General features: G+C 40.1%; 5 protein-coding genes across 8 annotated transcripts; 3 read left to right on the top strand and 2 right to left on the bottom strand.

The window, feature by feature from the left end:
• The first annotated feature begins 4,992 nt into the window (after positions 1–4,992).
• LOC131326995 (transcription factor MYB61-like) lies at positions 4,993–7,144 on the top strand. The gene is made up of 3 exons (XM_058359938.1): positions 4,993–5,209; positions 5,348–5,477; positions 6,065–7,144. Exons 1-3 carry the CDS (start codon positions 5,077–5,079, stop codon positions 6,942–6,944), a joined length of 1,143 nt encoding a protein of 380 aa, XP_058215921.1. The 5' UTR covers positions 4,993–5,076; the 3' UTR covers positions 6,945–7,144.
• A 5,387-nt stretch (positions 7,145–12,531) lies between these two features.
• Positions 12,532–14,939, top strand: LOC131325735 (uncharacterized). The gene is made up of 2 exons (XM_058358151.1): positions 12,532–12,909; positions 13,482–14,939. The coding sequence occupies exon 2, from the start codon at positions 14,105–14,107 to the stop codon at positions 14,453–14,455; it is 351 nt and encodes a 116-aa protein (XP_058214134.1). The 5' UTR covers positions 12,532–12,909; positions 13,482–14,104; the 3' UTR covers positions 14,456–14,939.
• A 13,696-nt stretch (positions 14,940–28,635) lies between these two features.
• Positions 28,636–44,053, bottom strand: LOC131325734 (pectin acetylesterase 12-like). 4 transcript variants are annotated; one of them, XM_058358147.1, is made up of 12 exons: positions 43,563–44,053; positions 41,285–41,367; positions 38,741–38,870; positions 38,530–38,603; positions 32,025–32,111; positions 31,820–31,944; positions 31,659–31,719; positions 30,900–30,953; positions 30,695–30,772; positions 30,457–30,562; positions 30,197–30,342; positions 28,636–28,903 (listed from the first exon to the last, which is right to left on the bottom strand). In XM_058358147.1, the coding sequence occupies exons 1-12, from the start codon at positions 43,759–43,761 to the stop codon at positions 28,796–28,798; spliced, it is 1,251 nt and encodes a 416-aa protein (XP_058214130.1). In that variant the 5' UTR covers positions 43,762–44,053; the 3' UTR covers positions 28,636–28,795. The 4 variants fall into 4 exon arrangements, with proteins under 4 accessions (XP_058214130.1, XP_058214133.1, XP_058214132.1 ...); XM_058358150.1 differs by lacking the exon at positions 43,563–44,053 and adding an exon at positions 39,093–39,155 and having other exon boundaries at positions 41,285–41,349; XM_058358149.1 differs by lacking the exon at positions 41,285–41,367 and having other exon boundaries at positions 43,563–43,969.
• Positions 44,054–48,318: 4,265 nt separating this feature from the next.
• Positions 48,319–50,595, top strand: LOC131327719 (protein MAIN-LIKE 1-like). Its single transcript, XM_058360858.1, has 3 exons — positions 48,319–49,121; positions 49,214–49,369; positions 50,122–50,595. The coding sequence occupies exons 1-3, from the start codon at positions 48,534–48,536 to the stop codon at positions 50,593–50,595; spliced, it is 1,218 nt and encodes a 405-aa protein (XP_058216841.1). The 5' UTR covers positions 48,319–48,533.
• Positions 50,596–52,764: 2,169 nt separating this feature from the next.
• On the bottom strand, positions 52,765–53,657 carry LOC131327718 (uncharacterized). The gene is made up of 2 exons (XM_058360857.1): positions 52,962–53,657; positions 52,765–52,872 (listed from the first exon to the last, which is right to left on the bottom strand). Exons 1-2 carry the CDS (start codon positions 53,655–53,657, stop codon positions 52,765–52,767), a joined length of 804 nt encoding a protein of 267 aa, XP_058216840.1.
• Between the last annotated feature and the right edge of the window lie 18,432 nt (positions 53,658–72,089).

Below are 72,089 nucleotides of genomic sequence, written 5' to 3'. Positions count from 1 at the left end.
CTCTATTCCCCTTAGAGTTACAAGATGGCCCAAAAACTTTCCAGAGCCCACTCCAAACGCACACTTCGAGGCGTTGAGTTTCAACTTGTATTTCCTCAAAATCTCGAAAGCTTCTCTCAAATCTGCAATATGGCCTTGCCCAGATTTACTCTTTACCACCATGTCATCTATGTAGACCTCCATAGTTTTGCCGAGCAATTTTCTAAACATGATGGTCGCCAGTCTCTGATACGTTGCCCCTGCATTCTTCAATCCAAAAGGCATGACATTATAACAGTACAACCCTCGTGGTGTAATAAAAGACGTCTTCTCCTGATCTGGCCCAAACATTGCAATTTGATGGTATCCTCGATATGCATCGAGAAAACTCATACGTCCATATCCCGCTGTTGCATCAACCAACTGGTCAATCCTTGGAAGAGGAAAACTGTCTTTAGGACATGCCTTGTTTAAATCTGTGAAGTCAACACATACGCGCCATTTTCCGTTCTTTTTCTTGACGACAACAGTATTTGATAGCCACTCTGGATAATAAACTTCCCTTATTGCCTTGGCTTCCAACAAGTGATCCACTTCTTCGATTACAGCGTCAACGTGCTGTACAGCTGCCCTTCGTTTCTTTTGAATGACCGGTTTATGCTGTGGATCTATATTCAAGTGATGGCAAATAACATCTGCATTTACCCCAGGCATCTCCTCTGGTGTCCAAGCAAATACATCGACATAAGTTTTCAAAAAACTAATCAGTTCATTTTCTTCCTCTTCTGGCAGTGATTTCCCAATTAGGAAATACCTATCTGGATCAGTCTTGTTGATCTGTGTTTTCTTCAAATCCTCAACCACCCTCTCGGTTGGGTCTTTTCTGATATCCTCAATGGTTGGCAGATCCGGAGTTTCCACAGCATTAATATGGTGGGCATTATGGACTCTTTTAATGATGGATACCAAACATTGTTGAGCTATCTTTTGGTTACCTTTGATGTGCTCAATCCCATTAGACCCTGGGAACTTTACCATCTGATGGAAAGTTGAAGAGACTGCCCTCATCTTGTGCAACCATGTCCTTCCTATAATCACGTTATAGGAAGACGGTACATCCACCACTAAGAAGTCGGTTCGTAGCACCACTGTCCCAGCCCGAACAGGCAGAGTTACCTTGCCTAACGGCCAAACTGCTCCTGCTCCAAATCCGACCAGTGGAGTTGCTGATTGTACCAAATCTTCTTGTGTGAGCCCCAGTTTCTTGAACGCATCGTAGTATAGCACTTCGGTGCAACTCTCTGAATCTACCAGGATTCTCTCCATATCATATTCCCCAACTCGTAGGGTTATGACCAAAGCATCATTGTGAGGTACCTGGACTCCTCCCAGATCTTCATCAGTAAAAACTATGCCCTCGTTGCTTGCCCCTTCGTTGCGACCTCTTTTCTTCCCCAACTGCATTACATGCTGGTCATGTTTCACTCGTCTCTGAAGCAATCTCACCTCATTTCTCGTATAAGGTTCGGCCAATCCATGTATCATATGGATTATCCCTTTTGGATTTTGTTCGTAATCCAATTCCATTGCCTTGTCTTTATCCTTGGAATCCTCTTGGATAAATTCTTTGAGGTAACCTCGTGAGACCAAATCATCAAGATGTCGTTTAAACATCTCACAGTCCTCTGTCATGTGACCCCAATCCTTATGGTAACTGCAGTGTTGGTTCGTAGCACGTTTCGCATCTTTATTCCCACCAAGAGTTGGGGGCCATTTGAAGTATGGTTGATTCTTTATTCGATAAAGAATCCTGTAAATGGGCTCTTTCCAAACCGTGTTTATTGAAAAGAATGACTTGGGATCCGGGGCTTGTTTATCCTTGTACTGCTCTTTCTTCGCCTGCCCATAATCTTTCCTTTCACGATAAGTTTTGGGCTCTGGCTTGTCAACTTTCTTTATAGGCCCCTTTACTTGCTCGGCGGCCAACTTTCCATCCTCTCGTAGGATGTCATCCTCGTTCCTGGCGTGCTGCTCAATCCTCTCCATTAATTTTGCCAATGTCTGCACGGGACTCATGTTTAGAGACTTACGCAGTTCCCCCCGAACAGGTAAACCCGTTTTGAACGTGGCTATTGCGTACTCTTCACTACATCCTTCAATTTCGTTGAAGGTTTCCCAGTACTTCTTTGCATAAGTCCTGATCGGCTCGTCCTCTCCTTGTTTCATAAAAGAAAGACTCTCAAAGGTTTTGGGAGCTTTCCTGCTCGTCAAGAACCGTGCAGTGAATTCCTCGGCCAATTGCACCCATGTTCGGATGGAGCGCGAGCCCAGTTTGTGGAACCAGGACAGAGCAACCTTCCCCAAACTCGACGGGAACATTTTGCACATGATTGCATCATCCCCTTCATGCATAAACATCGCTTGCTGGTAATGTTGTATATGGGTCACGGGATCAGCATCTGTCTCGTAGAGAATGAATGTCCCGTGCTTTACCCTGGTCGGCAATCTAGCCTACTGTAACTTTCTTGCAAAAGGGGAAGATGCTATATTCTGCAGTGCTTTTCGTGCTGCTTCCCGTGCAGTCATGGCTTCATCCTCTAGTCCTTTCTTGGACCTAATTCGTTCCCAATCGGAATCAGGTCTCTCGTACCTGTCCCTATGATGTTTTCTACTCCCTTCTTCTTCGGGGGTAGAACTCCGACCTCTGCTTCTCCTCTTTCTTGGAGATATCCTCCTTCGCTTGGGTGTTCGGATCCTGCTCCTCCCTTTTCGTGGAGAAGTCTTATGTCGCCTCGGGGTCAGACTTCTGCTTCTGCTCCTCCTTCCTCGCGAAGGAGCCTTTTGATACTGCACCAGAGCGTATTCACTACCTCTAGAATTTCTTCGAGATAGTCCAGAGTCCTCTGGATGTTCTTTGATTTTCTCTAATTCTCTGATCTCATGTTCTCGTTTTTTGATCAAACGAGCATACTCCTCGATTTCTTGTCTCTTCTTATCAAGAACGTCTTCGCTACGGTATATACTCCTGGAGTGTGCAATCGATTCATCCCCTCGATGGGATTTAGTCCTTCTCGTGGACTTCGATGCCGTCTCTCCATCTCTATTTCTGGAGTTGCCATGGATAGTAAGGGGGTGGCCCTTACTCGTGGTCCTTCTGTGTCCTCCTTCGGGCTTTCTCGGAGCCCCGGGTGGAGACTTATCCCCTCCTCCAATTAGCACATCCTTCGGGTCGTGTGGCGTTGCTGGCTCTACTTCCACCATGGTCGTATTTCAAAGGGAACTCGTTCGTTTCCCACAGACGGCGCCAATTGTAGGTGGATAAATTCAAGTAGTGCTTTGAACAGCACTGGAATGCAGCGGCTCCACGTGCCTCTTGAACGTAACCCTAATTCGTCAGAGAAACCCTTATCCTGCAAAACAGACAAGGAGTGAGCGCACCTTTGCCTCTCGTGGCAAAGGCCCTCCGATGCCTTTGTTAGTATCACGTACTAGCAATCAAACCCTAATTATCAGTAGGAAAGCAATAAGAATGCAGTGTATTGCGTACCTTTCTCCTCTAGGTTTACCTCTTATTTATAGATTTGCGTATGCTTGCTGGCCAAGCATCCGTGTTGCCCTAGAATTCCTAACTCGTATAGGAATCCCAGGATATCAAGGATTCTCGTTTCCTTTATCGGTTCATTACCTTAATCCTTGTAGGACTCTTTTCCATATCAAGCCGAACATCCCATATTCGTTGGGTATCTTTCTTAGATCCTATATTCTTGGGATCTCATCCTTTAACTGAATATCAGTGATTCTGGACCCTTCGAGAATGTTCCCTCAAATAGGACTTCTCTCTCTGTTCGGCCATCTCATGGCCGAACAGATGGCCTGGACCAATTACCTCACGTGTTACTGGTCCTAAGGAAACAATTTGAACCATATCCTTTGTAAGGAACTCTCCACTTGTTCGACTCTCTCTTGCCGAACAAGTTTCTATAAACAGTGGCATCTCATGTCATTTTCCTTGTATCTGGTCCAATAACGTCTCATGTTATTGTACCGAGAATTGTACAACCTCTCTGGACCATTGACTTCTCATATCAGTGGTCCACAGTGTGTTGACCCTTTGTTGACCGTGCTCGGGCTCATTTTGCACCTGTTCGGGAATACCTCCCTACAACACTTAATGCTCCCTCAACTCTCTGAAACACATCAAATGGGATGAATAGGTTTTTATACCAATGTTTATTTTTCATTCTTGAAATTTCAACTTATGCCCTCCTGAAAATATCTTTTCAAACACTCTTAAGACAAATACAAATTTGTACTATAATCTGTTCTGTGATTGAGGTTTATTATGAGAGATATGACTTCTTAAGATATTACTTACGGAGTATTTCTTATTACCAACCACTAAACTAGTTTATTCAGATATAATACACAACAAAGTTACATACTTTTTGAAGTTTCACCCGTGTGTTGTATCCTATATTTTGTTTAGAATCAACGCATCTGTTCTACTTTACATAATGATATTCTACATTATTCACGTGAAATATAGCCGTTATGTAACATCGTTTTCCTATTTAAAATCCACTATACTAACTTCAAAGTCCATATATGACTTTTTATCATGAACCTTACTTTTATTGATTTTAGCCTCTGAAAATAAAGAGTACTCTTGTGTTTTTTTTTTTTTCCCTTTGAACGGAAGAGCACTCTTTCAAAAATACTAATTCTCTGTCAATCTGCCCCACCAGTGCTGTCAAACTCATTATTTCCAAAACCTCTAATAGATACAAGGATAAAAAAAGGTCAGATTATTGAAGCTAATTTTCACATTTTCAAAGAAAACAAAACCTTGATAAAAAAAATTGTAAACAAATTAAATAAAAACCAAATTGATACTAAAAAGATTATTAAAAAAGCGACAATATTGAGTCACCCCTCTTGAATGTGACCCCGGCCCCTTCTCTTTTGAGGTTCCTCCCCCTATTAATAATTTGATTTCCTACTAGTCTTCCCATTTCATTTTCTCAACCTCATTATCACCTCTCTCTCTCTCTCTCTCTCTCTCTCTCTCTCTCTCTCTCATCACATCTGCCACTCCACATGGGGAGGCACTCATGCTGTTACAAGCAGAAACTAAGGAAAGGGCTATGGTCCCCAGAGGAAGATGAGAAACTTATGAAGCATATTTCCCAATATGGACATGGGTGTTGGAGCTCTGTGCCTAAACTAGCAGGTAGCTAGTAGTACTCCTCTCCTCCTCTCTTGTGTGTTTTGTTCATTGGCTTTTTGGTAATTTTATCAAATGCCAGTAAAAAGGGTATTCAATACTCCAATATTTAAGTTTGTTGTACGATTAAAATGCTGTCAACAGGTTTGCAGAGGTGTGGGAAGAGTTGTAGATTGAGGTGGATAAATTACCTAAGGCCAGATTTGAAAAGAGGAACATTTTCACAGCAAGAGGAGAATTTGATTATTGAACTCCATTCACTTCTGGGCAACAGGTAGCTACCCTATTCGGTAACGCTTTTGTTTTCTGTTTTCTCCTTTCAAAAGACGTAATTCTTGAAAAGTTTTCCGAAACCCTTTTGCGGAGTTTGCTTATGAAAACAACCCAATTCTTAGAAAAACTAGTAGAAACATTTTCTCAAGTTCTTGAAAACCATTTCATCCAAAAAGAATACCTTATCAAGATGATGGATTTTGGTTTATTTTCAAAAACAGTTTCTATAAACTGTCATATATGCAAAGAGTGACGTACTCATAGCAAAGAGACTATACCAACACAGCTTTAAAACACTATTCCGGACAGAACCACGTCCAGAGCCTTTCGAATTGTGTTTTATAGTTTTGTTTGGCGACAGGCAGGGTATTGACTCGTTTGGTATCGTTTTCGTTTTTATCTTCTGGAAAACACGGAAAACCTTACTTTTCAAAAACGTTTATACCGAATTTCTTTTCGAAAACAACCCATTTTCTGAGAAAACCAAAAGGATGTTTAATGAAAACGAATGCGAAGCGATAGGTGTTCTGTTTTTGTTTTCAAAAACAGTTTTCACTAAAAATTGTCCTGCCCTGCTTGCTTCACCAGATGGTCTCAGATTGCAGCTCAATTACCGGGGAGAACCGATAATGAGATAAAGAATCTGTGGAATTCCTCTATCAAGAAGAAGCTTAAGCTTAGAGGAATTGATCCAAACACTCACAAGCCGATTTCTGAGGCCGAAAATGAAGAGGGGGAATCTGAATCCAACACCACCAATGAGAAACTCAGTGAAAAAGTCACAATTATTGATGCAGGGAATTCAGACAAGGCAATGGAGAGAAAATATCCAAGTCCAAACACTAAGCACTCAAGCAACAACAGCAGTAATTTGACCAATTTAACCCCATCGACGACTGATGAATTCTTCCTAGACAGGTTTGTTTCCTCCCATGAAAGCTCCTCCACCGGTGGAAATCCGGGGTATTTCAATTTCCAGCATTTGAGTTATGATTCTGGAAATCCAAACACCTCTCTGTTCCTCAATCCAAACACCACTTTTTTCCCTTCCATTTCAAGTCCAATTCTCCCCACTAATCATCCTTTCATAAGCTCTAGTCTTGATATCAATGGGGTGCACCACAGTTGGAACAATTGTGCATTCAGCACCAATGGCAGTAGTAGCAATGGAAGCAATAACAGCATTGAATTGCAAAGCCAAAATTTTCCATGGGGATTAGAAAATTGTGTAAAATCCGAAAAAGAACCGGAGATTCACGCTTTCAAAGGGGAACCGGAAGAAATCAAATGGCCTGAATATGTTCAAACCCCATTCTTCACAATTCAGAACCAAACGGAGTTCGCAACGGAGGTGTTGAGTACTAATTGGGATCAGAATCAGCAGCAACAACAACAATCTTTAGAAGGTGGAAGCATATATGATAGGAATTTCCAGAGACTTTCTGCCAATTATAGGCAAATTTCTTAGCTTGTGTTTGGCTTGGGAGCCTCTGATTGAAAAGGTGGAGAAAAAATATTACAGTTTTTCTTGTTTCTGTAAATAGGCATGATACAGAATTCTCAGCCTTTTTTATACAATCTGTTTGTGATGGAAACAAAGTTTATGCTCTATCTCTTTTGTCAATGGAACATGGTAAGAGATACAGAATAAAAATTCATGTTTGAATATGTTGTGTTTTTTTACACTGTTTTGGTTTTGGTGCCTGATTGGTTGGATTAGCTTCCGGGGCTTAATGCGAAAAATTAAAGTTGAGTCTCTTTTTTGGACTATTACTAGGGGTAGCAAAGAGAAGGGCTCCTAAAATTCATAAATTTTTTAGGAACCTAAAAGGGTCACACCTTGGGCTTTTAGCTCAAGGCCGGTTCTGTGGATTAGACATGGGATTGTGTTACAAATCTCGTGAGGTTTGATTGGCAATAGGGCAAGTGGTATTGGTAATTTGCTTACTATTACTCCAGACACTATCTGCATGTATTTATACCACTCATCTAGTAGTCCAGCCAAGCAAACGCGACATTTGAACAACTTCACCGCACCGGTCTACACTCGAATAATGATTAGTGGACGTACCAGGTTTTAGCCGTTCCACATCCAACCGGGGTCTTCTTTTTTACTTGAGAAAACAATTTAATATATGAGGTCAGACGTACATGGGATTGGATTACAAATATCTTGAGACAAGATTTACAATTGTTTTATGAAATAATCGGGGAGGAAGGAAGCGTTGCATGCACGGAGTAAGGAATATGTAAGGCATGTGGTATTGATAATCTGCTAACTATTACTTTGGATTGCTATCAATCCGAGCGTGTATATATATATCCCTCCTCTACTAGTCCCACTGAGCAAACGTGACATGCACGTGAACACAATCAACTTTCGCCTTGAAAAAACAATATTATATATGGATGAGGCCGGGTAGATTTAGATTCAGTTGTGGTGTGTTGTGTTGTGTTGTGGACTGCTTTAAGGTTAACTATAGTCTAATTCTATTTTTTGGGTGGCTAGCATATCTAGAAATTAACAAAATTCAGAGAGGGTGATCTGTTTAGGTTCCTGGAATACTTTCATCACTTTCAACCCTACCATCTCTTTAACTTCAAAATGCAAAGTAGATGAAAAGGCCTAGAAGTGGTGTCCTCAACTCCAAGATTCAGGCCTTGCTATGAGAGGAGTTATAAGAGTTCGTCTGAGATGAATGCAAGTAAAACAGGCACGAAACACCTTATGTTCCCAATAAAATACTCCTATCAAGAAACCATATATTTTTCTTGAATGGGGGTGGCTATTGGCTATCAGCCTATCACTATCTCATAGACAAAGGATATGTTCATATTTGATAGTCCTAAATTAGTTTAAACCACTTCCCCTATCTGTTAAACTAACTGAGATTTTGAAGACAATAGACATTGTTGACTTCTTGTACCACTTTAGTTTTAATTTACACCATCTTAATTAATACCTGTAAAGCATGTACCTCTAAATCACTTTCCAAATGGAAAATTAGGAAGGAAACCCCACACCAAATAAAGAGAGACGTAGACTGTTAATCAACATGAGAAAGCAAATGAATAAATAACTTTCTCTCAAATAAAGAAAGATAACGTGTCCCTTGGTTTTCAAGACTTCAATATTGGGTCTAGTCTATATTTGGATCATAATTTTTAAGGCAAGATTATCAACGAACATTAGATACGAAGATCACTGAAAAATTGGGAAATTTTTTGACCTTTGTGCTTCATTACTTCCTTTCGTCATGAATCTTTATGATATATCACTAAATCCAGGGGGAAAAAAAAAAAATAAAGCAATTGCAAATGACACAAGAATATATGTGATTCGACTTTACAATTTGCGTACGTCCACGGGCAAAGATCAATAGGTTATATTTTGGAAGACGAGAGGATTATACAAAAGCTGCAATACTTGAAAATCACTCTCGTACTTAAACCAAGAAGTCGCCGAAAGGCCCTTTCTATAGGAAATCCTTGGAGTACTAACTGGGTCGAAATTACCCTAGAAAAGGTCCGATCGGGCTTTGCATATTAATAAAGCTGGGCGGCACATCAAGGTTATTAATATAAAACTGATTGAATTCGAGACACCATTCGCAACTGTTTTCTTAATTATGCATTTGTTTGTTTTTTTTTTTGTTGTTTTTTTGTTTTTTTCCATTTTTCCTTCCATACATAAATCGCATCAAATCAATATGTACAATTAAACATATAGGTTATGAAGCACCGACGAAGCAAGAGGTTCAATCCAGTTATGAGGAGATTGGGACATCTAAAGTGAATTGGAAGGCCACGAAATGCATGCCTTTTATCAAGTGTGAAAGATGCGTCACACAGTTTTCCTCTGCTACTCTACATTAACCACTTCTGGGAGGAACAGAGGCAAGGGGTCCCTCTGAGGGACACATCTTGATGCTGATACCCCATAGAGGAAAATTCATTCAGTGCCCTGGAGCACCGTTCCATATAGGGATAGCAATGGGGCAGGTGCAGAATCAAAATATAGTCCCTAGCTCATCCCCACCCTATCAGGGCAAAGTACGAGTTGGAGCGGGAAAATTGGGAAGGTGGCAGAGCAAGTCGGTCCCCATTCGATCACTGTTGTAACTTTTGTTAATTTTGTTCTCTTCGAAGAGATTTGACAAGAAAATAGAATATTGATTCATTATTTGGTATTTTACTCTTATCATATGTAACGAAATGAAATGAACATAGATAAAATGGGGCGGGAGAAGCAAATATCATCTGATGCTATTTCCATATCCGATGGAAAATACCCAATCAGATAAGGGCAATGAGGTCAGAGGCGAGGGTGGGAAAGAGGAAATCGACATCCCTAGTCATGTCGTGCCTATGTTCTTTCACCACCACACATTGTTGTGGGGCACAATAGTAATTGTATGAGCTCCACATCATCAATGTATGGTAAAGAAGAGACATGAGGCATCGAGGCATTGAATAATGTCTCCCTAAAGAGCGAGGGGACAAAAAAAGATTCTATGTTTGCTTGGAAGATAAGAAATGTGGATGGCGGAAAAATGAGGGATAAGGGGTGCCTTATTAAGAAGAATCTTGCCATTCATAAGATGTTACAAATTTGATTCCTGTTGTCTTCACTTTTCCGTAAAAACCGATGTCAAATATCATTCCTTGCAAGTAAATGACATTTTGTGTGGTAAGTTTTACTACTACAATCTATTGGAGCATTATTACACAAAAGTCTGCCACAAGAAAAGCACTCCTACTTTATATTGCTTTTTTTTTAATAATCATGTGTCTGGGTTGGGCTGGCTAACTTGCCGGGTAAATCTTAGGACCCTGAAATTGACGATCAAACAGATTTTTCAGTGGTTTTGAAGGAACGTGGTGCGGTGTTGCTAATAGTAATTACACCATCCGTTCCAAAAAATGGATGGCCATATTAACGGTTTTTTTTTTTGTTGTTGTTAATTTTGATAAGTGAAGGACAAAACCATATATCCACTTTTGCCATTTTCTAAGGGCTTGTTTGATAACCTAAATTCAACATTTAAAACTGAATCAATTAAGCAATAAGTGATTCAGTAGGTTTGATAACATATTTTACATTGCTTAACAAATTAAGTACCACTTAAAATATAGGCTAAAAAGTTGAAAAAAATTAAGTAGCTTTGAGCTACTTAATTCTGGCTGAATTTTTGTGTACTTACATTCAACCATCATACTACCACCACAACCACAACCACCTCCACCACCACCACCACCACTTCCTCCACTACCATCACCACCACCGCTAGCTCCATAACTCCACCACCTCCACCACCACTTCCACCACTCCCACCACCACTTCCACCACTCCCACCACTAGAGGTTTCAAATGGGTCATGCCGGCACGCGCATGGGGCGGCACGGCACGTCACAGGCACGGTCTCGGCCTGACACGGCACGACACAGCACGATCTTAATGGGCCCGGGGCACGACACGAACACGGAAGTGGGCGGCATAGCACGGGCACGGCACGGTTCTAGCCGGGCACGGGCATGGGCATGGGCACGACACGGCACGAGACGGGCACGAAAGGGCACGACATGAGGCATAGAAAAAAATAAAAATAAAAAGCCAAATGGCTTTTTTTAATTTAAAAAAAAATTAAACAATTTTTATTCGGTAAAAAATATTTGTTTACCTTTAAACATCTAAGATATTTAATTTAAAAAAAAACAATTTCTTAAAAAAATCATGTTTTTAAAAAATCAATTTTTTACCTTTAAAAATTATCAATTTTTATTTGGTATTTTTTTGTTGTTAGTGAATAGGCTTTGGACCTTTGGTATGTAAATTTAACATTACAAGTTAACGAGTAAAATAAAAAAAACTTATCAAAATATTTATGGTGTAAGGGTAATTTAATACGAAAGGAAATGTGCAAGAGTTGTATATTATTTACTCCAAATCTAACGAGAAATAAGAAAAAAAGTCTCAAAAAAAAAATACATTGTAGAAATAAGGGGAAAAAAACATAAAGGAGTTGGATGGACAGCCTGGACTAGGACTTGAATCCAGGTCCCTAGGTTCTTTCATACACAAACAAACCACTATGCCACCAATTAACTTCTGTTATAAATTTGAAAAATTAGTATATAATATGTAGCTCTATTATATAAAAACGAGGCCATCAAAGCAGTAGCCACACAATCGCAACGCAATCACAACGATCGATACCATTCAATGCGTTCATTTTGTTGTGCTTAGTGTTTTAATCATGGGATCAAATTTTTTTGTGCATCGGATTTTGAAAGTTCTTTCATCGGCACGCTGATTCATTGTTTGATTGAATTTTTTTTACGTCCGATCAAGTATGTAGCGATAATCATTTTACTTGATTATTGGCATGGATGATCTAATCCCTCCCACATAAAAGTTAGATGGTTCCAATTTTTAAAAAATAGCTTAGGCGGCCCTCAAGTAGTGCATTATAGGGCTTTAATGCCTCTGGAAGCACCGAATGTGTTCCGATCACGTGGTTTCCGACATCCATTTATTACCTATTCAGGTGAGAATGATAAATTTGATAAGACGTTAAATCGTAATGGTTTAGATCGAATATTCGAAAAAATGAGTTTACAGCTACCATTCAAATTTATACACTGAACTTACTTGGTTCTATACCAAGGTATTCTGCTATAGTCTAATGTACGCTAGCCACATAAACGCAACACGATTACGATGATCCATACCGTTCATTTTGTTATTCTTGGTGTTTTAATCATTCTTGCAAATTTTCGGGTCTGTTGGGTTTTGGAAGCCCCTTCATCGGGGCGTAGATTCATTTATAGGAGATTTTTTGTTATGTGCGATCAAGTATATAACGATAACCAATTTACTTCATTTTTTGCATGAATGATATAATCACTCTCACATAAAAAGGTAGACGGTTCCGATATTCAAAAAATGGCTCGGGCGGCCCTCGAGTGATGCATTATTGGACTTTGAGAGAACTTTCCATTATTGAGTGCACATTCCTTATGGTGCGACTAATGCACATGATCTGATACTAGTATAAATACAATGAGATGAAGCCCTAGCAAGATACAGCCCACTCTTTGTCTCTCTCTCTCTCTCAAGTCGTCTCTGTCTCTCACTCTCTCAAACTCAACATCTCTCTCTCAATCTCAACGGCTCTCTGCTCTGACCTCTCACCTATCTCTCACTCTCAACGACTCTCTCTCTCTCTCTCTCTCTCTCTCTCTCTCTCTCCCTAGTCGAGTTTGCCCGAGTTTGCCCGACTCAAACGAGTCAAACCCTCCATTACGTTCAGCGATTTGTCTCTGAAACTCGACGGCTGAGGTCGTTTCCGGTGACAGACACGTACGGCGAGTTTCCGTTTCTGGTCACAGACATCAACAGATCTGATATTTCCCTCTCCACACGTCAACAGGTACCTCTCTAACTTCCCTCTCCAGACGTGAACAGATGTTACAGATCTGATATTTTTGTTTAGGGTTTGGATCGTCAAATGCATGTGATCGGGGTTGATTCCATCTTACAGATCTGATATTTTTTAAAGATAATAAAAAATAGTAGTAGCACAGAATGGAAGCAAATTAGGATTAGAGATGTGGTGGTGGACTTGTGGTTTCTGGTTGTCCCAAAATTAAATAAAAGACAGCTATCATCAACAGGATAATTTTTTGTATTTCGTTCCATATCCATTGGTGCTTCGGTTGTTATCACAGAGAAAGAAAAAGTTCTTTTCATGCCATTTCCCCCTCATAGTATATTTTTGAAGAAAGGGATAGACATATAGTCGATAAAAAAAAATGTTGGTTGAAATTCAAAACTAATTTATTTGTGTGTTAGTAAAAGCTTATATTTAAGTTTTATTCTCTCTAGTTTTATTTTGTTACTTTCTTATATTTAGTAATTAGTACTAATTTTCACTCTCCCAGAAATGGCCAGATCCGATATTTTGTTCTAATTTTCTTTGTTTTGTTTTCAATTTTTTTATAGGAGATGGATCCTGAAAACATTCATTTTGACAATGAGGATTTAAACTCTGACTTGGATGATGAAATCAAGCCGTGCATTTTGCAGTTTAGAAGTAACGGGTGTCATGGGTCAGTTGTTGATGATTCGAGCAAGATAAACTAAAAAGCAGTGCACTTTCAGTTGAATCTAGCTTGTGTAAAATTCGGTGTTGTAATGTACTAATGCATAGTATTATGTTTGTAGTACCAACACAAGCTTCCCAAATAAATTCCAAGACAAAGGACTAAACAAAATCCAAATCCTGGGATTATTTCTCATTATTCAACTTGTACAGGACATTATCATCATCCATCATTGAAGGAATTTATTTAAAATGGCACGACTTAAAACGGCTCGGACCCGACACGACTAAGTAAACAAGCCGGCAAGTCTTGACACGATCGAAAATAGCACGGCACGACACGATTTAAGAAAATGGGCCAGCACGACACGACGCGATTGAAAACGGCACGGCACGACACGATTTAAGAAAATGGGTCGGCACGACACGACATGATTTAAGAAAATGGGTCGGCACGACACGACACGATTGGCAAACAGCACGGCACGACACGATCCGATTTAAGTAAACGGACCGGCACGGCATGACACGATTGCCAAATGGCATGGCACGACACGATTTGAGTAAATACTGTAAACGGGCCGGCACGAAGCACGGAGTTAAACGGGCTGTGATGTGCCGTTTGACACATCTACCCACCACCACCACCACCGCTCCTACCACCACCTACACAACTCCACCACCACCACTCCACCACTACCGCCACAACCACCACCACCGCCACTACCATCACTACACCCCACCACCGCTCCTACCACCACTTCACCACCTCCACCACCATCACCACCACTCCACCGCCACTGCCACTCCACCAACCACCACCACCACTTTACCACAACCACCACCACCACCACCATCATATCACCACCACTAGCTCCACCACTCCACCACCACCACCACCACCACCACCACCACCACCATCATTACACCACCACCACCGCTCCTACCACCACTTCACCACCATCACCACCATCACCGCCACTCCACCACCACTACCATCACTACACCACCACTCCCACGCAATGTTCCAAAAAGCGCTCGGCGCTAGGCGGGCGGCCGACCACCTTCAAGCTTCGAGACCTATTAATCGGCCATTAATCGCCTTTTAGCAATTAGTCGGTTTTTTTTTTTTTTAAATATTCTACAACCTCCCTATCATCAATAATCACAGTTTTTCTAGTTGATGTGATATATCTTCTCTACCATCAATACTTACTAGTTACTACACGTCTACCGGTCTACACGGCTACGGCCTACACCAAACGGTCCAAACCATAAATTTACAATACTACACTACTCTGCTACTCAGACTCAAGTGTTAAATTTTGTAAAAAAAAATACTACTCACTACAGAGAGGGGGGGGGGGGGGCGGGCGGGGCGGGTCAAGAAATTACACAGAGAGAGAGAGAGAGGGGCGGAGAAATTACACACAAAGAGAGAGAGAGAGAGATTACAAAGAGAGAGGGGGATCAAGAGAGAGGGATCGAGAGTTACAGCAATCAACAATGAGGCACAGTGGCGGTGAATGGTGATGAAAGGCGTCGGCGATGACTAGCGTCGGCGATGACCGGTGTCGGTGATGAGAGGCGATCGTCGATGAACTGGCGTCGGCAGTAGGCGATGACTGGGTTTCTTCCCAGACCCAGATCGACGAGAGGCTGATCGAATGAGAGCCCTAACACAGTAATTCGAAGCCCTAAATAACCTGGTATGAGTATAACAGTTACCCCCTTCGTTTTCTAAAAATTCAGATTTACCTTGCCTAATCGCCCATTAGCCGATTAATCGCCCATGAATCGATTAATCGCCTATCGCCGCCTACACGCCGACCAATTAAGCGGCGATTAATCGCCGCCAAAGTCCGATTAATCTTCTAGCCGCCTAATTCAACCTTTTAGCCATTAATCTCATCGGTCAGCCCAAATTTCCGATTAATCGCCCATTAATCGGCAATTAATCCCGCCTTTTAGAACACTGCTCCCACGTACCACTCCACCACACCACCTCCACCACCATTACCATAAGGATATAGTGACTGTTATTAAATTAAAAAAGAATTGGAACAAAGTTCTCTAAGTACACAACTCCTCCAATATCTCTAATGTCCTTTCCACGTTCTCAGTTCAATCAACAAAGCAATCATTTCAAATGACAAGTAAACATATCATAATACCACCACATATACAGGCTAACTGAACTATCGTGTACATATCTCCAATGAGCTCAATTCCAAACTAACATTCCACAATCTCGATTTGGTTTCACAGAAGAGCAATTGCACACGAATCGATGAAGCATTATCAAGAGTTCTAACGGCACAAGAAATACACATAAACTACTCCTAATTGGATTTGTGTTGAGTTCCATGACGAATCAGAACCTAGACCCATTTGAGGATTTAAGTTATCTCAGAAGCCCTAGGATTACTCTAGTAGTTTAACAAAGTTGGTTTCTTAAAAATAGAACATGATTTGGAAATTTAAGGTTTTAATAAACAAAAGTGCTACACACACAACGGTTGTGTAAAACACAACACACAATTAATCTCTAGCCGTCCATTGCTGTAATAAATGGTCAGGATTCGTTCAAACTCTTTCCCATAAAAGTTCAACTTTTTCTTGGAAGGGTTTTTTTAAAATCTAGACCGTCCAAATACATCTGGACGGTCAGAATTACGCACACAATCAACACAACGGTTGTGCAAGTAGCATTTTTGTTTAACAATATATTTTAGCACATCTCGACGTAGCACATCTCGACGTATTTTATGTTTTATATTTTTGAAATCATTGTCTTATAGAAAAAATTGAGATCTATCAAACAAGATCCATATTGCATATTTTAGCAATATACGTCGAGAGATATAAGCCGTTGAAAGTGAACGCAAAATCGTAGTGGACAATTAAATAGGGACGAAGGGAGTAACTTATTTTAAACTACTTTCTCTTTCATTTACAAAATCTTTTTATTCACGGATTGGCACAAAACTTACAATCCCAGTGTATTAATATTTTCTTTATAAACTTACTAGTTATCACCGAAGCTAACTAAACTACAGATTATCATTTCTATTAAATTCTTTGTTTTACTCTATATCCTCCCAATGGCTATTGCTTTTAATAATATAATGATAATCTATTTTATTTAACTTATGGTTATTCTATTAAGTCTATTTCCCATGTAGTTTTAAAACAAGATACTATAAGCTCGAATTCTATATATTGTACAAATCAATTTTTTTATACAAGTGTCAACCTAACATAATAACATGTTTTTATGCGGTCCACATTTTAGTACAATTTAATCTAGTACCAAACAATCATGGATCAGTAAATAATAATTTAATAGTAACAACTAACAACCCATCTCATGAATGATCACTAATCAACTTTAAGAACTTAAAAACAGAACTGTTCAAGACAAACATTTCGAATGCGGTATCGAAGATAGCAGCCATGAGGTCCATGGGTTGCGGCCGCGACATCGAGTATGGGTTTTGACTGTTTTTCTTAAAATATATGTTGTGTCAATTGGGTTCCTGCCCAGATAATATAACACATAAAAATTTCATAATATACTTAGAGTTAAGGGGTAAAAAAAAATCTACCTTGATCCTTGGAGTTTCAAGCTAAGAGTGAATTTAAAAAAAAAAAAAATAGTATGACAGTGCGTGATGGTGGCAATGGTGGATCTCCCCTCCTCCTTTCTTTCTTCTTCTTTTTCCTCCTTTCTTCTTGGCAAAATAGTAGTGAGGTTGGAAAGATTTGTTTCTTTCTTGGTTAGGGATTACAAACAGGAAAAAAATAAAAATAAAAATAAAACAAGGAAAGGAAGAACAAAAGTTACAAAACAAAAGGTTAAAGGCTTCGAATCTCTCCTCCCCCGGAATAAAACAAAAGTGCTACACACACAACGGTTGTGTAAAACACAACACACAACCAATCTCTAGCCGTCCATTGCTGTAATAAATGATCACAATTCACTCAAACTCTTTCCCATAAAAGTTAGACTTTTTCTTGGAAGAGTTTGTTTAAAATCTAGACCATCCAAATACATCTGGACGGTCAGAATTACGCACACAACGGTTGTGCAAGTAGCATTTTTGGGAATAAAAAGGATGGAGGAGTAATTGTGTCTCTCTCTCCTCTCTCTCTCAGCTGAATAAATGGGGATTGGAAAGAGGGTTTGGTTTTGCACAAAAAGAGGGGATGAGATAGAGGGGTGATGGAGTGTGAGAGGGAAGTGGAGGTTTAGTTCCAATAGGATTCTAGTTAGGGCTTAAATAGGAAGGATAAGGGATGAATGTATATCTCTAAAGTATAATATATTTCGAATATGATTTTCTAAGCAATATCAATTATACACATTAATCTAACTAATTATTGAATTAATATTTAATATTTCAAAATTGTATTTAAAAAAAATAAGGCAAAAATTCGGGTCGTTACAGTGTCTCCTAAAATTTTTGAAATCCCTAAAACGATCATTTATTTTGAATTGGAAGGAGTAGAGCATTTATTTTGTTAAGGGCAGCTACCCACCATCCCAGTCTCGATTAGTATTTGTGGTTCCACCACTGACCTACAATTGTGACCTAAATCATTCATTCATTCATCCGTATGTATCATAAACCAGAACATCGATCTCTGCGAAAAGTCAAGATTTATCAGACAAAAATAGGCACATAAACGAATTGTATTTTGATCTATAAGGAAATAAAATGTATATGCTGTAAGTTTATTCTTTATGGTGTTAGATAATTAACAACCTACGTTATGCCAGGGTCTAGAACTATCATGATAATCACAATACAATTATTAAGCGAAAAATTATAGAATCAAGAACGGCGTATCCGGATCCATTTATGTGGAACTTGAACGATCCGGTAAGTGATTGTAGCGACCATAATTTAATAGAGCATTAAGCCCTAGGTGGAAAACTGGTTTCTCTCGCTTGCCTTTCATTCTAGCTGTTTAGTATATCACGTTAATTTGATGGAACCCTAAACAATCTTTTATAGGCAGAGAGAAGACCAGTTTCCTTATTAAACATTGATATTAACTTTCCATCAAAGTATAGCGTATTTAGGGAAACAATTTCTCTATTTGACCAATAGAATAAAATAAAGATATGGAAAATCCTATTAAACTCATAATCAATATGTGTCATATAAAATATGTGAGCCACCACAATGACTAAATCAAAAATTAGTCTTACATATGCCACCCATAGTAGCATGAAAAATATTTTTGATTTGTTCACTTGCTTGTGCATTTCCATTCAAGCTGATTTTTAACAAACACTTTTCCTTCCCTAGTTCCCAATTAAACAGTTCGAATCATTGTTATAGGTTCGCTTAAATCACACAAATGGTAATTTAAAGAGGTATGGAGAGATGGGAGTATGGAGGTGAACTCATCATCCTATTGTTAAGAACCGTTTATGATTGGTGTTTGCTTTTTCTTATTCTTCATTTTCTGATCAACACTTAATGCTTGTTAGTTTTGGATCTTAAAATTTCTGTCCACAGTCCCTAATAATTTTTTTTTATCAATCTCTCTTCACTCATTATTCTCAAAAAAAACTTTTCTCAAAACTCAAACCGAAGTCTGCATCGAATGCCAAATTTTTTACTCCAATTAGGTAGGTGACTGAAAATGTTTAGTATAATTTTTGGTATTTTTATGAAAGAATTATTTAATATCAATTATGAGGTACATTAGACCTGGGTAACAGGTCGTGTCGGGTCTTGTTCGTGTCGTGTCATTCGGATTCGTGGGGTAATAGGTCGTGTCGGATCGTGTTCGTGTCGCGTCATTTGGATTCGTGTCACTAACCACCCAACACGAACTCGACACATTTAGAATTCGTGTTTCTCGAGTCGTGTCATTTTTGTGTTTCGTGTCAGAAATGCTCAACCCTAACCCGTTAACTTCGTGTCCGGTTCATGTCATGTTATCGTATCCGTTACCCAACTCTATATAGAATTACAGATATACCATACATATTATATATATGTTCGTGTTAATGGGTGACACAGATTATTAACCGTGTTGGTCATGTTAATTTCGTGTCTCGCGTGTTTAACCCGAACCCGACCCATTTAGAATTCATGTTTTCGAGTTGTGTCATTTTCGTATTTTGTGTCAGAAATGTTCAACCTTAACCCGTTAACTTTGTGTCCGGTTCGTGCCGTGTTATTGTGTTTCATGTCCGTTGCTCGGCTCTAGGTACATAGCCATAGGAAGCTTCTAGCGCACGCCCACGTGCACAATCATATTTCGCCAGCTTTCATTTTTTTTTTCCTTTTATTTCATATAAATTGAATTTAGTGAGAGTTTGATAGTAGTACTTACTAGTGATTACCCGTGCCTAAAGGCACGACACAATACGCCGATAAAAAAAAAAAAGACACGACACAACACTTTTTTATTACAACTTAAAAAAAATTATCCTTCCCTTCTAGTAATCTTAAAAAACCCAAATGAAAAATTTTATAATTTATTTTTTAAAATTCTCTTCAAATAGACAAATGGTATAAATTGAACTAATTTCTTCTAAGAATAATTTCACAACAAATAATACCACACTCGTTGAAAAAGTAGGAGCACATACCCAAATGAAATTTGTAATTAACTTATGCACAACCATTTGTTAACAACTATCATGATCAACCAATACTTATATCACACCCGTATCTAATATAGTTCAACCAACAACTAATCCAAAAAAAAATGAATAGTTTTAAAACTCCACTTCCCATAAGTTAATGAATGTTGTTTTTTTTTTTTTACATTGAAAATAATTCTTGCAACGGAATGCCACAACTTAAGTTTTTTCCCCCTTCAAATCAAAGGAATGCTACAGGCCTATAACTGAGACAAATTATCAAGCACTACTACTTTCAATCTTGCGTCCAAGAAATAGGTGAAACAACTTGTTACCAAAAAAAAAAAAAATTTAAGTTTATTCTTTTGTATGAGTAAAGTTTTTATAATATTTTTCTATTGTTACTCAGTTGATGGAAGAAAGAAATGAAATAGAGTTTTCTAACAGATGAGTAGACAATGCACAACATCCCAATAATAGAGTTAAAGATTGACGATAGGGAAAAGAAAACGTTTTGATAATAAAAGGCTCATTGTTAAATAAAGAAAAAAAATATGTTTGTCCCTAGAAATGACAACATTACCAAAGAAGTAAGGAAAGAGGGAGGGAGGGATCAAGATAAATTTATTAAAGAAGTTGATTGGATGGCTATAACCTAATGAAAATTTGATCTGACGGCTGGAGAGGTACTCTTGTTTGTATGTGTACATAAAAACCGCTCTGTTTTATAAGATAGATATTGTTGTCGGCTTGAAAGCATGTGAACCAAATTATTGTGCACTCGTGTTTTGGGCCCTCCTACATTAATCTTCTTCTGTACGGAAGAACAAAAAAAGAATAAATGGAATTTAATTTGCAAGGGCAGACTGAAGAGGGGATGTACTGATGGCTCCAAGTTCTAATTTCAACTCTCTTATGATTTTGGATTAGATAATTCAATTGCTCATCATATTCTTTACCTGCATGTCTCTCTGGGAATCAAACATAATATAAATTGATTAAGTGGTTGTTCTACTTAATCATTTTGTTCTTATTCAAAAATAAAAAATTGCATTTGTTAATTCTGCGCGAAATTTTTGTGGATTATTGATTCGTCTCAACGAGATGAATCGGAAAAGTAAAAAAAAAATTTACTTTTACCCAAATATTTTGAAAAATAACCACTTTTAAACAAAAAAAAAGTCATATATTTTTCAAAATATTTGGATAAAAGTAAATTTTTTTTACTTTTCCGATTCATTTTGTCAAGACGAATCAATAATCTACAAAAAAAAATTACGCAAAACTAACTAATGTCAAAAAAAAAAATGAATTAGGACAAAACCAACTTATTCCACTTTAAGTTGTGGAAAGGTATTTAAGAAACCCCAAGTTATTAATTGGCCTAGCGGTCAAAGACTTGAGACTCAAGAGTTTGCTTCCCTCTTATAAATTTTTATTTTTTATCGACAAAAAGATTTTTGAGAAGGATAACAAAGATTAAAGGGATCACAGGTCCACTAGCATCAGAGCCGGCCCTGACTTTTTGGGGGCTTAAAGTGAAAATTAAAAATAGGGCCTCTTTTGTTGGACTATAATAAGGGATAAAAAAGTAGGAGGAACCCTTTCAGTTCAAATTCTTTTTGAGGCCTAAAGTGATCACAACACTTGCTTTAACTCCAAGGCTGGCTCTGACCGGCATACGCCGCACCACACCCAAAGGAAGGCAAGATGCCAACCAAAAAATACCACAGTAAAACGAAAGCCGCAAACAACCCAACAGCCTACAACCAAACCGACTAAAACTCAAAAGAAATAGGGTTTTTAGAGATAAGCCCCGTTTTTTAGGTTCGAACTTCAAATAGTCCTGCACAATTATTTGCATTTTTTATTCCAACCATGCCCTTGCCTTCCTCACGCACATCAGCGCACGGAGCTAGAGAGCATCTAGTATAAAAAATTATCCAATGCTCCACGAGCATTGGTATACCATTAAAACATTGTTTATAAATTTTAAAAAGTCATATCTTTGGTTGTAGATATTATTATTATTTTAAAATTAGATTTTTGAACATATTCGACGATATTTACTAAAAAAGATCTATATTGAATATGAAATTTGAGATAGACTTTTTCACGACCGCTCCGTGAACAAGGTGTTTACGGAGCGGCGCAATCTCAACTGTCCATTCACGCAATTAATGGCTGAGTTAGTTTTCAATTATGACTGGTCACAATTAATTTTTCACCGAAAAAGTTTCATTAAAATCTAAACCGTCTAAAACACTTTTGGACGGCAGCAATTCACTTCAGTAAACTCTTTTTACGGAAACTTTCGAAAAGAAGTTTTTCTCTATGAAATTATGTAAGAATAAAATAAAATCATTTGCTATGAGAACTGTTTCTATAAGAATTTTTTCTATGAGAATTGTCTCGATAAGATTTGTTCCTATGAGAACTGTATTTATGAGAATTATTTCTATGAGAACTGTCATAATTGTCTCTATGAGAACTATTTATGAAAACTTTTTCTCATAGAAAATTCACAGTTCACATAATTTCACCACACACTAAAATACACAGCTCTCATGGACAATACACAGTTGTTATTGAAAAATAAACAATTCTTATAGAAAATACACACACGAACAAAATTTACTACACAATAACTTTCTCTTCAATGCAGATTCCAATTTCCAAACCCCTTCCCCCTAAATTCCACATTAATTATTAAATTCACAACAAACAAATGTCGATGATCCCATGTTTCTTCGGCAACCGACGGGCAACAACAGCATCTTCTCCGACGAGAATCAAATTCATATTTGAATTCAAATTTTCAACATGTCCTCGCATAACTTTCTTACTTTAGAATCAAATTCAGATCTGTTCAATTACATGTACGAGAAATGATTGAAGGAGAATTAATGGGAAAGATCAACCACACTAAAATTGAATCAATCTATGATGGAGAGCTAGCTGTCGAACTTGTCCTCGAGTTTCTGTTGGGATTCGTGGTCATTGGAGATGGAGAGGTCGGCGGCGCCCCAGTCGGTGTTGTAGAGGACGGAGGTGGTGCGGACTTGAAGGAGCATGACGTCGTCGGTGGGGCGGAGGTAGTGGTGGACGGCGAAGGAGGACTCGTCGGAGAGGTTGACAGCGATGTCGATCTGCACTGGGCATTGGTAGTGGGGGTTTCGCTCAGGGGTGGGGGTGGGTGGTGAGAGATGACAGACATTTAGAGAGAGGGGGTCCATTTGGCTTTGGGGTAGAAATGTCATCACGTACCATTACCGAGCCTATGCAGGTTCGGAAATAAAATTCAGGTTTGGGATCAAATCGAATCTAAAAAGGGGAACCGGTGTCTAATTTTTTTTTTTAAAAATAAACCTAAAAGAAATACACCTAAGCCCAAAAGACAAACCCAAGGGAACAAATCCGACAACCAAGAGAATAGAATCGAAAATTCAGCTGCTATAAAAAATTGCTTCCTCTTATACTCCGTTTTTAAGAAAAAAAAACATTTAATTCCGCTACTATTCTTGTAGGGCAAGTTTATACGGAATTTCTCTCCAACTTTAAACGATCCTCTGCTATTGTCTATTGAACTATAGGATTGATCCTTCAGGGATCTGTCGAAGTGCTATACACAAATAGGTGAGACTTTATAAAATGCAGTTTTCCTACGTGAGATAATTGTGTTCCAAATGATAAACAAACTGGGTGACAATGCAAAGAAACAAGGTAAGGGGACACGAATATATTAATTTTATTATCACTAGAAAGAATTCTTTGATTCGTGCCAGTTTTCTATTTAGCTAGCCCAACTGTAGGGTACATATGCGGATATTATTCAATACTTTTAGAGTGTATGAACAGTATATTCGCTCCTTTCACATAATCTATGGACACATATGGGACCCATATGTTATGTGAGAGGAAGGAATATACTGTTCATATACTCTGAGAATATTGAATAATTATTCGTACATATGATTGCTTTGTTTTGTTGGTTTTATTTTATTTTATTTTATTTTCTTAATTGGCTTTGTTTTGTTTTGTTGTTGGAGTGGAGTTTAAATGTTAACAAGTTTATTTTCTACTTATACGCGTGTAATATATTTGCGCGGAATTCATCTACGCACATGGTAAAAGAACTACACTGAAATGGTGGGAGCATCATGGCGCCCCAAACCTCTGACTTAACATTTTCTCCAATTAGCACCGTCGGCATTATCCGTTCCCTATAAAATTCGTAATTCTTGTTTTATGCTAGCGTCGAGTATCTAAAGTCTAGAACGCGCAAACTAATTCAAGACACTTGATTTCAAAAGAATAGAAAGTCTAGTACTTTCACATTCAGAAATTAATGTCATGGAACCTACTGAATTATACTTGGCATTTTGTCGTGCTACTACTAGACGGTAAATAATACTAGTGCAATTCGAGTACATCCACAACTAGCTAGCCTTGTGGTAGGGTTTGATACATAGTTGAAGTAGCTGAAACACTAATTAGCTAACCAAGAAACTAGTAAAAGGATTTGTGTGTGTGTGTGTGTGTGTGTGTGTGTGTGTGTGTGATCAAGATTGAGGCATGCATGAGTTGGTAAGTTGGTAATGATTTGCTCAGTGGATTATATGGTATATATAGATCATCTATCTGAACTTGAACAAGGTAGCTAGCTAGGTGTACATTAATGTCTGATACATATGGTCTCAATGCAAATAAATAAGATAGGTTTTTTGCTGCAGATTCACCAAATTAAATGACTTGTTGTGAATAACATTTGTTTGGGTCTCTTGGATTATGTTTTCGGCTTCTTGTGACTATACTTTTGTTGAGTTTGAGTTAGGCAATGGTTTAAGCCAGGGATGCCTGCGGATCCATGAATTTGGTGCCCCAGCATCTTAGCGTACATCTACGCTCCCTCTTGTCTTGCGCCCAGCTAGCAGGTATATATAGACGCCCAAAAAAGGTTATATTACACAATTCTCTCTCCTACCCTTTTTGCTCGGGATGAAAAAGAAATCGAATGGCCAAGTGGTTACATATATGATTGATCGTGACGGATTGAGAGTTGCTGAAGTGCGGCAGATTCAACTGTCCATCTTGATATGAAGGGCTCAGATTTAATCCAAGCTCCTACAAATTCGAGCCGTCTACTGTTCGGATGAAAAGCGGAGGGTGCACTACAGCACCCCCAGATCTGATCGTGACGAGGTATTATATAATGTAGCATTTTCAATAACACGATCATAGCACATAGTACACCTATGGTGCAGATGGGCGGACTGACATTGAGGCAAGGGGGTCCACTGACCCCACTCCTTGCAAAATTTCCGTAGGAAGTAATATAATTTTGGGGGTATTTCTGCAAATTTGCCCCATAGAATATTTTCCCTAAACATTTTGCCCCTATACTGCAACCAAACTACAATGTTGCCCTTTCCACTTTCCTCACTTTTTCCTCCTCTCTCTCTCTCTCTATCTCTCTCTCCCCCCGAAAAAAATTGAAGAATGGAGGAGAACTCACCCTGTGAAGAAAAAATCTAGAAACCCTTGAATATCAATCACCACTGCCAACGAGCTCAGCTGGAATTGGACCGGGAACAAACCCGTTTTACAGGTGGGTAATTTAGATCCCATTTTCCTTTTTTTAAAGAGTTGATTTCAGCCACAAATACTCTATTTCTCTAAATACTTTTTCTCTTTACATGAATAATGAATATGGGAATGGAAATCCGAGTTTGTGATTGTTTTTTGGAACTCATTGTTTCTGGAACATGGAAGACGGCCACAAGGCCTAAGGGAAAGGAAGTCAACATTTTATAAATAGATACTCCATCTGTCTCAATTTGTTTGTTCAATTGTCAAAATTCATGTCTTTAAAAAATATACTTATATCTTATATTTTATAATGTTTTTTTATGTTTTTGAAGATTTTGAATAATAAAATTAATTAAGATCTACCAAACAAAATCCATATTGCATATTAAAACATTACGAATTAAAAATTATAGACAATTTTTTTAGAGATCAAACGCTCTCAAAAAGTCAAAAAGGGGACAAACAAATCAGGACGGAGGGAATATCTCATTTTGGTTATTGTTCTATTATTTTTGTTATTTTCCGGGTCATTTTGTACAAGTGCAAAATTATACTTGTAGATGCTTGATGGCTTGACCTAGTGCAATAAAATTCTGGGTCCGCCACTCTCCCATTATTGTCTATCTAAATACAAATGCTATCCCAACCCAATTCCCTTGTAATTTTTGTATATATGATTTCTCTTTGCTGCTAGAGGAGTTGGAATGGAGACATTAATTCCATTCCGTTGAGCAGACAACAACAATTAATTCATTAAAGCAACATGTTATATAGCAAGAAATGAAAGAAACCAACCTGCCTGTTATCCAGATGCCACTTTTTTTATTCCAACAAAAAACAAAGCCAGGCAGGCATCAAAGAGGACTAGAAATTGGAAGAATTATTAGGTGAGGATTTCATAGCACCAGCTGGCTCGACTTTTATTATTTTTATGTCCCAATCAAAAGTCTCACGTAATCTCCAAACTGGAAAATTTTATTAAGTGCTCCTGGAGCCACGGACGGATTCAGGAATGTTGTTAAGTGGGGGCACCTTGATAATCATAATGGCAAAAATTTATTTTTCTAATTAACCACAATAAGATCGTACACAATTAAGACATGCATTACAAACTACAAAAAATATATAACACATATATACTCACACTTAAATTATGTAAAAATGAGTACAAAATCTATGACAAAATTTGAGAGTATGTTTTACATAAATATCGACAAGTTTTAGAATGATTGATATAGTTTTATTAATGATATTATTTTAAAATATTGCTCTTAGACGATTAAAAATAAGTACAATTAAGAAAGAATTGACCGAAATAGACAAATAGTTCGGAAACCAACAAGTATAGATGCACCATATATATGACAAAATTGAAACATAAAACTAATTCTATATGTATATTTTCGAGATATATGCAAGTGTGTATGTATAATGGCACACTTAATTTCATAATTATGCTGAATATGCGAAAATATAACAAAATTATTTTAGTTTCGAGTGGGGGCACGTGCCCCTCTTTCCCTCCATCCCTGCCCTGGAGCATCACATGCGTGTGCCTGGAGCACCACCACGTGATGTTCCAATGACCTTCCTTGCAACACATTGTATGAGTTCCACCACAAAATGTGTGTGAGTTCCACAGCAAAAATGTGTGATTCTCACGCAAAGCTGTGGTGGAAAAAAGCCATGAAGTGCTCCAGAAGTAGAGAATAATAACTCCCAAAGAAGGTCAGCGAACACCATGTGGTGGATGTTCATAGTCGTCAGGTGGTGTGGGTTTGATAGGGCGAGACTCAGAGGGGCGCATTTTGGCAGCTAGAAGCATGGCACTGAGTGGGTTCTCAAATCCATTCGTTGCTGAAGCAATAGCAGCTAGAGAAGGCCTTATTTTCGCATCTGAGCTTGGGTTTACATGTATTCAGGTTGACGGGGATTCTTTAAGCTTTATTCGAATGGTCAAAGGGGAACAAGTTAGTCACCGTGTTTTTTAAGTTATTGTGGAAGATCTCCGGAGATTGGCGTGTGATTTTCGGTTGTGTGAGTTTAGTTTTGTTAAACGTAGTGGTAATGGTGTTGTTCATTGTTTAGCTAGTAGGGATTATGGTTGTGTAGGTTCTGCTTGGGAAACCTATCCAACGTTGTGGCTATCCACGTCTTTGTCTGAAGCTGGATGCACCCATTGATGTTTGGTTCGATTTTATTATCAATGAATGGATTATCCGTTTGGCAAAAAAAACAAACACGTGGTTCATGCGCCACCTTCTAAACTTCACCAGTATTCATATCGTGTTATTCACTTCTAATTGACATTGAATTCCACAATAAGTTTGTAGGTACTTACCCAGTTACCCTATCTTGGGAGTCATTTTTGTGTCCAACTGTAGGTCGAAGATTCAACAGAAGCTACTAGAGTCGACTTCATGAATCTTTTCCCCACCCATTTGCTCTACCAAGAGCTACATGTTCAACTAAATTAAATACTGGCAAAAAAAAACTTTTTCCCATCTCAATCAGTCCACTGATTGATAATTTGGACAATCAGAGCTGGATATGTTGCACCAAAAAATAGTTGCAGCCAACCTGGATGAGTCTTAAAAGGTGAAGACTAGTAGGATTGCTGTAGTGGACTAAGCCTGGTTTGGATTGGGCTTACTATCTAGGGCAGCCCAAACCCTGTCTACAGCCGAGTGGCAATAACAGATGTTCATTTTGTAGGTTAGCTCAAGGATAGGGGAGAGACAGTCGAATCTACCCATTCAGCTACTCGAAACCACCACACCACAAATGCAGATACACATTCCAAGACTGTATGAAAATGATGGAAAAGAACTTCAAGAGACAAAAAGAAAGAAAAATTGTGAAGAGAATTCATATAGATTCATGATGCTATTTGTTGTCTTTAAATTGCGGGTTTTCACTCAATGGGATCTCCACTTTACTCAACAAGATTACAACTTCAATGAGTCAATTGAAACAGAGAAAAGAAAAGCTACATGCAGTAAATAATATGGCGACTTATTTGAAAACCAGATTATGACAAGTTTTGTCACAGGGGTACGGACAGTCAATGGCCTTAATGTCTGCTCGATCAAAATACCAGTCACCTACACCTAGTGCGATTCCCTGCCAATGTGAAACATCCCATATATAAGATGGTTCACAACAATTTAGCTAAGATAACAGATGCACAGACAAGTCTTTATGCAAGAACCCTTCGTATTTCTGGTTGTTTGTGTGTGTTCTTATCTGTTACACGCCTTCATGTTTTTTTTTTATCGGCATATATACATGCCTTCATGTTAGTGCAGAAATTGTTGAGTGCACGTATATTTTAGTTATATGTACAGAACTTGCCTACTGGTAAATGGCGACAAGAATCAAAATAAACACGAGGGCAATACTTGATTTATAGAATTGATTTCTTTATGTGCAATGAAGATGATGTGGAAAAGAGAAAACAGAAGGCACTTGGGGTGAGAGAACGCAAAAAAGAACACAATTGAAGGCAGAAAGTAAAGACATGATGGGCTGATATATGTGCATTCAAGGGTACATGTATATATTATGTTGATATAGACTTTGTTTGCTCAATTCTGACAATATAGAATCCAGCACCTGATCTCGCACTCAATTGTTGAGTCAGGCGCCCAGCAGTCCTGCGCCCAATGTTGCGCTCAAGCATGGGGTCAGCACAGGCTTCGTAATTTACATGATTTGACTTCTTAGGCCGCCTCTGACTTGGTTTTGAACTTCTTAGAACTTTGTTCTGAGTACATCCTAGTTGGTTTTGGACTTGGAGTGCTAGGGAATCAATTAGGACAAGAATTAGCTCATGAAAGAACTTTTTGAGCATGAGTAAAGCATGACTCGCTCAATTGGGGTTGGACTCAAACGGAGGCTTTGGTAGACTACAATCTTTGGTAAGGTCTTTGTAGGCCTTTGGCTGCATTCATTGTCTGGCCTTTGGTTATCTGTTGGTACTTTGTTCCTTTGTTGTCTCTTACTTGAAACTAGTGTTTGGTGAGAAGAGTTACGTTGAGCTTTGGTTGAGAGATTCTATTTGCATTTTGATGAGAGAAACTGTAACTCGAGTTCATGAGTTTCTCTTTTTGAGAATTTGATTGTCAGCATTGGAGCTCTTCGAAGTTTTTTTTTGCATTAGTGGAAGCCTTTGTCGTTCGTTTGACCAAGGACGTAGGTGATAGGCCGAACCATTTAGGTATTACTGTATTAGCCTCGCTTATGCTTTTGTTTGTACTTTGGATTCTCCATAATAGATTGGTAAATGGTTTTGCTTGTTTCTTCTCCTCCGCTATCTTGGGCATCATCCATCCTGGGCTGCTAGCGGCAGTTGGGTGTTTCAGGGGCCCACCACATAACAATAGATATAGTCATGTATAACCACATCATGCGTACCTTGGTGCCAATCAGAGGAGAATCATCAGCAAACCATGTATCCTGCCTCTCTGTTTGACAGTGAGCGAAACAAGAGTTTATGAATAAGCCATTCTGCTCGGACGTTGAGAATCCTTTTACTGCATTCAGCATATGATTCCTGAACCCTGCTCCGAAGAATGCACAAACTCATTAATCAATTGATATAAGTTCTTTAACAACATTTGCAAAGCCAAATATGAATCCCAACACTGTCGGTCATTTTCGTTATATGAGATCACCTTGCAAAAACTGGACCTGCGCTTCAGTACATTGTGCATGATCCATTTTGCAATCACGCCAATAACCAGAAGGATCAGCTGCAGCTGGAGCTAAACTTTCCTGGACCTGAATTTAAGAATTAGACACAATTTATCAAGTTTGTCATTCAAGGACATATACCATATCAAGAACAAAAGAAATGCAGTAAAATTTCTCAAGTTGCCCAAAAGCATTAACAATAGAGAAATGCAATGTTACCTGCCATGAGTCATAGGCTGCGTTGAGAATAAATAGAGGGGTTTTTATGTTGGCAATTAAGTTCTCAGGGAAGAAGCACTGGAAAGGATGAAAGAGAAAACAAGTCGACATGAGTTTCAGAAAAAAGGGAAGATTAGTTTTTGCTATCGTTCTTATGAACTTGAATCTCCTGCATTTGCATGTAAATATCAAGGAAGGGACTCACGGAAGTTGGATCGAGATGGTTGGTGCAAGTACTTGGCAGATTCTTTCGCACGCCCTGTTGTAGCCAAACATATTTCCATTTACCAAGAACGCAAAGAATGAAAAACAAACAAACATACATACAAACAAACAATCGATCATTGTCATAGAGAAGGTCCACAAACTAGACGATTTGAGCTGTTTGACTGGCAATGTACACTGAGACAGGTTAATTGCTGGATTTGTACATGATTCTATTAATAAACTAAAAATCACACAGCTAAAGCATGATTCACTTTGTTTGATAAGTAAAGTGTGATTAAATATGTTAAATCTTTGATCATCGGATTTTCTTTGGGGGGCAGGGGTTTCTCTGGATTTAACCACACAACTACACCCAGTTCATAACTAATAAGTGATTATAACGTGAAGACCAACTGGATGTTATACATACACACAAAGGATTGAAACACGTACTCCTGCACAGATAATCTTTGCTCCAAAACTCCCAATAGATACCAATCCATCCAAATATCCTATTTTATTAAAGTAGTGAACATATGAATATTGCAAGGAGCAGAGCCAATATTTCAACACGCTGAGATTAAAAGATAAAAACAAAAAATATTCACATTTCCAATCCAATTTGCCAATTTCAGGATGCATATACCTGGTTTGAAACTTTTTAACCAGTCCCATAGTAACTAGTTTGCACCATGCACGAAGGAGATGACACAAGGAAAACATGTGGATGATATAAAAAACTAAATATGTTAATTACCTGCAAGCTGACCACACCACCAAAAAATTTCCTGAGAGTGTGGCCACCGGATACATCAGCCCTGCAATACCAGAAAGATCCACCGACAACCAAGCTCAGGAGGATGTCCAAATAGAAGTTGTGCAGAATATAATCAGACTACTAGGGCCTTAAGAAATTACGCATCCAGGAATAATCCAGCATCACTCAGGCACTTCACTTTAGTACTTCCAGGAAATAAGTCCCGGAACTCATCACAGTGCAAAATAGAAGCCAGACCTCCGGCAGAACACCCTGAAAGAAGTGCCTGAAACAGAAATTCGGATAATCGTCAGAGAAACCCATACTAAACGAGAATAAAAATGAGTGTTTTTCTAGACATAAAACCTGGTTGGTATTGTGCATCCCCCTTGACATTAACTCTTCCATAGCTGCTGACCATATGCGTTGTCCTTTAAATTCCAATTTTGCGGCCTAGAAATGAATCAATAATACGTAAACCAGTGTGCATACACATTACTCAAAACTAGGGCTCAACTCAACAAACAAGATGCCTGTAGGCTAAATACGAATTGAGGCACACAGTGGGTCGCTCAAGTTTATCTCAGAAAGGCAATGACCACACAAGTTGAGGTTTAACTCCATTATCTAAAGACTTAAGAGCAACCTCGAGCAAGCTTCTATATGAGTCAAGCTTGATATGAGCTTGAGTATCTCAATTTTCTACAGTTTTAAGAATGTTCGTGAGCTTGTCAAATACAGTTCAAGTCAACCTCAGCACAGGAAGCTTGTCTTTTTTGTGAGTGAGCTTCGAACTAAGCCAGTGGAATCGACCAATTCATCAACCTGGTCTAGCGTATTTAAAGTCATGCAGGAAATGTCAAATAAGCACCGTTGCCTACTGCATAGTTTATGACAGTAATAGAAGGATATTTGCAGCCAATGACGGTGGAGTTTATTTTGTCAAAACTAGCAGTAACGAACATATTAGCACCAAAGTACCTGTTAGAATAGTTTAGTCCCACATCGGGTAGTCATGTTATGTAATGAGTCTCGACATAATATAAATAAAGCTCTTTGTGTTAGGGTCAATTGACATCCTATACACTTTACTCTCCTTTTCTCTAATAACATGGTATCAAAGCTATACCTAAACCCTAATCCTAAAACACCACCATAACTGCCGTATACTCCTGCCGACATAGCTAACCCACCATCCTATACCCCTGCCGAAACCCTAATCCACCATCAACCTTCTGCCGCCTCTAAACCCAGTCCCTAATCAACTATTCTGTGGCTCGAAATCCTAGATTGAATCACCCCTGATGTTCAAAACCCTAAACCGAGCCACTTCCGACATCCAAAAACCTATATCGCACATTGTTTGACACTCAGATCTTCTGTTCCAAGTCCGATAGCCTTCGTCCTGTTGCCGGCAGCCCTCGCCGGACCTGCCTAGTCACCGGCGATCCTCACTGGCCCTACGTCAACCCTCCTGGTTGCTGATTCATGTGAGTTTCAGTACATTAGTTCAGTCTATGGTGTTAGTATTGCTGGTTTATGGTCTCTATGAGCGTTGATGTTGTTCGGAGCTTCATTGGTTAACATTGCAGTCTGTTAGTGTGGCTGGGTCATGTTGCAGTCAGTTGGATATTGCTGGTTTATGTTATTTTTTACTCCTATTGTGTGGATTATGGTTTCTACGGTTGCTGCTTCATTAGAGATGTTGGGTTACAATTGGTCATGTTGGGTTTGAGCAGTAGCAAGTTCATACACGTCGGTATTTGTCGTTTGATCTAGTGTTAGTTGTTTTTGGTTTATTATACGTGGTTGGATTAGTTGGTCGTTGTTGATTAGTTGGTGATTATTGTGTTTGTGCTCCTTACGTGTTTGGGAAAATGTCTGAAGAGAAAACAGGTTCAGGCCCTCTTTCTACAGTTGTTGGTACCACTTCTGGTTCTAGTTCTACTAGTATTGGTAGTCTTTTTAGTGGCTCTCGGTCTCGTGAGCGGCGCTCTATTACCTCCACACCATTAAATGGGGACAATTATGTTCTTTGGGCTAAAGCTGTTGAGGTGTATTATATGGGTCAGTCTGAGGACTCTTATTTGACTGTGAGCCCCCTGCTGCAGATGCACCCACATATGGGGCTTGGAAACCTGTTGATGCCCGTATTCCTTCAGAGTTATGGAATAGTATGACGGAACATGTTGCTAGTATGCTAATGTTTTGTGATACAGCTAGAGAGGTGTGGACACAGGCAAAAGAGTTGTATTCAGGTGTCGACAATCTCCGTCGCACATATGATTTCTTTAATATATCTCAGGGTGATGATTCTTTTGAGGATTATTATGCTAAGTTCCGGCGCATTTGTAATGAATTGGATATTTGTGAGCCACTTTCTGCTGATATTCAGGTTATACGGAGCCAGCGTGAGCGCATGAGGGTTACTCGTTTTTTGTGCATCATCCACTTTCAAACCTGTGGGTAATCAGATTTTGGGGGATCGTGACTTACCTCCTCTCAGCGAGGTATTCAGTCGTCTCCGGCAGTCATCGTCTATTTCTGGTGCACCGACTTCTGGCCGTTCTGCTTTGTCTTTCGCTATTTCTGACAACTCTGTTTTATCCGTTAGCCATGGTTGTGGTCGCGGCCATGATTTTCGGTTTAGTAGTCGTGGCTGCGATTATGGGGTGAGTGGTCGTGGCTTTGGCGGCCGTGATTCTGGGTTTGGAGGTCGTAGTCGTGACTTTGGAAGTCGTAGTTTTGGTTGTGGTTTTGGGAATTGTGACTCTAGTTTTGATAATCGTGGGAGTCGCATATCAGGGGAGGTGGCTGAGGTCGTGGCCGTGACTCTAGATTGTGTACTCATTGTTGGGGAACAAATCATACGGTGGAGTTCTGTTATAATCTTGACGGTTTTTCCCAAGCTCATCAGGCTGCTATCTCTTCGGATACTGGACCGTTTACTCCATCCTCTGCCGATAGTATGGCTATTTCAGCAGATGAGTACCAGCGCTTTTTGTCATTTCAGGCTGCAACAGGATCCTCTACTGCTACGCTCGCTCAGACCGGTACATCTGTTGCTTGTGTTACCTCCTCTTCTTCCTCCCCTTGGGTTATTGACTCAGGCGCCACTGATCATATGACTGATACATCTATTTTCTTTGATCGACAACCAGTTGGTAGACCATCTCATGTTACCATGGCTGATGGCTTTACCACTGCTGTTACTGGATTTGGTTCCGTCCCTGTCACTTCCTCTCTTACTTTATCGTCTGTTTTACATGTTCCTCGTTTACTTTTTAATCTTATATCTATGAGCCGCCTTACAAAATCTTTAAGTTGTTCCGTCACATTTCTTTCTCATGGCAATGTTTTTTAGGATCTCAAGACGGGGAAGATTGGTGGGGGCACTGAGCGAGGTGGCTTATATTACCTGACTGATCCTCAGCTTGCAGCTCTTCAGACATCAGAATCTCCCTACCAACAGCACTGTTGTCTTGGTCATCCCTTTCTTCAGAGTCTATTAATAAGTTGGTTTGTGAGGTCTGTGAGTTTAGTAAACACTATAGAGTCCCCTTTTTACCTAGGATTGAGCGTCGTGGATCTCATCCTTTCCAGTTTGTTCATTCAGACATTTGAGGGCCTATTCATGTGCCCAGTGTTTCTGGTTTTTGGTATTACGTTATTTCTGTGGATGATTTTTCTCGTATCACATATCTTTATTTAATGAAAGAGCGATCTGAATGGAAATCTATTTTTCAAACTTTTTACATAGAAGTCAAAAATCAGTTTGATACTTGTGTTAAGATATTTCGTTTAGATAATGCCCGCGAATATTTTCACCATCTACTTTATCAGTTTTTCGCTAATCATGTCATTGTTCACCAATCGTCGTACTCTCGGACTCCATAACAAAATGGAATTGCTGAGCGCAAGATTGGGCACTTATCTGGGGTTATGCGTGCTCTATTATTTCAAATGCAGGTCCCTACGTCCTATTGGAGTGACGCCGTTCTCACTGTATGTTACCTAATCAACCGTATGCCTTCTACGGTCTTAAGTGGCCAGGTTCCCCATACGGTCTTAGGTGGTCAGGTTCTCCATACGGTTTTATTTCCTAGTCAGCCTATCCACTCTCTCCCTCCTCGGGTTTTTGGGTGTACCTGTTATGTTCATGCTCTTGACCCTGATAGGAGTAAACTTGATCCTCGGTCTTTTAAGTGTATCTTTTTGGGCTACTCACACGCCCAGAAAGGATATCGATGTTACTTTCCTACTTTATGTCGTCACTTTATCTGTGCTAATGTCATGTTCAATGAGTCGTTGCCATATTACTCAAACCCTGTTACTACCATCGACCTTCTTCCGCTTGAGTCTGTATTCGCTATGGCTATTCCTACTGGCACTGTTTCACCCAACCCTTTGTAGGTATATGGTCGTCGTTTCCTGGCACTAGCACTGCCTCCGCCTCCGCCTCCGCCTCCTCAACCCCTCCAGTCTGCCGAACTCTCTGTGCCCACGCCTCTGTCTTCTCCCCCGTCGCCGGATCCACCTACCCCTCGCTATCCGACTCGTGAGAATCGTCGTCCACCGGTAAAATATGGTTATACTACTACCTTGAGCACTTTTCATCCTATTTCTCGATTTATCTCTTATGCTCATTTCTCTTCATCTCTTCGTGCTTTTACTACTACTGTTTCCTCCATTTCTGTTCCTAAAAATGTTCAGGAGGCATTCTCCCAGTCTGAGTGACGGACAGCTATGGTGGATGAAATGTCTGCTCTTCATACAATGGCACATGGGAGTTGATTACTCTTCCTGCTGGGATATCTACTGTTGGCTGTCGTTGGGTCTATACTGTCAAGTATCTTCCTGATGGCACTGTTGAGCGGCACACAACTCGCCTGGTTGTAAGAGGCTACATCCAGACTTATGCTGCTGATTATTCCAATACGTTCTCTCCTGTTGCCAAGCTTTGCTCTGTGCGGATTTTTATTTCTCTTGCCGCCAATCTTGGCTGGCCGTTGTTTCAGCTTGATGTAAAAAATGTCTTTCTCCATGGCGAGCTCTAGGAGGAAGTTTATATGGAGCAACCACCTGGGTATGTTGCTCAGGGGGAGCATCATAAGGTATGTCGTCTTCGCAAGGCACTTTATGGACTTAAAACAATCTCTTAGAGCGTGGTTTGGCAAGTTTAGTGAGGCTGTTTTGAGGTTTGGCATGCGTCGAAGTCAATCAGATCATTCTGTATTTTCCCTTATATCAGCTCAAGGGAAAGTATTGCTCATTGTCTATGTTGATGACATTATTATTACTGGAGATGATCAGAAAGGGATCGAAGAGCTAAAACAGTTCTTACATAGTCAGTTTCACACTAAAGACTTGGGGGTAAGCTACGGTATTTCTTGGGTATTGTGGTAGCAAGGTCTAAGGATGGGATTAGTTTGTCCGAGAGGAAATATGTGTTGGATATTCTAGAAGAGACAGGTTTGTTAGGAGCCAAGCCTATGGAGACTCCGATGGATCCTAATGTCAAACTTTGTGTTGATCAGGGGGAGGAGTTTTCTCATCCAGACCAATATCGTCGCTTGGTTGGTAAGTTGAATTATCTTACCAATACTCGTCCTGATATCTCGTTTGCTATTAGTATGGTGAGTCAGTTCATGTCTGCTCCTCGTCTTCCACATTGGGAAGCTTGTATTCGCATTGTGAAGTATCCTAAGGCTCATCCTGGACATGGCTTATTTTACCGTTCCAATGGTCATCTGCGTGTTGAGGCGTTTACTGATGCAGGTTGGGCAGGGTCACCGTCTGATAGACGTTCAACAACTGGTTACTGTACTTTTGTTGGTGACAACCTAGTTACCTGAAAGAGTAAGAAGCAGACTCTGGTTGCAAGGTTTAGTGCGGAAGCAGAATATCGTGCTATGGCTCATACTACATGTGAGGTTGTTTGGCTGAGATCATTTCTTGAGGAGCTGGGATTTCAGGTGCAATTGTCCATTCCTATGTACTGTGACAATCAGGCGGCGATACATATTGCCTCGAATCTGGTGTTTCATGAGAGAACCAAGCATATTGAGGTAGATTGTCACATTGTTCGCGAGAAAATTGACAGTGGTGTGTTAGCTACTCCATTTATGTCTACTGGAGCCCAGTTGGCCGATATCTTCACCAAATCATTGTTCAAACCACGTTTAGAATTGTTATGTAACAAGCTGGGACTTTGTGATATTTATTCTCCAGCTTGAGGGGGAGTGTTAGAATAGTTTAGTCCCACATCGGGTAGTCATGTTATGTAATGGGTCTCGACATAATATAAATAAAGCTCTTTATCAATTAGGGTCAATTGACACCCAATACACTTTTCTCTCATTTTCTCTAATAACAGTACCTACAACTACAAGTTAAGTTTTCTTTAATTTGTCTGTAATTATCCTTCTTTGTACAGGCTTAATATGATAAACAGAACAAATAATGGTTGCAAAACGCAAATGAAGTTGGAGATGACAGCATTAAAACACTTTGGCACCACGAGGACAGAATTCTTGTTTGAATAGCCAAGCTTTAAGCATTATTACCTTTTCTATCATGGAGTAGGAAAAGGTACCCAAAAGTCGTGTGTATATTCAGCAACTGATTTTGGTGGAGACTGGAGAATTATTTCCTTTTACTACTTTACCTATGCACCACGTGGCGGCCAAAGATACAAGAGGTAATGAAATAGACTAATAAGTACCTTATCAAAGTAAAATTATTTGGTTGTAGGACGTGGGATTGTTAGGTACCTATCTCATTCCTTTTTGTTCAACTCTTTGGAAGCCAAATAGAGCACCAATATTGGCAATAGAAGGATAATCAAAAACCACCATATAGTTCCACCAACCTTATCTTCACCGTCCCCTGCAAAGGAGGCACCATCACAATAACGCAGCTTTACTCTATTCCAGTTGAAAAAATCTGCAATGAAACCAGACCATGAGTAAGCAAAAGTTGTCACACACAAGTTGAAAAAATATATACACGAAAATGGAAAAGGAGAAAATAAGGGAATCATATTTAAGATTTAACAATTCGCAATCTGAGATTGAGAGTACCTGGATTTTCTTCGGCCTTGTTGCTAAGTATTCCAGTAAAGGGTATCCGCTTTTCCATGTAATTTGATGATCCCCGCCGAGTTGTTTGGCGGTAGACACAAGATCGTCTGTTATTACACCAGCCTCCACCCTTTCAGAAGATCTCATAAAATCAGGTTCTCAATAGAAACCGAGAAGCACAGTGCGGAAAAAATGCAGCATGAAGCCTCCCACCATAAAATTTGCATCCCATAACATAATGGAAAACAGTTACAAGCAAAACCATAGACAGAAAAAAATACTTAAACAGAGTAACTGAACTGTCTTTGTTATGGACTCTTTAAGACATGAATGTATAGGATCTGGATCTTACATGTTCAATTAGACATTCATATAGCAATCAAATTCTTACCAATGGACTATGCATAGAACTCCTCTGTTATCATTGAAATGCCATAAGACACCTTGTACACAACACTGACTGAAAAATATAAAAGAAGCATACCAAGGAATATGAATAATTTGGCCTGTCCTCGTGTCCTTGAGATAAAAATTAGATTAATTCAACACTTAGGCACATACATGCATCCGACACCCATGCAGGAGTCCATAAAAGAAAGAACTTCATGCAATTCAAACAAGATAATGGAACAATTTTCTAGAGAATTATTTCTAGGACGTCAGAAGGCTTTATGTGAGTGAAAGGCAACCCTCGGTTCATGAAAAGTCCCGTTAAAAGTCTCATAACTCCCTTCAATTTTCTTCGAACTCCAAACTATTGATTATTTGTCCACATTCTCTTGATGGTCACACATTAAGAACAGCTTTTAGAATCGTGAGCTCTCACTGCGACAAGAAATAACTGTCTACATGATTAAAATAAAAATCCATATTACCAATGCTGTCATGTTTTAAGCACTTCAGCATATATGCTTGGAACTAAGTTCTTATTTATTTTTGTAATATTAGCAGTGAAACAAGAATTAAAAAGGGGGGTTTTATAGGCCAGCCCCGTAAATTAGGCTCGGGCCCAAATTAGTCCCTACGCATATTATTGCTACCCGATATAGTCCTGGGCCTCCTGGCCCATTATTTCGGACGAAAATACCCCTCGGGTTGCAGATACAATTCACATAGTTCACATACACAATTCATATAGTTTACAGGGGCAAAAAAGCCATTACACAACAGAACAAAACCTGTCCAGGTTCGGCCGCAATATTTAGGGTTGGGATGACACCGAAGCTAAAAAATAGGACCAACCTCTAATTTTCTAATTGAAAAAAAAACACATAACAGCTAAATTTAGTAACTCAGGTTAGATGCCTCGTTTGTTAAAAGTATTAGATAGGTGAGATTATAACAAGATGGGACTCGTAAAGAGATGGGATTCATAAGGAGATGAGATTCGTAATTTGAATGTTTGTTTTGAACAGAATTAGATGATGGGATTATTTATATCATGTTTGTTTCATATGGGACATGATTGGATTAATAGTATACATTTCCATTTTTGCCCTTATGCAAAAATTGAAGGATAACAAATAAATAGCAGATATTTAATTATGAGAGTCCTAGAAAAAAAAATTAATTATGATCCTTTAGAATAATATGATCAAAAAATTAACATCTTCACACAGGTTTAAGTGAATTGAAAATTTGAGCAATTAATTTTTTTAGATTGTTTATATAGTAAAAAATATGGTTAAAATATTAAGTGCTCCAATTTACAATCCGTTTGAACCGGTTCAAAGATATTGTTATTCTGATCATATTATTCTAAAGAGTCATTATTAAATTTTGTCTCTAGGGCTCTCATAATTATGCTCCCTAGGGTCCCAAATAAAGAGCAGAAACTTAATTATGAGAGTTTTAGAGACAAAATTTAATTATGACTCTTTAGAATAATTTGATCAGAAAAATAACATCTTCGCACAGGTTTAAACAAATTGAAAATTGGAGCACTTGATTTTTTTTGAGACTTTATATATTAAAAAATATGGTTAAAAAATTAAAGTGCTCCAATTTTTTATCTATTTGAACCGGTCCGAAGATCTTATTTTTCTGATAATTTTATCCTAAAAGATCATAATTAATATTTGTGTCTAAGGTTCTCATAATAAAGTATCTGCACTATAGGGGTCCCAAATAAAGGAACAGTTTAGTCATTGCACCGTTAAAGGAGGGGATTGGACTATGAATACCATGTCCCAAGGGGTATTGCTAATACCCCTAGTTTGGGATCTTGCTCATCCCATCGGACTAGCAAGCAATCCAATCCCAACCTCATTTTTGGAATCAAACAGGGTATTGCTAATACCCCTCCTTAGCAATCCAATCCCAACCCTTTAAGAGCCTTATCAAACGGGCCCTCGAGTTTCTATAATTCTATAATGCAATGATAGTAAGTAATCCAATCCCAAACCGTTAAGAGCCTTATCGAACGGGCCCTCGAGTTTCTATAATTCAGTAATGTAATGACAGTAAGCGAAGGAGATGGGGAATTCTAATATCTAACAATCGCAATGTTTGCAATACTAATTATCTTGAAATTGCCTCACAAACCTCCAATTGAATGAGCCAACTGTTTTCTCCTGACCCAGATCCACGATCCAAATGATAACCAGGTAATGTTCCGTCCAAACATACTGCCAGCGTTAATCACACGAAAAGGGAATTAGGCATATTTCATAACCAGGAATATTGGTAAGCATCTAAGGTAGCAAAAATCATATCCTAGTACAAAAAGAGATACCCCATGAGATAAATTTTTGGGAAATGGCTTCTCGGCAGGTTGCCGTGAAATGCAAGGGTACAGTTCGGTCTTTTCCGGCCACTTGCCGGACCTAGTTCAATAGTCGGTCCAATCCATATGTTTTAGATCTCGTTGAAACAAATAAATGTGGTTTGAAATCATGTTTATTGGAGACCAGTTAGATGTGAACGGAGTTAAAAAAAACAAAACAAATCAAACTGATGTTCTGCACGCACAAGATAAGAACCATCAAAATTTCGATTCGATTTCTTTTTTTTATTTTCCTTTACATACTAATTGGTATACAAGTACAACTGACACGATTTAAACCACACTAGTGCATTCCGATGAGAGCTACAATATGGACGGATTTGATCATTGAAATAGGTCCAGCAAATGGCCAGAAAAATCCAACTGCACGGGGGTGCAGTTTGCCGAGGAGCGGTGTCCAAAATTTTGAGGCCAAGGTTTCACTTAAAGGGTACGCAATGCATGATGGATGTGATAGAAAATCTAAGCTGTGTAAACCTAAACTCAATCTACCATTTACCATCAACTACAAGCAACACTGATCAATAGCTTCCACTAAGTAATAAGTTGTTGATAACAACTTTTTTGATTTTGTTCTTATTCAAAAAAAGATCGCGTATGTTAGTTTTGCGTCAAACTTTTATGTATTAAGCGTTCGTCTCGATTTTTTTGGTTTTTCTTGGATATTCTGTGTATTTCCCAAAATAATTGTGTAAAAGTCATAATTTTTTACTTTTCCGATTCCTCTCGTCAAGATGAACGCTTAATACATAAAAATTTGGCGCAAAACTAACATACGCAACAAAAAAAAAAAATTGAATAAGAACAAAATCAAAAAGTTGTCAACAACTTACTGTATTACTTTGTGGAAACTCCCCTAATTAATTAGAACAAATAACAGCATGCATGAAGTCACTCAACCTAATAATGACAGTCAACCAAACAAAGTGGAAAACGTTATCAAGGTAAACAAAGAAAACCAAAACCAAAAAACAAGTTGATCAACCAAAAAAGAAAAGCTGATCGAAATTCACAATAGGATATAGGGAATTGACTTTCCACTCCCGTATTGTTCACTTCCACTCCTTTTTCGCCCTTTATTTACGAAAATATACAAAACTAGTAACATTTTAGTCCAATTATTCGTACCTGACTTTTCAGGTGTGAAAGGATAAGCTTGTAATTTTACAAGAATAATGCCAAAAAAGAAGTGTAAGGGGATAAAAAAAGGGTGGAAAAATCATTACCCAATAATGTTTTTTTGTAGTGTGGGATAGACAGAGAAAGGATAGGAAAATAGAAGAGTGTTGCTACAGGTACCGAAATTGGGGGACCGAAATCGGACCGACGGCCGCCGGCGGGCCGTCTCCGGCCACCGGACGGCCGATCCGAGCCGTCCAAAAATTCTAAAAAAAAAAACCGAGGGGGCCCACGCGGGAATCAACGTCATCCGAGGTGTGTAGGGTGCTTGATCGGAGCACCCCTTTTCGTGTGTATATACACATATACACACGAAAAGGGGTGCTCCGATCAAGCACCCTACACACCTCGGATGACGTTGATTCCCGCGTGGGCCCCCTCGGTTTTTTTTTTTAGAATTTTTGGACGGCTCGGATCGGCCGTCCGGTGGCCGGAGACGGCCCGCCGGCGGCCGTCGGTCCGATTTCGGTCCCCCAATTTCGGTACCTGTAGCATTTTTGAGGAAAATACTCCTAATTGCTGCGTACTTTGTTTCCTCCCCACCTTTGGAACCGGCAAAAAAGAAGAGAGAGAGAGAGAGAGAGAGAGAGAGAGAGAAGAAAGTAACAAAGAAATACAGTAACAACGAATCAAACTTCAACTTTCTCCACACTTCCTCTGATAATAATTGTTCCTTTCTTTTCTCTTTCTTTCCGCAACTTCCAAACAGAGTGTAAGGAAAACAGAGAATTAGGCAAATTTAGCTTAAGATTCAACAAATACAAATCCGTAATGACAAAGAAAAAAAGTATCGAACAAAAACAAAGAAAACATAGCTAGTTTTAGAGAGAGAGAGAGAGAGAGAGAAAGAGAGAGTACCAGCGCCTTGAGCAGCAGCTCCCTGAATAAGAGTAAGATCCACCACAAGAGGATTACTAGCAGCAGATGCAGCAGAGACTCCTCCATGCAATGACTCAAATCGCAGCTCAGTTAGATTAAAATGCTCGAAACCCACTATACATTTGCTGAAAACCCCCAAAACAAAAACAACCCATAAACCCAAAACAAGCTTCCCCATGGCTACTCTCGAGTCCCTTAAATCTCACACAACCCAATTTGGATTTTACAAAAACAAAACACTGGGCTCCAACATTGTAGTTAAATCGTTGTATGTGTAAGCAGCGAAAATGGACCCATATTTAAGAGTTTAACAATTTGGGAAATCTTAGTGGGATTTTGTAGTGACGGATTTGGGAAATCATTATGTGTGGGTGGGTGGGAGAGAGAGAGAGGGGGCGCGCGGGGGATGTCTGTAATTTACTTTTTCGGTTAAAGCAGAGAGTGTGTGGGGGAGTTTTTTGTCGGGTTTCACTAGTCACACGTTTCGAATCTATAGTAGAAAAAGGGTTTCAGACCTTCATTATTCGATCTCAAAGGGGAAAGGGGGCCGCTATTCGCAGCCCTCTATTTTTTTTTCAGAACTCGTTACTCCACATAGTCCATTCTAATATTTAAAAAAAAAAAAATTTCTCCATGTAACCTATTAAATATACCAGATCTTCCTATTATACCCTGTCCCTCCCAAAAATTACACTTTAACTCCTGCACCCATCCAAATAAAAACCTTAATCCCCCGACCCACCCATTTACGTCTCCCCACGCCACTCCATTTCTGGCTCCCACCATCTCCACCTCCATAGCCACCACCGCAACGCCGCCACTCCTGCCGCCGCACCACCGCCTCAGGTGCCGTTCTCTCTCTCTCTCTCTCTCTCTCTCTCTCTCTCTCACTCTTTTCTTCTCTCTCTCCCTCTCTCTCTCTCTGTGTTCTTCACCGCCGCCACCCCAGCCCACCCATTTACATACATGTATTTGTGTAGAGATTCTGTATTTGTGTAGAGATTTTGGTAATTAGATCTCGTATTTGTGTAAAAATTTTTGTAATTAGATCTCATATTTGTGTAGAAATTTTGGTAACTAGATCCCGTATTTGTTTAGAAATTTTGGTAATTAGATCCCGAAATTGGTAGCCAAAAACGGTGAATGTTGAGATCTGTAAGATTATATGTGAGATGCTAGGGTTTTTTTATTTTTTTATCCTGTATTGGTTTGCACATTTCGCATGAACCTCATGCCAATACAAGTGGATTTGGCTTCATGAGAGGCAGCTGAATTTGAGCTGTGGTACTTGTCAAAAGTGCCCATACCTCCATGTAGGATTTGAAGCTCCTGTTGGAGCTTCTCTGCTCGTAGGTGGATTCCTAAGATTTTGTCGTTTTATTACATTGTCCTGCATGAATGGGATTGCTTTAGTTTGTGTCGATGAAATGCTCACTGTTTGAAATGTTTATAGCAAGTCTTAGATATGTGGAGTGCAGTTGCTAGCTGACAAAAGTTTGAGCCAGGGCTCTTTGAATAATCTGGAAAATGAGCTTGGTGAAGCCCACTTCTTTTAAGTAACCTATTTATTTATTTTGTCTTTTTTTTTTTTTTCCAGAATACACCCATCCTTGATTTGGAATCGACTAAGTTGTTGGTTCTTTTCCAAAACAATGGTTGATCCCTCATAGTTGTGGATCCAATGACTTAAACTGTAGAGGTTCAAAAGTTACTAAAACCAGTTAACTTGTGGCCCTCAAACTGGTTTTGGTCTTTTTTCCCAAAGATGTATTTAGGTTATAAACAACTTCGCCAATAGCCTGTGTCCCTCAACAAAATATTAGTGAGGGTACTGATATTAGTTTTTTTGAAAAACGTACTCATATAGGGTACTAATATTAGTTTTTCCGAAAGACGTACTCATATTTGAAACAACATCCTCATACTCAACAAAATAGTAATGGGGTTATTATCAGACCAAATGGAAAGCTAAGGTATGGCCTTCATAAGTTGTCTTGCTAATTTGCTATTCTTCATGTTTCTTCTTTGTTTCGGAATCAATTTTGCAGAACACTTGGTACAAAACTTTTTTGACTTGATTTGTCAACCAAACAAATTTTCTATACAAGTTCTGGGAAGCAAACAATACAAGGATCGCCCAGTTGATCCGCATTTGCTGTACTTCTGTTGGATTTATACTCATCTTCTTGATGTTATATATGACATATAGGAGGGAGAGCAATGAACACTTTGTTGCAGTGAGCCGAATGAGTTTGAAAATGTTATTGAGTTTGCTTTGGACATTGGCTGTCTCTATTTGCATCACTTGTATCAATTGGAGGAAGTCTGAGTACGTTTTGACGACAACGGTTGAAAAGCTATAGAGTACTACTATGGAGTCTTCATTTTTTCCTGCCATAAGCCATAGCTTACTGATAGTGCATGGTCTTATTGGCATTCTTACTTTTTGTTGCCTTTTCGAACTTGTAAATTTGTATTATTGTTATTATATGCAGGTTATTATGCGTCCACCACGTGGAGTTCGAGGCCGAGGTCGGGCCCGGGCCCGGGCCCGGGGTGTCCTTCAAGACGAGTTTGAGGCTGCTGAGGTAAACAGCTTTCAATAGTTGATTTTTCGATCGAAATTTGACTTTGCATGACCTTCTTTGGAACAAGATGTATAATAGCTTGAGTCTTTGTCATAGAAAAATTCTGCCATCTTCCTTCGTAGTATCTAATGTTTAACCGGTTGATCTTTTTATCACATAGGCGGTATCTGACCTGAGAACACGAGACTTGACATACCTGCCCGAGTTTATACTCAATAAAAAAACCACTCCGCTTAGCTCGGATCTGTCCCACATATAGTGGAAAGGGCATGTACGAACAATGTGAAACATTGTGTACAAAAAACTATTTTAGTTTGCGTACAAAAAACTAAAAAAACCACTCCGCTTAACTTGGATCTTTTTATCATGAATGTTTGATACTACTTGATGTGTAGCATTCGTTGTTATGACTCATCGATAAAAGGGTATCGTTCCCTCTTTAAAGACTACACATTTTTGTCCAGTATCCACTAATACAATCTAACAGAATGTGAATTAACTAGTTAGCTTTAAGTTATGCCATGCTGAAGTGGCCTAGAAATTGATGATGGCATACTATTCGCAAGATTGATGATGATAACTTCAACCATTTGAGCCACGTTGAAGTATGTTTGATGTTTGTTTATAATGGATACGAGCATGATCAACCAAATTGATAAATAAGAACTGTATTGAAAATATTTTGTTGAAAGCATCTAAGTCAAAGTGGTTATGTTTAGCTGGAGAAAAACAAAGAACTTTGTTACTAGTACTTTTTTTGTGAAAGATTTTTTCTGGTAATGGAATTCAAGGGTGTGAATAGGGGTAGTTTATGTCTCAGGCATTAACTGTTTGTAAGCAACAGCGTTGTGCCTCTTGTTTTATTGGAGATCAGAAGCAGAAGCTTCACGTATGATAACCACTTGTGAAACAAAATTCTTTTTTGGTTTCATTTTGGTCAACTTTCGGTAACCAAAAATCGAAATTGTTTATCATTTTCTGTAATCAGTGTCTGACATGTTAAGCTTATTTCGGCAAGCAGTCGTTAAAACGTCCTTCCTGTGGAAATGAATAACTTGTAATTGTATTATTTTCATATACGTGTAGGTTATGCTTTCACTGCCTCGAGTTCGAACTCGAGGAGGCCGAGATCGGGGCCGTGGCCGGGGCCAGGCCGAATTGCATCGTCAGGAAGAGGAATATGCTTTCGTCGAGGACATACCTTTGGATGAGGTTAAAAAATTTCAATTTCACACCAGCTTTGTAGTATTTATGAAACATTCGGTAACAAAAAACTGAAATATGTAAGTACTACCTCTTTCAAGACTAACTTGTAATTGTATTATTTTTATATACGCGTAGGTTATGCGTTCACTGCCTCGAATTAGAACTCGAGTAGGCCGAGGTCAGGGCCGGGGCATGGCCAAAGTGCCTCGTCAGGAATAGCAAGATGTTGTCTTCGATGACATACTTGAGGATGAGGTGAAAATTTTCCAAAAAGGGTTCCACTAGGTTTTTATTTTGTTCAACACTAACTCATATTATTTGCTTTCTATAGTTTTTTAGTTTTAGGAACACTAATATGTATTGTATTTTTTTTGCATATATAGGTGTAGGTTATAGCACTGCAGCCACCGCTAGAGGAAGAGGTAAACTTTTTCCAATTTCATAATTGCTTTCAATAGTTTTTTTAAAATCTTTATTTGTTTTTTGAACTATAATATGTATTGTATGTTTCTGCATATACGTGTAGGTGATAGCACTGCAGCCACCGCTAGAAGAAGTGGTAAACTTTTTCCAATTTCATAATTGCTTTCAATAGTTTTTTTAATCGTTATTTGTTTTATGAACAATAATATGTATTGTATGTTTTTGCATATACGTGTAGGTTATAGCATCGCAGCCACCGCTAAAGGAAGAGGTAAACTTTTTATAATTTCATAATTGCTTTCAATAGTATTTTTTTAAATCTTTATTTGTTTTATGAACAATAATATGTATTGTATGTTATTTAATATATGTGTAGGTTATAGAACAGCCACCGGAAGAGGTAATTTTTTTCCAATTTTATACTCGCTTGCTTTTAATAGTTTTTTTAATATTTATTTGTTTTATGAACACTAATCTGGATGCTATTATTGGTATATATGTGTAGGTTATTTGAGGCCGACGTTGACGTTAGGGCCGGGCAGAAGCGCAGCAACATGACGATGTGCCTTTGGATGTGGGTGGTCCGGAGGACCTATCCTTGCTAAAAAGTTTTCACACACATGTGGCTAAAGCCATTTTGGAAGGAGAAGAGAGGGGTACATTAAGATTGCATCAACACTCGGGTCTTTTGGGTACTTGGGTAGTTACAGAAGACAGGTTAAAACAAAAGGTTATGAATTCGGGCTTGCTTCCGTTGTGTAGCATAAATAAAAACTCGCAATGCAATTCCTTTAGAATTTCTGCATTTATTGAAAGGTGGCATCCAGAGACGAACACCTTTCACTTTGACTTTGGTGAGATGGGGTTGACATTAGATGATGTAGAACATCTACTCGGGATACTTGTTCGTGGATTGCCTGTGTACACGGAGGATGAGAGGACGCCAAAAGAACTGTTAATGGATTTGCTTGGTGTGTCGAAGGAAGTAGCGACAAATGCAATTACTGCGAATGCAGTTAAACGTTATGCAGTTAAGTTGAGTTGGTTGGAGATGACTTTCAAAGAGGTAAATGAGACGAACACAGACGAGCGGGTTGTGTGTTGTGCTCGTGCGTACCTGCTATATGTCATTGGGCGCACCCTTTTTTGTGACAAGTCAGGTGGGTTTGTACAGCTTGACCTCCTTCCACTATTGGAGGATTTAGATCAGGTTCATACGTACGGATGGGGCTCTAGTTGCTTGGCATATTTGTACAGAAATCTTGGTTATGCGAGTAGGAGGAAGGCAAAGCAGATGGGTGGATTTCTTATATTACTAGAGGTACACTTACTTTTTTTGATTTTTAAAAAACCAATAAGTTCATGTTACGGATATATGATTGTAATATGCTTCACATGCGTGTAATGCTATAGGCGTGGATAAACGAGCACTTCCCAACGCTACTTGTTGTTGTTGACCCAGAGTACATGGAAGAGCTTCCACGGGCACGACGTTGGTGTCTGCATAGTGAGAGTGGCACTAGTGTACAACACTACTGGCGCGTGTTGGACAACTTACTTGTAGATGAGGTAGAATTCTAACACACCCTGCATTCAGTTAGTATACCAATTTTGGAGCGTGGGACATTTTGTAGAATTACGTTGCTAATTAGAAGCTGTCTTTGAATTGATTACAGTTAGAGAGTAGAAATTCAACTCATCCAGTAAGGACAGACAACTGGACATGGCTTTTTTTATAAGCTAATCAAATATAGGAGAAGTTCCAACTTAACCTATGTCAATATTCTCCAAATTCTCGGTAACACATTGAGATGCAGGACATGGCTTTTTCTTCAAAATATCTACTATCAAACCATTAGCCTTCTCCATTGTCTTCTTTAACTCATCTTTTGAAGTATCGTAACTGTTGCACAGTGATGCAGGGACATTAATAAAGCAGAATCATTAATCGTGAAATTTCTTAAGCGTACAGGGACATGAATAATCAAGATAGCTTGCCAAAGTAACCCTGCCTCAAATTAATTTAGTTGAAATGAAGAAAACCCAATAGAGAGCTTTTTCAACATCCAAGAACCACGAGATAATTAATAACTACTACCTCCGTCCTAATTTTATTGTCCTTTATAGGAGTTCGTTTCACTTTTCAATTGACGTGTTCACTACTTTCCCTTGTCCTACCTCAAAACCAAGTTGCACATATATGCCAGACTTTAGTTTTTGAATGAATGATACAGTGTTAGTTGATGACTTTCACTGGATTGTTTGATTAACTTGTTATTTTATTGTACTGGTAGATATCATATGTTTCGTTTCACAAACAGGTGATATTTTACCCGTACAAGGACCGCAGGCAAAATGTCTCTGAAATTGCTTTCTACACTGGTCCCATTCGTGCCATGTCCTATGTGGAGCCATACCTCCCCGACAGAGTCTTAAGGCAGTTTGGTCTATTACAGCGAATACCCGCAGACCCTATAGCACCTCAGCGTGCATCGAGAGGGCAGCACACCTACACTGTTGTTTACGAATGGACTGAAGGTTTTTGGTCTAGCCCAAACTACCACTTGGTGCCTGAGGATAAGAAAGAGCGTACACCACCTGGGATTCCTTGGGCGTGTACTGATGACTACATTCCGTGGTTGAGGCGAGAACGGGACGTGGTCTGGCACCTGGTGGAGGGCGTGTTAGGCAGGGTCGCGAGGAGCAGGTTCGGGATGTGTTGGATGTGGTACAGAGGGCTTTGGGCGATACCGGACTTGGAGCTGTTGAGTTGCAACAGGCACTGCAGGACGTAGAAGCCATTTTACGGCCGACATTTGTTACTTAAAGGAGGTGGGGTGTTTGGGGGCGAGGTTAGATGTTGGGTTTATGGATAAACAGTTCTTATTTGTATTTTCAATTGTGTAAGACATTTGCTACTTAGACATGTTGGGCTTATGGGGAACGGACATTTGGTCAAGCTTGTTCCGCTCTCTCTTGTAACAAGTTTAACGAGGGGTTTGTACAGGTTTTTGTTTTGAACTACATTTTGCAATGCCTTTTCAATAGCATTTTGGGTTTGACTTGTTCACGGCTTTCCTTGAACTACTATCAAAGTGCCTTTCACAAAAAAAACTTTCAATATAGCATACTGTTCTGCATAAATTTATATTACGGGCCCCATCCACATGCTCCTCCGCAGGGAGAGAATCTTAGTAAATATGGAGTGCAGTGCCTTGTCAAATCACTTTATTTGTTTCAAGTTGCAGTTTTCTCCATACACCTCTTCATCTACTCCCCCAGCCCAATTCAAAATTCTGTATGGCCCTCCACACCCACATGCTCCTCCTCAGGGGATGAATCTAAAAAGGCATATATGTTCTGTAGAGAATTTAAAAAGGCATATAAGTTCTGTAAATCGTACAAACTATTCGGTATCCAAGTGCTGAAATATATATTATAACAACTTCGGGTTCTAAATTCTGAAACTTTACACAAATTTCGGTATGCAACTACTGAAAAGTTATAATAATTTCGGAAAGCAAATGCTGAAATCAACTTGCAATCGAAATTTTTAACACTTTTCAGTAATAAGAAAATCAAAATTTTATAATTATTTCAGCAAGCAAATGTTGAAAATAGGGCAGAATATTTTGCCCCAATTATTTCGGCAATCAAACTTCTGTATAGTGCCCCCACCCACATGATCCTCCTCAGGGAGAGAATCTTTCGTAAATATGGAGTGCAGTGCCTTGTCAAATCACTTTATTTGTTTTCAAGTTGCAATTTCCTCCATACAGCCCATTATCTTCATCTCAAAGCCCCAATGTATATGCCTATAAATTGGGAGCTGACTGGGGGAGTTTCGGACTCACATCTCCCTCTATATTTCCTACTATTTCATACAAAATTTATTGAGTATACAAAATTCGTAAACCCTATGGCCGGAGTTTCAGTGAAGTTATTTCAATGGCTTGTGCATTGTCATGCTTTTTCCAAGCTAGGTAATGAAGCCGTGTCCATCCGAATATGAGGTATTGGGAATATTCAACGTTCACACCGTTCGTTCCCTTGTCCGAATAAGAGGTTTTGGGAACGTCGGTCAGTGTGCGTACGTACTACAATGGCCACATTTGCTTTCGTTGTTGAGTGGAAGGCACGTCGCTTACCCTCTCCACGTCGTCGGAGTTATAGTCACGTCGATGCCCCTGTTGCTGTCAAGGTGTGTGGAGCTCCCTTCACTTCCCTTAATGTACTCTCTCTGGGTCTTGCAATAATAGGCAGTCGTGCCCTGTTGCTGTGCAGGAAGCCGAGCTACCCCAACCTGCTCCATCCTCAAATAGTATCGTTTGACATTTTCAATGTTATTTTATACTTGTTTTCTGTTAGTTGTGGTACTCATAGTGTGGGAAAACGAGTCTTATAATCAATGAAACATTCTAAATGTTGGATAGACACTCAAATGTTGCCTTGTATTTTCTGTAAATTATGGTACTCATATTTGGGAAAAAAGATTCTTGTAATCAGCGACACTTTGCTATTTTTGGGCATTCGTTTAAATGAGCAGGGCAATAAATCCGTGCCTGAGAGAGCCCACCAAACTGTTTCTTCTAAAAAAAGCATGTTTCAGCATCCACATGATGAAATAGTACCAATTATTCGGTATCCAAGTGCTGAAATCTAATAACAATTTCGGGTTGTAAATGCTGAAAAATTACAAAAATATCGATATGCAGCTACTAGAACATTACAAGAACTTCGGAATTGAGATACTGAAATCAACTTGTGCTCAGTCAATTTCTTCACATCAACCCCATAATAAAATAAATGGCACAAAGAGCGAAACCGAGGTCGATCTTGTGGTGCTTAGTCAACAACATTGCAATGTAAAGCGTCAACATGATAACCATACATATAAAATGAAACTAATATATGTCAAAGGACTCGGCAGTTGCTACATCACTTCCTATTATGGCTTTAAACGCTTATATTTGGGCAGAAAAAAGTTTCTCCCATTCCTTGGCCTCCTCCCATTGAAATTTGAACCAATAGTTGGCAATAGGCGGCAAGGGGGAACATGATTTTAGATCAACCTGTCAAAGTAAAAGATTTTGAAAATTGCACTTGAAGGCAATTTCTAGTAATGTTGAATTTTTGAGAAAGAAAATTAAACGGTATGTACCTGTACGAAGTGATCTCCATTCACGAGTCCAATTCCAAGAACCCTTATTTTGTCCGATGATGGAGGACGAGAATGGAGTGGAAGGAAAGTAAGGCATTGAAGTTGGGATAGGAGGACAACCACCACATTATAAGTAGAAGCTACAACGTGATCCATGTCAGGAAAAATCATCCACTTGTCTTCGGGTGCAGTTTCGTCTTGAAAGAATGACAATCTATAACGTAACTTGTTAGCACCTCCGATACCGGTCATCTTTTCGTAAAGGTCATAATGGTTATTCATCTCCAAGAGCAAATCATTTTGGCATGTCTTCCAATTGTGCTCGGATTGGTGCATAAAATAAGCTACCGCTCGGTGCCCACAATTTCCATCACTTCTCACATCCGTAATAGATTTTACGTGCGGTTGAATTGGTTTCGAAAAGTTATTAAGGTACGGTCCTACAAAAAGGGTTCCAACAAGTTTTGGCTTCTTCCGCCTCGGTAACTCCTTGGCCGCCTTGGGGGTTCTTACAACGGCCTTTCCCTTGGGGCTATTATCATCCACCGCCTTGTCGGGAGTTTCCACGCCCGCCTTGGCATTCGCCTTGGACCTTTGTCTCACAACTACCTTAGCCTTGGGGGTTTTTTCCTTCACGAACTTAGGAGTTTCCAAGGATGCCTCAACATACTCAAACTCAGACAGGTTCTTACGCATTGACTTATTGACCGAACCTGACTTTCGACCGCGGGTCTGGACCTTCTATTAGGGTGAAGACAGGGATGTGGTTGATGGATTCAAAATGGGTTTCAAAGTCTTCATCCAATGCATATGGGTCATAGGGTTTTGGGCAACCATTTTGGCCATAAAGATATTCCAATCGGCATTCATTACTTTCAAAATTGCCCCATCATCATCTTTATGTTTCTCAAATGAAAGCATCTTCCAATGATCATCAATCAACGACAATGGTATGGGTTCACCCCGATTCTTGAATGGAGCAATCTCGTGAGCACAAGGTAAACCATGGGTTCGACGAATAGGACAGCCACAGTCAACCTTGTCCTCCACGACCATGTCATCAATTTTCTTTATCTCCGGCAACATCAAACCCATGGCAGTTTGTGAAGTAGCTCCCCTTAGATGGTCAAAGATAGGAATCCTAAACTGGTGCTACCAACAATTCAAACTTTTCTCAAAGCTACCCTTTATATCCGTGATTTGTAATTTAGCGAAGTCGTGCATTTTAGCCTAGGCACCCGAGAAGTTGGCTTGGCAATTTGCAATGTGGGATTTAAGCTTCGCATGTTCAGACTCAACCCTGTGGAAATGGTAAAGGAAAGTTTTAGGCATCGAAATATCAATATATAATTCTGATAATCTATGGACACTGTGAAATATGCATACAGTGTTAGCCATTTACCTGTTGCTTGTCAGGTTGCCAAAGTGCATTAAATTGTTCGTCCAAGCTGATACGAATTTCTGCCTATACGGTCCCAACCAATTTGTCTCAACGTACTTAATCGCATCTGGATATAGCACAAACTCCCGCTTCATTGTACAAAGTGCTTGCTCGTATAAAGATATAGTTGGTGAGTACACCAGTGAATCCCAAGCATGCTTAAACAGAGCCCAAGTCGTCTCATCAAACATTTTCCTACATTTGGCATATACATTTTGCCCAATATGCCACCGACAAAGAAGATGGCTGGCCGTTGGGAACACTCTTGTAATGGCATTCACTATAGCTAACTCCCTGTCTGTCACAATAACACCGGGAAGTGCATCGGGATCCATCGTACTCTTCAATTTCTCCAAAACCCACGTATAGTTTTCCTCTTTCTCCCCATCAATGAATGCAAAGGCAGCCAAGAAAGTCCTCTCGGTGGATGTAATGCCAACAATCTGGAGCAAAGAAAACCTGTATCTGTTGGTCTTGTATGTGCAATCCATCAGCAAAACCCGAGGAAAAGCACGCAACATGTCACCAAAAGTAGGATGTGACCAAAATAAGTCCTTCACACAGTCATTGTCATCTTTTCGATTAAACTCGATGTACCCATATTCTTGTAACTTAGCCAATAAATATTGCATTTGAGATCGCCCCGCTCGGTCCTTAAACCCATGCTTGTAGCGTGCGTTGTAGATGGTTTTAATTGAACTTACATTGAATTCATCCTTGCCCTTTATTGGACTTAGGATCTCTCGTGGTGTAGACAATGACGAAACACACATATCCACCAACATATTCGACTGCTCCGAAGACAACCTCGCGGGATAAGCATGCCCCTCAAGCTGTTTCGTGGGAGGATGATTGTGATTGCCGTTGAAGACAGTGACAGTCCAACCTTCCAACCCCTTAACACATCTCAGTTGAAACGGGCATTCGCATTTCTTAGTTCCTGTGACGCATGCTATCTTCTTTGCCTTCGCTTCTTTGCCATTCTCCTTCAAATTACCTCCTTTGTCCTTTGCCTTGTTGATAAACGGTCTAAACTTTCCACCCCGTTCACATGCAAACCGCATCCTTGGCCTTCGGTTCTTTGCCATTCTCTCTGACGACTTTATGATAATTACAAACCCATTTTCCTTGCCGGTAGATGTTATCCAATCTCTCAACATATCTTCAGATGCAAAAACCTACAAACATGATTCAACAAAAACATTTAATAGCAGTAAACAAACAAAATCCAAAGAACCATTGAATCATCCACCTATTTGAAAACACTCACATTCTCCGTTGTAAACTCCCGTGTCAAATCATATAGGGCCATTGGACCTATGTGGCTGCCGTGCGCACTCACATTCTCCATCGTACACTCCGGTGCTATGGTCACTGGACCTATGTGGCTGCTGTGCGTTGAAGCATCACCCTGAAGAAAGTATCAAAAATTCAAAAATCTATTAAAACAAGTTTTTTACCTCTCTGGATCTGTTTCGGTAAGTGAATGTAAAAAATGCATAGAATTCGGTATATAACTGTTGAACATAAGTATCACTTTCGATAACCACATGTCAAAAATATATACAAAATTCGGTAACCAACTGTCGAAGGTATGCAAAAATTATACATAACATTTCGGAAAGTAGCTATTGAAAATAAGATTATATTTCGGTAACTATACATCGAAAATATGTTCCAACTTCGGTAACCAACTGCCGAACTATGTATAGGACAATTATACATAACATTTCGGCAAGTAGTTATTGAAAATAAGATTACATTTCGGTAACTACACGTCGAAAATATGTTCCAACTTGGGTAACCAACTGCCGAACTATGTATAGGAAAATTATACATAACATTTCGGTAAGTAGCTATTGAAAATAGGATTATATTTCGGTAACTACACGTCGAAAATATGTTCAAATTTCGGTAACCAACTGTCGAACTATATAGAAAAATTATGCATAACATTTCGGTAAGTAGCTATTAAAAATAAGATTACATTTCGGTAATTACCCATCAAAAACATGTTTAAACTTCGGTAACCAACTATCGAACTATGTATACAAAAATTATACATAACATAAGTTAGCTATTGAAAATAAGATTATATTTCGATAACTACACATCGAAAATATATTCAATCTTCAGTAACAACTGCCGAACTATCTATATAGGGAAAATCATGCATACATTTCGGTAAATTGCTATTGAAGAAAATATTATATTTCGGTAAATACATGTCGAAAATATGTTTAAACTTCGGTAAAGAACTGCTAAACTTAATACTATATAGGAAAATCATACATACATTTCAGTAGCTAGTTGTTGAAAAAAAAGATTATATTTCGGTAACTACATGTTGAAAATGCATACAACAAAAACAAGAAACATATATTTCGGTAATTAGATGCTGAAAATATATCTCAATTTCGGTAACTAGCTGTCGAGTATGGTAATATTTTACAGTGGTTAGCTACCGAAATTTCTTACTTTATTCTGTTCATTCTGTTCGAACCAGAAACATCGACAAAACCCTTCAAAAACTGGGTTTACAAAATTCAGACGCCACAACAACAAAACAGAGGCATTGTAAACGGAAAAACTTACCTTCTCACGTGGCTTCCAAGATACAATGTCTATCACAATATCTTTCTTCTCCTCTGCCATCATATGGTTGCCAATAGAATTTGATTCAATTTCAAAATTCAATCCTACAAGTGGGTCAAAAAATGGATCAATGGAAGGACTTAAACCTTTCATTGATACAATATTTGGTCTTTGCTCCTCCTCCATTGAAAAATTTGAGAGAGCGGAAAAAAGAGAATGGTGATTTAGAGAGACGGGAGAAGAGAAGATGAACAGTACAAAGCCGAGAATGAAGAACTGGAGTTTGTGTGTGTTTTTTTTATTTTCAAACGTGAATGATGATTTTGGGGGGATTTTGAGGGGAAGGGGGTAGTGGATAATTTATGGATTTTGGTTATAAGGGCGTATAGGTCATTTCATGTATAGGTATAAGGGTAAGTAGGTCATTTTATATTAGGGGGTCATGTTGTAATTACTTGCAAATTTTTAACGGGCTCCGGGAGAAAATAGAGGGCTGTGAATAGCGGCCCCCAAGGGAAAAAGCATGTTTACACTTTACCCCTACAACTTTCACTGAACTATCACTTTACTCCCTAATTTATCACATCTAACGGATACCAGCCTTAGGGACTTTCATTGCACATGCTCAATGTCTGTCATAGTGTATTCACGAGACTAAATCATTAACGTATTTTTATAAAGATTCATACACAAGTTCATGTCATAAAATTTTACTATGAAATAATTGTAATTATCCGCAACATCACTGATATGTACTCCATCCGTCCTACTAATTTACTTGTCTCAATTCTATTCTAATTGGATAAAAAAAACTAGTTATATCTTTAAATTGGTAATAAAATTTTATATCTAATATAGATCTTGTTTGATAGATCTCGATTTGTTCTATAATACTATGTTTTTAAAATTACATAAAATATTACTCCCTCCATCCCAAATTCTTTGTCCGGTTCGCAAAACGGAGTGTTAAAAATAATGCATTTTTTTAAGAAAAAATTCAAACTTTTTTCACAAATTAAAAATACTCATTGATATCTAGTAAGTTGTTGAAAAACTTTTGATTTTTTCTTGCAAAAATTATATTATTTTTAACACTCTGTTTTACGGACTGGACAAAGAATTTGGGACGGAGGGAGTAGAAATTACAAGATATAATCAATTGAAAAGTGACACAAACTTTCAAAAGTGACAATTAAATTAGGATGGAAGGAGTATTATTTTTCATATCAAATTCATTAGGAAACTAATTTTCGTGCTCCACTTTTTACCGATGGCGCTCCACTTTTAACGTGAAATTACTAGTAACTTCATAAACACAATGGAGCACCATCAGTAAAAAATGGAATACGAAAATCAAAATCCAATTCGTTACTCTTGTTACTGCAATTGCTAGTCATCTCACTCATATTTTGAAATATTTTTCGTCATTCTATTACATATTTTACTAGCGTTTTACCCATTTGATGCAAGGATAATAAAACATTTTGTATGGGCTTGACATTTGATAGTGAAAACCACACAAATGTATGATGGAAAGATGAGTTGGGCCACCTCGTGAAAATGCCTGTAACGCCCCGAATTTTGGGTACGTTAAAGAAGACATTTTATTACAAAAACAAAGTGAGTCTGGCTCATTATTACATCATTACTCTCAAGAGAGTATTTTTACTACATAAGGGAAGGGAACTAAGGTTCCTAACTATAGCTCCGCCTGCTCCTCCATCTGAGCCAGCTCTTCAGCTCCAAAGGCCTCCAAGGTGTACCGCTCACCTTGATCATCTACAAAGTTTGACACATTATACCAGCGTCGCCACCGATATAATATGTCAGGGTCACCAAAGGTAACACCATGAGCTACGAAAGCTCAATGAAAAAATTCTTACCCACCTATCTTAACTTACAAACAATAGGTTATAATAAAACATCGATTTCCACATGATACGTGTATACACATCTACAAAAGACAATATCAATAACACATCCGCAATCGCTATATAACTATCGTTGGTGTCCAAGATTCTCCGAGTTTCTCCTACACAACTCATCGTAAACAGTGTCTCCATTTTCATATACAAATCCATCTTTCAAAATCATTTGTTTAACACACCCAACCTCGGTTCCGCTGTTCCGGGTTCCCGATGTAGGGAGGTATTCCCGAGCAGATACATTTAGTTACCAAACACGTGATGTTTGGGAACACGAGGTAAATACGACTGGACTTATCGCCGGGCAGTTCGGTGAACAGCGATATGGACCAGTGATATGAGAAGTCATGGCTATAAATAGACTGTTCGGTTATGATACAGCCGAACAGATGATGTAAAGAACCTAGCATGTGATACGAGTAATCACGGGTTGAAAGCAATGCAATCGATATCTGAATAAATGGTACGTGGGACCATAGTTTGAATATAGACAGGACAGTCATCATGCTAAACAAGTGTTCGGCAATATGGACCAGTGACATGAGAAGTCAATAGTCCAGGGAGGTTGTACGGGCTCAAGGACCAGTTACATGTGAGTTAACTGGTCCAAGCCGTCTGTTCGGCTATGAGACGGCCGAACAAAGATGGAACTCCAATCGAGAGTAGGAGCAGAGAGAATACTCTGGAAGATTCCAGAATAGTCATGTCTCATATAGGGATAAAGATCCCAAGAATATAGGATCTGAGAAAGATACCCAACGAGTATGGGATGTTCGGCTCTTAAAGGAAAAGAATCCTAAAAGGACTCTTTTCCATAAACTGATAAAGGAAACGAGACTCCTTGATATCCTGGGTTTCCTATACGAGTTAGGAATCCTATGGCAATAAGGATGCTTGGACAGCAAGCATCCATAAATCTATAAATATGAGGAAAACCTAGAGGTAAAAGGTACGCAATACGTTGCATTATTATTGCTTTCCTACTGATAATTAGGGTTTAACTGCTAGTACGTGATACTAACAAAGGCATCGGAGGGCCTTTGCCACGAGAGGCAAAGGTGCACTCACCCCCTGTCTATTTTGCAGATTAGGGTTCAGACGTCGAGCTAGGGTTCCGGTGAAGAGGCACGAATAAGCCGTTGCAATCCAGTTGATCCGAAGCGTCAATTGTTTTCATCCCCCTACAATTGGCGCCGTCTGTGGGAAACGAAAGAATTCCCTTTTGAAATACGACCATGGTGGAAGTAACTCCAGCAACGCCGCATGAACCAAAAGATGTGTTAGACGAGGGAAGGGACAAATCACCACCCGGGGCTCCGAGAAAGCCCCAGGGTGGGCACAGAAGGAACACGAGTAAGGACCGCCCCCTTACCGTGCATCATAACTCCAAAAATAGAGGAGATGGAGAGACGGCTTCAAGATCCACGAGAAGGAGTAAATCCCATCAAAGGGATGAATTAATCGCGCACTCCAGGAGTGTGCACCATAGTGACGACGTTCTTGATAGGAAGAGGCAAGAAGTCGAGGAGTATGCTCGTCTGATTAAAAAACGAGAGCATGAGATCAGAGAATTGGAAAGAATTAGGGAGCATCCGGAGGATTCTGGCCTGTCTCGAGGAAATTCTAGAGGCAGTAGGTATGCTATGGTACAATACAGAAAAGATCCTTCACGAGGAAGAAGGAGCAGAAGTCCTGTTAGAGGGCGTCACGAAGCTTCTCCACGAAAAAGGGGAAGAACAAGTAGAAGCCGAACACCGGAGAGAAAGACTTCTTCACGAAAAAAGAGGAGCAGAGACCGGAGTTCTACCCCCGAGGAAGAGGACACAAGAAAGCATCATCGAGACAGGTACGAGAGACCTGATGCTGATTGGGTCAAGGCTACGGCCCACAAGTCAAAGGAGGAAGAGGATGGGACAGTGACTGCACGAGAAGCAGCACGCAAGGCCCTGAGTAATATTGCAGCCTCTCCCTTTACAAAGAGGCTACAAGAAGCAAGGTTGCCGAGCAGAGTGAAGCACGGTGCATTCGTACTTTACGAGACAAATACGGATCCCGTAGCTCACATACAGCATTACCAACAGGCCATGTTTATGCATGAGGGGGATGATTCCATCTTGTGCAAGATGTTTCCCTCCAGTCTTGGCAAGGTGGCTTTATCCTGGTTTCATAAGTTGGCCCCACGATCCATACGAGGATGGAGGCAGTTGGCAGAGGAATTCACTGCTCGGTTCTTAACGAGCAGAAAGGCCCCAAAGACTTTTGAGAGTCTTTCCACCATGAAGCAGGAGGAGAACGAGCAGATCAGGGATTATGCAAAGAAGTACTGGGAAACTTTCAACGAGATTGAAAGTTGCAGTGAAGAGTATGCAATTGCTACGTTCAAAACTGGTTTGCCTGTTCGGGGGGAGCTGCGCCGTTCATTGAATAAACATCCAGTAGCCACCTTGGCTAAATTGATGGAACGGATAGAGCAACACGCCAGAATGGAGGATGACATACTCCGTGAGGATGGCAGGACGGTTGCCGAACAGCAGAAGGCACCTGCCAAAAAGGTGGATAAGCCAGAACCCAAGTCTTACAAAGACAGAAGGGAGTACGGGCAGGCTAAGAAGGAGGCATACAAGGACAAGCAAGCTCCTGACCCCAAGTCCTTCTTTTCTATCACTACGGTTTGGAAAGAACCAATATACAGGATTCTTTATCGAATAAAGAATCAGCCATATTTTAAATGGCCCCCAAGTCTAGGTGGAGACAAAGATGCAAAACGTGCTACGAATCAGCACTGCAGTTATCACAAAGATTGGGGCCATATGACCGAGGATTGTGAGGTATACAAGAGGCACCTTGATGATTTGGTCTCTCGGGGCTATCTCAAAGAGTTTATCCAGGAGGACCCTAAAGAGAAAGGGAAGGCCATGGAACTGGGTTACGAGCAACACCCTAAAGGCGTGATCCATATGATACATGGGTTGGCTGCACCTTATACGAGGAGTGAGGTGAGGCTGTTGCAAAGACAGGTCAAGCATGATCAGCACGTGATGCGGTTGGGAAACAAGAGAGGGCGAGAGACTAATGCATGCAACGAGAGCATGGCATTTAGTGACGATGATTTAGCGGAGGTCCAAATACCCCACAATGATGCATTGGTCGTAACCCTACGAGTTGGGGAATACGACATCGAAAGAATTCTAGTGGACTCGGGGAGCTGTACAGAGGTGTTGTACTATGATGCATTCAAGAAGCTGGGCCTGGCCCAACCAGACTTAGAACAATCAACAACACCTCTAATTGGGTTCGGTGCAGGAGCAGTCTGGCCCCTAGGAAAGGTAACGTTACCTGTTCGGGCCGGATCAGTGGTGTTAAGAACGGACTTTTTGGTGGTCGATGTCCCATCTTCCTATAACGCGATTATAGGGAGGACTTGGTTGCACAAAATGAGAGCAGTCTCCTCGACTTATCACCAGATGGTGAAGTTCCCAGGATCAAATGGGATTGAAATCCTTAAAGGAAACCAGAAAGTGGCACAGCAATGCTTGATTTCCATCATTAAAACTGCCCCGAAGGTCCACCATGTTCACACATTAGAAGTACCAGACCAACCAACCATCGAGGATGTTGGAAGAAGCCCGGCTGAAAAAGTGCTTGAGGGCCTGGAGAGGATTCAGATCAACGAGACTGATCCTGAAAGATATTTTTTGATTGGGGAATCATTACCAGCAAACGAAAAGGCTGAGTCGATACGATTTCTGAAAGAGTATATTGATGTCTTTGCATGGGTACCTGAGGAAATGCCTGGGGTGGATGCAGATGTGATCTGTCACCATTTAAACATTGATCCTCTGCATAAGCCGATCATTCAGAAGAAACGAAGGGCAGCCGTACAGCATGTAAATGCTGTGATCGAAGAGGTCGATCGTTTATTGGAGGCCAAGGCAATACGTGAAGTCTATTACCCAGAATGGTTATCCAACACTGTTGTGGTAAAGAAGAAGAACGGAAAGTGGCGTGTCTGCGTGGACTTCACAGACCTGAACAAGGCATGTCCTAAGGACAGTTTTCCTTTGCCTAGGATTGACCAATTGGTTGATGCAACCTCTGGCTACGAGCGAATGAGTTTTCTCGATGCATATCGAGGATATCATCAGATTGCTATGTTTGAACCTGATCAAGAGAAGACTTCGTTCATCACACCACGAGGGTTATACTGTTACAGTGTTATGCCCTTTGGACTAAGGAATGCTGGGGCTACATACCAAAGACTTGCAACCATTATGTTCAAGAAGCTCATCGGGAAGACTTTGGAAGTTTACATAGATGATATGGTGGTAAAGAGTCGAGAAAAGGGAGGGCATATTTCTGATCTAAGGGAAGTGTTCGAAATCCTGAGGAAGTATAAGCTGAAACTCAACGCCTCGAAGTGTGCATTTGGAGTTGGTTCAGGAAAATTCCTGGGCCATTTGGTAACTTTGAGAGGGATAGAGGCAAATCCCGATCAGATTGATGCCTTACAAAGACTACAGAGTCCCAAAACTACCAAGGAAGTCCAAAGGCTGACTGGAATGGCAGCAGCACTTAACAGATTCATCAGCAGGTCAAGCGATAAATGCAGACCCTTTTTTCAGCTATTGAAAAAGAGGGAGGGATTTGAATGGGGAGCAGAATGTGAACAAGCTTTCCAGAACCTGAAGAAGTACCTGGCCGAGCCCCCACTGTTGTCAACTCCACAGCCTGGTGAGTCTTTAATTCTGTACTTAGCTGTTTCCGAGCATGCAGTAAGTGCAGTCTTGTTGAGGGATTTGGGGACCGAGCAAATCCCCATTTATTATGTTAGCAAGACATTGTTGGACGCAGAGACGAGATATCTGCCTTTAGAAAAACTTGTCCTGGCACTTAGGACAGCAACCAGGAAATTGCCACACTACTTCCAAAGCCATAAGGTTGTGGTTTATACTGAGTATCCGTTAAAGTCACTGCTTCGAAAGGCAGATTTTTCGGGAAGGATCTCGACGTGGTCCGTGGAGTTAAGTCAGTATGATCTCGAGTATCAGCCACGCATAGCAATTAAAGGCCAGGTGTTGGCTGATTTTGTGGCAGAGTTTTCCCCCACTGTTGCTCCCTTGCCTCCTACGAGAAAGGAACAGGCAGTTAAGACATCATCCTTGAAGGATCAACCCGTAGCCGAACAGGATCCAAAAGAATGGAAGTTATTCGTTGATGGATCAGCGTGTAGTACTGGTTCTGGAATTGGAGTTGTCCTCTTTCCTCCTCAAGGAGTTCTGATTGAACTCTCTGTTCGGCTTGGATTCAGTGCATCGAATAATGTGGCTGAATATGAAGCACTCTTGGCAGGATTGAGAAGTGCGAAGACCCTTAAAGCAGAACGGGTCAGGGTGTATTGTGATTCCCAGCTTGTTGTGAATCAACTGTCCGGCGAGTACGAGACTCGGAATGAAAAGATGGTAGCCTACGTGCAGGCAGCAAAAGACTTGCTTGATACTTTCGAGAGGGTATATATTGAGCAAATAAGTTCTGGACAGAATGCTCATGCAGATTCTTTAGCTTGGTTGGCTGCAGCAGTACCAACAGAGTTTAAAAGAAGGGTGGCAGTAGAATACCTCAATGAGCCGAGCATTGGGAGGAGTGTAGACTTGGTCTTGGACGTGAACCAAGGACCAAGTTGGATGGACCCAATAATGGAGTTCTTACGAGACGAGATACTCCCTTCTGATAAAAAGGAGGCCCACAAGATAAGAGTCAAATCTGCTAGGTTTTGGCTGTCCCCAGAGGGTAAGTTGTATAGGAAATCCTTTACAGGTCCCTATTTGCTATGCGTACATCCTGAGATGGTACAGAAGTTCCTTCATGAAATCCACGAGGGAACATGTGGGAGCCATGCTGGGGGCAGATCTATTGCCCACCGAGCAATTACTCAAGGCTACTGGTGGCCACACATGCAAGAAGATGCAAAGGTGTATGTAAAGATTTGTGAGAAGTGTCAAAAGTTCTCACCAATGATTCGAACACCCGCCGAAGATCTGGTGCCATTAACAAGTCCCTGGCCTTTTGCTCAATGGGGGATGGATATCGTGGGTCCATTGCACAAAGCAACTGGGAATCGAAAATTCCTGCTTGTTGCAACTGACTATTTTACAAAGTGGATTGAGGCAGAACCACTGGCCAAAATCACTGAGCCTATGATAGAAAGGTTCGTGTGGAAAAACATCATCACTCGTTTTGGGGTCCCTTATTCATTGATTACAGACAATGGATCCCAATTCCAGAAGAAATTCAAGGCTTTTTGTGCCCAATTTGGAATAAGAAATTTTTATTCCACCCCAGCCTACCCTCAGAGTAATGGGCAAGCAGAGGCGTCTAATAAAACTATCCTAAATGGGATAAAGAAGAGGCTAGACAAAGCAAAGGGAAAATGGCCTGATGAGTTACCATTAGTTTTGTGGGCTCACCGCACAACGCCTAGGAGGTCTACGGGAGAGACCCCCTATTCGTTGGCATTTGGAACAGAGGCTGTCATACCTCTGGAAGTGGGTCTGCCGACCAACAGGACAGCTTTGGTTGAAAGTGGAGGCAATGACAGGGCCCTTGAAATCGAGCTTGATTTTGCCGAGGAGAAGAGAGAAAAGGCCTTGGTACATCTTGCTTCATACCAAGAACAGCTGATGAAAAGCTACAACAAACATGTTCATCCTAGAGAATTTGGTGTTGGGGACCTTGTGCTACGAAAAGTACTCGGCAACACCAAGGTTGCCAATGAAGGCAAGCTGGGGGCCAACTGGGAGGGCCCATATAGAGTAACTGAGATTATAGGCATAGGAGCCTATCGATTGGCAGATTTGGATGGTGATCCAATTCCAAGGCCTTGGAATGTTCATAATTTACGAAAGTTCTTTGTTTAGAAGTATTAAATCCTGTTTTGGATTTACACTACGTGATTGTGTGGGAATTACGAATATAATTTCTTTGTTCTAGTTTTGATTGTTTTTGCAAAGGGTACGAGTAACGCCCTCTTGAGTTTTGCAGATTATGAATACAATCGCTTCTTAGTATAACTGTTGTGGTATTTGTTTTTAATACGAACTGCGAGTTTAGTTTCCCTCATTCGTATTGGGGAGCAGGGTCTACAGTTATACAGTTCAGTACGTGAAACTGAAGTACAAGTATGAAACACTTGTAAACTTGTAAGATTTTACAAGAGATTTTACAAGTATGAAACACTTGTAAGATTTTTAAACCTTTAAGTACGTGATACTTAGGCGTTTTTGTGTGAGTACGTGATACTTAACAAGTATGAAACACTTGTATGGACGTTCAAAGTACGAGATACTTATATGGTGTTTTAAGTACGTGATACTTGAGAACCTATATTGGCTTGACTTAAATGTAAGCCACATTTAGTTCAGTACGTGAAACTGAAACACAAGTACGAGACACTTGTGTGATGTTCTAAATACGTGATACTTAACAAGTATGAATACACTTGTAAAGTACTTAAAACAGTACGAGACACTGGGAAACAAATGTTTTGAAGTACGTGACACTTAAACAAATTTAAGTATGTGAAACTTGACAGGCGTGAAAGATTTGCTAAAAAGTACGAAATACTTATGCAAACAAATGATACGACATACTTAGATTGAAACATTGCAGCTGCAACAACAAAGGATGCCGAGCAAAACATAAGGTTATGCCACGAAGGGCCAAATACCTGTGTTAACAAAGTATTCAAACTGAACAGGTGCCTCACAGGGCCAAAGTATGCTTATGGTCACGCAGGACCAGCAACCAAAACAATTCTTATACTTACCAAATCAATCCACATTCTGGACCTCAGGAGTGTTAGTGTTGATGTCAGTATTGGCACCATCTTCGACTACATTTTCTTCCAGGTTAATGGGCTCAACAGGTACATCCCGAGCAGGAGCTTCAGTAGGGACCACATCCGTGGGGATATCTTCCTCAGCATTAGCAAATTCTTCAATTTGCTGTTCAAAGTCTTCCTCTGGATGTTCTGTTGGCTCTGGAATATCCTCGATGTTCTGAACACGGGTGCTAGGCAGCTCGTTCTCAACCCAGAAGGGTGAATCCTCAGCAACCCCTAGTTTTGTAAGACAGGTTTCCCAGCTGGCAATCCAGACCTGGTCCTGTAAAGCTGGCATCTGTTCCACGTAACTGGCGGTTGTGGCATCATAACCCTTCTGGTAGCCATCTTCAAATGAAGCCTTCTTGGTGCTGTCTATTTCAGACAAAGCTTGATTTAGGCTCTCTTCGGCAACTTGCAGCTTGCCTTTAGCACCATTAAAATCTGCCTTGGCTTTGTCTCTTTCTCTTTCAAGCCGAGCAACTGTCCGAAGAAGTCGAGTGTTGTCATTTAGCAACCTGATTTGTTCGGCCTCAGCTTCTTGGTACTTTTGCCCCATGGTTACCATTTTTTGAATAAACTGGCAAAACCAGCGAGTGGTGAGTGACAAGTGTAGCAGTATATGATATATGGTATACGAAATATACATGAAGACTTATATGAAAAGATTGAGTCACATTACCTTAATTCCATTAACAAGACCAGTAGACACCAGCCGATCAGGAGACGACAGAGACTCCTTTTGCGAATCAACAGGGAGCATCAAACCTTGGGCCAAGGCTAGAGCAGTCTCAGATGAACTAGCACTATCCCCAACATGGACAAGACGGTCTCCCCTAGTAAAAGAAGGAGTCCATGTCTGGGGGAGTACTTGAGCAGTTGGTGACACAGGGAGATGGGTTTCTGTATCAGCCTGTGGGACAGAATCAGCTGGGTCATCAGACCTCGGCCGTTTGTCCCGATGTGCGTTAGCAGCATCAAGGGAACCTTCCTCCCCCCGAGGAGAAGATGATGATCTTGCTGATCCCCCCCTATTGCGACGAGGTTGTGGGGGCGGAGCGCCAGATGATGCTACCCTGTTGGTAGCACCTCGTCCTCGTGCGGGCACAGTAAGTAAGGAGCTGAGATTAAGAGGTTGACGGGTCATTGTACCTGGGTTACAAGGGGATCGAGAATAACCAGAAGAAGAAGACTGGCTGGTATCACGATATGCAATCAGCTGCTCGGATTGTTGTTGATTAGAGACTGATCCACGAGAAGATCTTCTGAGTCTCAAACGAGGAAGTGGCACGCCTTCTGAAATGGGAACTTCACCAGGTAGGCCAGCAACAGTAACCCCAGTTTGAAGTCTTGAGATACGTTCTTGAGGGGCAGTTGAGGTGGATGCAGCACTGGTACTAGGATGAGCAAGTCTTCTATCAATGACCCCTCTGTACGAAGGATCGTATCCCAGCAGTATATCAGCGTCTCGACCCCGACCAGCTGTTCGGGTTCCTGGTTCTCCTGTATACTTTAGTATCCTGTTAATGTCCCCTGCTCGGATGTAGCTCGGCTCACGTCTAGGACGTTTGTTAACGTTTTCAGCTGCAAGTTTCAAATTGAAAAACCAATTTAGTTCATGAGAAAGCTACGAGAAAGCAGTAAATGAAGAAATTGCAAAAGATAAAAAGCAAGAGCATACGTGGATAACCCCATATGTGGGGGCAATGGAGCCCTATCACCTGGCCATCTTCCCCTAAGGGCTCGAATGCTCCAGTCACATAGAGGAAGTCGATCTCGTGGTCACGAGCAGAATCTGGCAGATTGAGCACGAAGCGCTTTTCTGCCCTTCTAACTTTGAAATAGTAGGTATTATAGTCAGGGTTTAGTACAATACTGTACCACCACTGAATATCCCAAATTCCTAACTGGGTCCCCAGAATCCTATTCAAAGCTATTACACCCATTATCAACCTAAAGACGTTTGTTGATACTTGCATGGGGGTGAGACGATACCAGTTTAGGATCTGACGGAGTAGTGGGTGAAGAGGAAATCGAACTCCACCTTCGACGATGGCAACAATGGGGATACACATTCGATCCCAGGAACCTCCGTCTCTATCTGCGCCCAGGGGGGCGAGTTCGAGACCAACGTTCTCTGGAACGTTATATTCCCTCCTAAATGCCGCCATGGCAGTAGGGGTCTCACATAATTTCCTAAATTTACTGGGTCTCAAAGGATTCTCACCATCGTCAGCCATGGGTATACCCAGGAAAGAAGAAAGACTGAAAAAGGGTGTAATTGAAACCCTAGAAAAACGACCCACGAATCTGAGAGTGAGATCTCAGAGGGAAGCCTAAGAAGACGAAATGGAGTAAGAACGAGAATCTTACAAGAATAAATGTGACGATTCCCTTGAATGCAATTGAATTTGCAGGTGGCGGCAATGGCGGATAGCGGGATGCTTTCGCCTGATTTCTAGAAAGAGAAGGAGTGCGTGTAAATCTTTGGTAAAAACCCAAAGAGAGCTCTTTCAGGGGTTAAGGGGTGAGAGACGGAGACGAAACGTCTCCTCTCACACCGTTACAGGAAAAAGTAACGGAAAGCAGAAACCGTTCTGACGCCGTTTCATAGAACGTCAGTTCGAAGTTAATGCTAGGCACACGAAAACGTGCCACGTGGAGTCATTTACCCCGAAATGGTATAATGACATAGGCGCCAAAAGGCATCAATGAAGTATTGAAATCATGACTGCACGGGATCAAAAGAGTTTGGTCTAGATAGAATTCTGTTTCTAAGCGTCATATATTACCCCCGAACAGTGGTAAATACATGAAGCTGGGGAGCAATTGTAGGGAGGTATTCCCGAGCAGATACATTTAGTTACCAAACACGTGATGTTTGGGAACACGAGGTAAATACGACTGGACTTATCGCCGGGCAGTTCGGTGAACAGCGATATGGACCAGTGATATGAGAAGTCATGGCTATAAATAGACTGTTCGGTTATGATACAGCCGAACAGATGATGTAAAGAACCTAGCATGTGATACGAGTAATCACGGGTTGAAAGCAATGCAATCGATATCTGAATAAATGGTACGTGGGACCATAGTTTGAATATAGACAGGACAGTCATCATGCTAAACAAGTGTTCGGCAATATGGACCAGTGACATGAGAAGTCAATAGTCCAGGGAGGTTGTACGGGCTCAAGGACCAGTTACATGTGAGTTAACTGGTCCAAGCCGTCTGTTCGGCTATGAGACGGCCGAACAAAGATGGAACTCCAATCGAGAGTAGGAGCAGAGAGAATACTCTGGAAGATTCCAGAATAGTCATGTCTCATATAGGGATAAAGATCCCAAGAATATAGGATCTGAGAAAGATACCCAACGAGTATGGGATGTTCGGCTCTTAAAGGAAAAGAATCCTAAAAGGACTCTTTTCCATAAACTGATAAAGGAAACGAGACTCCTTGATATCCTGGGTTTCCTATACGAGTTAGGAATCCTATGGCAATAAGGATGCTTGGACAGCAAGCATCCATAAATCTATAAATATGAGGAAAACCTAGAGGTAAAAGGTACGCAATACGTTGCATTATTATTGCTTTCCTACTGATAATTAGGGTTTAACTGCTAGTACGTGATACTAACAAAGGCATCGGAGGGCCTTTGCCACGAGAGGCAAAGGTGCACTCACCCCCTGTCTATTTTGCAGATTAGGGTTCAGACGTCGAGCTAGGGTTCCGGTGAAGAGGCACGAATAAGCCGTTGCAATCCAGTTGATCCGAAGCGTCAATTGTTTTCATCCCCCTACACCCGAGTATCCTCACAATGGTTCCGCCACACCGGGTTTCCATTGGCACACAATTGCATTGGCTCCGTACCGCGGATAACCAAGCCACACACCCAACCTCGGTTCCGCCGCGCCGGTCTCCTGAGTATCCTCACAATGGTTCCGCCGTGCCGGGTTCCCATTGGCACACACACACACACACACAACTCACATTATGCACCAAAATCGGTCATAATGTAGTTTCAAAAATATTTCCTTCCTCAGAATACATTTCCTTTCATTAACCACACCCTAGGTGCCATGTTTCTACTTTCTCGGTTCTCGTGTCTCGATTCCATGCAAAGACTCTGCGGTAGGACAAAAGTAAGCATGAATCATTCATTGTAATCTAACAAGATCATCCAACTCCATAATATACCACAAGTACTACAATCAATTCATGTATACCATTTCAAACTCCTCGAACTATCAAAATACGAATACTTCGATGCAAATAGTAAAGTTTTAACTTTCGAAAAACCGTTCTTTCTTGGAGATCAAAATAACATACGCTATACTTGAGATGGAAAGTAAATAAAGATAACCTACTTCCTACTTGGGATGGAAAATAAGGAGATCCTACCTTACTTCTTGGCGGTAGTAACAGCTTACGGACGGCAATCGGTGGTCGGACGGAGTAACTTCCTACGGTGGTCTTCTGGTAGCTTCGAAAGAGAAGGTTTCTCTCGAAACTTGATCTTGACTAAACTACTTAAACTTTTTGGATCTAAGGGTGGTCGATTGGCGGCTTAGTGGCAGCTTTGGATGAGTTTCTTGAAGAACACAAGAAAAACTCAAGAACAAGAAGAACAAAGAAAGAACAAAGGATTTCTAGAGAGAGAAGTTGAAGAATGGAAAGGTGTGAGTTAAATGGCATGGGAATGGCTCTATTTATAGCCAAAACTTGAGCTCCCTCTCTCTTTCTAAGACCGGCCCCCCTCTCTCTCCATACCTCAATTTTTGACACTTGTCATGCAATCTTTGAAAGATCAAAGGCCAACCCTTGGCTTGCATGGCTAGGATTTGTACCTTGGATTTGATCTTGGAAGATTTGGAAGATTTGATGGAGGGAAGGCTAGGTTGTACAAGATTTGGTGTTTAAATAATTATAGAAGGACAATGAAAGGATATATCTTGGCTAGGAAGAATATATGGCCAAGGATTTGAAAGATGTAAGAAGATCATGGTGGTACAACCCAAATCTCCTCTTTCTCTTCTCTCTCTCTCTCTCCCCTCTCTCTCTCGGCCTCTCCTCTCTCTCTCTCTCCCTCCTCTCCTCTCTTGCACAAGTACACACACACACATATATATACTATTATGTACAAGACAGACATAAAAATATTATTTACTTTTGGTACTTTGAATCAAAGAGATTTTAAAGCCAAGATTTTCTCATTAAACAAATAAATAAGCACATGTGTACTAAGTCATTACTTAGTCATCCAAGTACACATATTATATATACATAGGTA

Source organism: Rhododendron vialii, chromosome 5a (genome assembly GCF_030253575.1).
Source record: "Rhododendron vialii isolate Sample 1 chromosome 5a, ASM3025357v1".
Lineage (NCBI taxonomy): Eukaryota > Viridiplantae > Streptophyta > Magnoliopsida > Ericales > Ericaceae > Rhododendron > Rhododendron vialii.
The sequence above is the reverse complement of the archived record's forward strand: the minus strand, read 5'-3'. Positions and strand labels throughout refer to the sequence as shown.

Coding starts and splice junctions, on each gene's coding strand:
- LOC131326995 (XM_058359938.1), top strand. CDS start 5,077: ATGGGGAGGCACTCATGCTGTTACAAGCAGAAACTAAGGAAAGGGCTA. Junction 5,210..5,347: donor CTCTGTGCCTAAACTAGCAG/GTAGCTAGTAGT, acceptor TGCTGTCAACAG/GTTTGCAGAGGTGTGGGAAG. Junction 5,478..6,064: donor CATTCACTTCTGGGCAACAG/GTAGCTACCCTA, acceptor TTGCTTCACCAG/ATGGTCTCAGATTGCAGCTC.
- LOC131325735 (XM_058358151.1), top strand. CDS start 14,105: ATGACACGATTGCCAAATGGCATGGCACGACACGATTTGAGTAAATAC.
- LOC131325734 (XM_058358147.1), bottom strand. CDS start 43,761: ATGGGGAAGCTTGTTTTGGGTTTATGGGTTGTTTTTGTTTTGGGGGTT. Junction 30,954..31,658: donor GTGGTGTGGTCAGCTTGCAG/GTAATTAACATA, acceptor TGGCTACAACAG/GGCGTGCGAAAGAATCTGCC. Junction 30,563..30,694: donor CAGCCTATGACTCATGGCAG/GTAACATTGCAT, acceptor TCTTAAATTCAG/GTCCAGGAAAGTTTAGCTCC.
- LOC131327719 (XM_058360858.1), top strand. CDS start 48,534: ATGAATTCGGGCTTGCTTCCGTTGTGTAGCATAAATAAAAACTCGCAA. Junction 49,122..49,213: donor GATTTCTTATATTACTAGAG/GTACACTTACTT, acceptor GTAATGCTATAG/GCGTGGATAAACGAGCACTT. Junction 49,370..50,121: donor ACAACTTACTTGTAGATGAG/GTAGAATTCTAA, acceptor TTTCACAAACAG/GTGATATTTTACCCGTACAA.
- LOC131327718 (XM_058360857.1), bottom strand. CDS start 53,657: ATGCGTAAGAACCTGTCTGAGTTTGAGTATGTTGAGGCATCCTTGGAA. Junction 52,873..52,961: donor ATGGAGATCACTTCGTACAG/GTACATACCGTT, acceptor TTACTTTGACAG/GTTGATCTAAAATCATGTTC.